General features: G+C 46.0%; 2 long non-coding RNA genes across 4 annotated transcripts; both read left to right on the top strand.

The window, feature by feature from the left end:
* The first annotated feature begins 18,628 nt into the window (after positions 1 to 18,628).
* Positions 18,629 to 21,270, top strand: LOC135373201 (uncharacterized). The gene is made up of 3 exons (XR_010416344.1): positions 18,629 to 18,858; positions 19,698 to 19,781; positions 21,138 to 21,270. It is a non-coding gene; the product is annotated as an uncharacterized LOC135373201 (long non-coding RNA).
* Positions 21,271 to 39,434: 18,164 nt separating this feature from the next.
* LOC135373198 (uncharacterized) lies at positions 39,435 to 62,279 on the top strand. 3 transcript variants are annotated; one of them, XR_010416340.1, is made up of 4 exons: positions 39,435 to 39,524; positions 40,007 to 40,178; positions 61,013 to 61,297; positions 62,072 to 62,279. It is a non-coding gene; the product is annotated as an uncharacterized LOC135373198 (long non-coding RNA). The 3 variants fall into 3 exon arrangements; XR_010416341.1 differs by lacking the exons at positions 61,013 to 61,297; positions 62,072 to 62,279 and adding an exon at positions 60,137 to 60,729; XR_010416339.1 differs by lacking the exons at positions 61,013 to 61,297; positions 62,072 to 62,279 and adding an exon at positions 43,191 to 43,330.
* The last annotated feature ends 9,810 nt before the right edge of the window (positions 62,280 to 72,089 follow it).

Here is a 72,089-nt window from a genome sequence, read left to right as displayed (position 1 = left end):
GATCTACTAATCTCTCATTGCGATGACTCTATTAAAGAATTTTCTCGGGAAGCGAAAATCATCCACGATACGACCCCATTATCCGACACCCATCAAAAAGAATTGTCAAAATTTTGCAGGTCCCATGAACAGTTCGTATCGGGAACTAAACGCAAAAAGCTTGCCAGGGACGGAGTATGCTCACCTATTTTAGCTGATAATAATGAAACGCCCCCAGAAAGTATCTCGGTAAATAAACAACTGGTCACCTCTACTCAATTATTACTGCCCCAACTTCGACGTGACCATGATGGTGAATTGGATGGTGCAGCCTCTTCCGTCCAACAACGTGTAACTGTATCACAAAACGTTGTGAACTTGTCATCCCGCACCCTCACCGACTCAGAATTCTCACTTCTGAATCGGGGTCTGTCATTCTGCCCCAACAACGCTGAACTAAATGAATATGAGCTCCATCTTGATTTGGACAATTTCGCAAGATGTATGCGCCTAAAAGAATATTTTTTTGACAAACCTAACTCCAATCCGAATCCCTTTAAACACATTTCTGATTTCACACCCGATGCCAACCGGGACAAAGCCCTGGATATGTACATCAAGGCTGTTCAAAGGGATGTACTTGACGCATACAACAATCCATCTAACCGCCAAACTAAACCAAATTTAACAGCAGTTGAGCAGCGCAGCCTCTCCGACTTACAGAACTGTGGCGATATCATTATCAAAAGGACAGACAAGGGAGGGGCAATCGTAGTGATGGACAAACAGGACTACCTTAACGAGGGCTTCCGACAACTGGGCTGTAACACGTTCTATGAGCCGCTTGACAGTGATCCAACAAATAAGATAGCTGCCGAAATCACCAAAACCCTAAAATCCCTAAAAGCGCGTGAAATAATCGACTCCTGCCTATATGAATTTCTAGCCCCCCAAAACCCTAAACCAGGCAGGTTCTACATGTTACCAAAAATCCATAAACCAGGAAACCCAGGGCGACCTATAGTTTCCTCAATCGGCACCGCCACGGAGAAAATTTCTAGCTTCGTAGACCACCTCCTTAAAGATATACCTCCCCGATTACCCTCATATATTAAGGACACCAACCATTTCCACGAAATACTTAGCAAATGTGAACCACCCAATGCAAGCTTGCTTGTAACGCTAGACGTTACCTCCCTTTACACTAACATCCCACATGAGGATGGCGTGCTAGCAGCGGAGGCGGTGTATCTGAAGTACTCCGATCGCGCGGTTGACGCATCTGTATTACCAACTCTACTCAACTTGATCCTCAAAAATAATAACTTCGAATTTGACGGCCGCCACTATCTACAAATAAATGGCACAGCTATGGGAACTAAGATGGCACCAACGTACGCAAATATTTTTATGGGTGCACTAGAGGAAAAATTTCTAGCCGTGCGCGACAAAAAACCTAGTCTATACAAACGTTTCCTGGACGACATATTCATGGTTTGGCCACACTCCGAAGTAGATCTCACAGGATTCACTCGCGATTTCAACCTGGTACACCCCGCCATGAAGTTCACCCACTCCTTCTCGGCAACGACTGTTAATTTCCTAGATGTAAAAGTAACCTTAACCGAGAAGGGTTTTTCCGCTGGCCTGTACCGAAAGCCAACTGATGCCCAGCAGTACTTTTCCTTTAACAGTTGCCACCCGCGCCATACTAAACTCGCCATTCCTTATAGCCAGGCACCCCGATACAGGAGGATCTGCTCGGACGACGATGTTCTAAACAAAAGCCTTGCGGAATTAGAACACACCATCGTTAATCGTAATTTTCCACCCAGTCTTGTAAAAGACGCCCTGTCCAAAGCACGACAAGCAGACCTGAGGAGCTTATTCGGTAAACGCAACGACGAACCCAAGGGCGACCGCGTAAACCTTGTTCTTACCTTTGGTGCAGGCGCGGGTAATATTAACAGTATCCTCCACCGCCACCATAGCATCCTTCTGCAATCTGAACGGACACTACAAATATTTGCCGAGGAGCCACGAGTTACCTACAGACGTGCCCGCAACCTTCAAGATAGACTAGTCAACTCGAAAATTCCCAAAACATTAACACCTACGGCGGGATGCCATCCATGCAATGGTAAAAAATGCCAAATATGCAAATCGATGCAAAGCACGGCAGCGGTCAAGAGTACAAACTCTGACTTCTCCCTTAAAATCAATGGCGACTTTGACTGTAACTCCAGTAACATTATTTATATCATTCAATGTACAACATGCTCCGCGCAATATGTAGGTCAAAGTAAAAATTCATTTAGGATTCGATTCAATAACCACCGATCAGATGTTTCGAAAAAAGGTAGCCTCCCGGTTTCCCGCCACTTTAGTCGACCCGGCCATTCCATTAATAACGTCGCACTTTTTATTTTAGAGTCAAATTTCACATCCGATCGCTGCAGAGAGCAACGCGAATCGTACTTGATCTACAAATTCCAATCTCTAATAAATGAGGATAAAGGAGTGCTATCAACTGTAAGAAGCATATCCGGATAACTTTTTTTCTGTGTGTCCTCGGAGTGGCCGCTGCCTCTTTTCTTCTTTTCTTTACAGCTGGACACAATGACTCTAAGAACACCCCGGACAACAGGTTTTCAACGAGCGCGACCCCAGACCTTTCTGGAACTCCAAGGCTCTGACACGTAATCTCCCCGGCCGATGACCCAGGAACCTTCCGGAATCTTCCAGAACATGACTCACTGACGACTGCCTCGCAGTGGAATTGTACCAGCTGTGACGACACTTTCATAACCTTTTAAAAGACCTTGTACATAGATTTTCGTCTCAATCCCGAAGAAGGCGGAGTTTACGCCGAAACGTAGACTTCCCCAGACCCTTAGTTTAAATGCCAGCTTAATAAATAACTTTCCCCACTCCCTACTTCAGTCTCTGGTGTCTTTTTTCCCCTATCTATATACAACATCCTGGTCGTTCGAACCTCCATTTTGTAGAGTATATATGTACAGGGTGTTTCAATTAAATCCCCGGGCTAAATAATTCGCGAACCGGTGCACCAATCGAATAACTTTCTTTTTTACAAGTATCTGTCCAATACCGCCTACAAGATGCGCACCGCGTGAATGAGCGGGAGGCGCTCATTATTTAAATAAAAATGCAAATGAGTTTCGTAAAAAAGCGTAACTTCTAAAGCAGGGCGCTGTCGGTATTAAAATGGGTACTACCCCTTTTGGGACCTTCAGTGGACACCTTTCAGAGAAAAATCTGCCACCGAAGCGGGTCATTTGTTGCAGTAATTAATTGGTTTCGGTTTACGTATTTTTGTCGCGGCTGGTCGCGGCGAAGCGCAAAAGGACGTAATTCATTGGTGTAATTCATTGATTTAAGGACGTAATTCATTGATGGATAAGGGAGTGAAAGAGCGTCTTTTTGCGCTTCGCCGTGACCAGCCGCGACAAAAATACGTAAACCGAAACCAATTAATTACTGCAACAAATGACGCGCTTCGGTGGCAGATTTTTCTCTGAAAGGTGTCCACTGAAGGTCCCAAAAGGGGTAGTACCCATTTTAATACCGACAGCGCCCTGCTTTAGAAGTTACGCTTTTTTACGAAACTCATTTGCATTTTTATTTAAATAATGAGCGCCTCCCGCTCATTCACGCGGTGCGCATCTTGTAGGCGGTATTGGACAGATACTTGTAAAAAAGAAAGTTATTCGATTGGTGCACCGGTTCGCGAATTATTTAGCCCGGGGATTTAACTGAAACACCCTGTATATATAATTACATCAAAATAAAAAAGAAAAGCGCTAGTAAATATTGTATTGTGGTCGTCATTCTGAATATATATAATGATAATCATGCACTGTGTTGAAAGAAGAAATCATCTCGTTTTGTGGTCTTCTTCCTTTCAGAAGTGACTAGGTTTATCTCAACAGTGGACAGCCAGATTCTGAACATTCCATCTGTTTTATCCACAGGATTCCATCTGTGCAGCCTAAGTCTATAAAAGAGAGAGGTCAAACAACAGCAATGATGCACGAGGTGCCTGTTCGCTCCACATGAACGCTAACAGTGTAAACTATCAACTTTGACGACAACGAATCCGTCAAGATTATTTGTAATACTGAAAGCAGCACACTTCATCGGGTGACACCTCTAGAGTGAACACCGCAAATTATAGGACTTTATATGTTCCTGTCATCCACCACAAAGGTCCAAGTGTTTCACGATTTAGGCAACGTGCAAGAAAAAAAATGACCTTTGGCGGCCTGCCAGTTAGTCAGTTGTAACGGCAGTGGCCACGCGTGGGGCCAGAAATGTGCGCTCGCTTGTACATTCCATCACTGCCAGTCAAAACTCATGTTGAGGAAGGCCATCTCCTCCTGCTGGTCCTGATGGTGAGGAAGACTCCTATACTAGAGGAGTAAGAACACACCATGTGATGCCATGGAGAACATTCCACCTCTCCAGCATTCTTTCCATGAACTTTCTGTCCTGTGCGAGTATCACCGTATCTGTCGTGAGAAACACTATAGTGGCACAGAGTCTTGGTAGCACTCATGTAAGCCCTACACAGCCACATCCCCCCTTCCCTGACACACTTCCTTTGCCAGCAGCAACATTAGCAAGGGTGAAGCAAGTTCCTTAACTGGCTTAAAACTGTACTACAATGCAACTTCAGCTACTGTGCAATAAATCCTCGACTCCAATGACTAACGCGTTTATCTACAAGACAACTTTAGCCCCACATCATTACACTGTTGACTGGTATGAGTTAAGGAATCCACATTGAATTGACAATTTTAGTGTACCGGATTCAATGTGCAGAGAAACTAAGTTGTGAAATGTAAAAACACATTATGTATAGTTCAAAATAAATGATTGCAGGAATTGCTTGGTTACATAGTTCTGCTGTCCTAGTTCTTTGGCTAGCCGGCTAGGATGCAGCTTGGAAGAAGATATATGAAAGTGCTCTTTCTCCACCTATGTGAAGTTCAGAGAAGGGGATCGGAGCTCTGAAAAGAAAAAAGAAAAACAGGATACCAAGAGGAAAGCACAGCAATATCAGAAGTAGATGTTGGACAGCATATATTTCATGACATGCAATTGTCACAAAAAGGAAGACGGCAAAAAAAAGTTACAGTAGTAACCTGCACAACAGCATAGAACTTGTAGTCATAAAAGTCACACATTAAGCATTGCAGCATTTCTTACATTTGCAGGGATTTCTTAGAAGGATTCGGCACTATAGTATAGGGGAAAGCTGCAAGGCATCAAAAAAGAAAAGAAAAAACATGCATGGCATGAAAATAATTGATTGGTATGCTTCATAATGCCCCGTTACAGGGTGTTCAATTTCTGTATAGATTCCGAATGTCAACTTATAGGATATGGACTTCGATTGAAATCAGTGGAGAACAATATTTAACATTGGAATGAAATTTTGCGAACTGCTCCAGACATGAGCTGTATATTCAAAATGTGGCCATTATGTGAATAAAAAGTTAACTGAATGAGATGAAACAGATTTCTGGAGCACATCAGAGCATTTACATGCAGAATATGGACTTAAATTGAATCTCTGTAGGGTAGAAACCTTTTTTGACACGGGAAAGAAGTTTCTCAAACTGCTGAAGACATGAGCGATATCTTGAAATTTGTCCTATGCGAATAAAAGATGGAGTGAATGATATGAAAATGATTTCTGGAGGGTACCAGAGCTCTATTTACAGAATATGGACTTAAATTGGATCTCAGTGGGGAGAACTATTGTTAACATTGGAAAGAAACCTCACAAACTGTTCCGGACAGGAGCTGTGCCTTCAAAATCTGGCAAATATGTGAACAAAAATGCAGTGAATAATGAGGTGAAATTGATTTCTGGATTGCTTCAGAGTGTCTATGTCATATGTTATGTTACAGTCTATGTTATACAACATAGACTTCAATTAAATTTCAGTTCAGGTCAAATTATTTACCATTGGAAAAACACATGGGCAAGTGCTTCAGAAATGGGCAGTGCAGCAAAACATGGGAGGTAAGTGATGGAAGAATTCAGGGAATTAAGTAGGTTTCTAGAACGTTTCAATGTGTCTGTTTACAGAATATGAACTTGAATATATGTGGGGTACAAATATTTTTAACGTTGGAAAGAAACATCGGCAGGTGGTTTGGAGATGTGTTGCGCGTCCTGGAATGTGCAAGTTGAATGATGAAAGAATTGAGGAAATGACATGAAATTGATTTCTGGAATGCTTCAGAATGTATACTTATAGGATATCGACTTAAATTGGATCTGAGTGTGGGTGAAATTATTAACACAGGGAAAAAATTTTGGAAATTGCTCCAGACAGGAGCACTGTTGTCCAAATTTGGCAATTGTGTCAATAAAAAACAAAGAGAACACGGTGAAACACGGTGAAAATGGGTCCTGCAGCGAAATGCATGAGGTGGGTAAGTAAATCATTGACTAAATGAAGTGAAATTGGTTTCTGGAAAACTTCAAAGTGTCTATTTATAGGCTATGGACCTAAACTGCATCCCATTGGGGTGGAAATATTTTTACATTGGAAAGAAATATCGGCAAGTGCCTCGGAGATGGGCCGTTCAGCGAAATGTCAGTGGTGTGTGGGGAAAGCATTGAGCAAATGAGGTGAAATTGGTTTCTGGAAAACTACAGGGAGTCTATTTATAGGCTATGGACCTAAACTGCATCCCACTGGGGTGGAAATATTTTTAACATTGGAAAGAAATATCGGCAAGTGCCTCGGAGATGGGCCGTTCAGCGAAATGTCAGTGGTGTGTGGGGAAAGCATTGAGCAAATGAGGTGAAATTGGTTTCTGGAAAACTACAGAGTGTCTATTTATAGGCTATAGACCTAAACTGCATCCCACTGGGGTGGAAATATTTTTAACATTGGAAAGAAATATCGGCAAGTGCCTCGGAGATGGGCCGTTCAGCGAAATGTCAGTGGTGTGTGGGGAAAGCATTGAGCAAATGAGGTGAAATTGGTTTCTGGAAAACTACAGGGAGTCTATTTATAGGCTATGGACCTAAACTGCATCCCACTGGGGTGGAAATATTTTTAACATTGGAAAGAAATATCGGCAAGTGCCTCGGAGATGGGCCGTTCAGCGAAATGTCTGTGGTGTGTGGGGAAAGCATTGAGCAAATGAGGTGAAATTGGTTTCTGGAAAACTACAGAGTGTCTATTTATAGGCTATAGACCTAAACTGCATCCCACTGGGGTGGAAATATTTTTAACATTGGAAAGAAATATCGGCAAGTGCCTCGGAGATGGGCCGTTCAGCGAAATGTCAGTGGTGTGTGGGGAAAGCATTGAGCAAATGAGGTGAAATCGGTTTCTGGAAAGCTACAGAGTGTCTAGTTATAGGCTATGGACCTAAACTGCATCCCACTGGGGTGGAAATATTTTTAACATTGGAAAGAAATATCGGGAAGTGCCTCGGAGATGGGCCGTTCAGCGAAATGTCAGTGGTGTGTGGGGAAAGCATTGAGCAAATGAGGTCAAATTGGTTTCTGGAAAACTACAGAGTGTCTATTTATAGGCTATGGACCTAAACTGCATCCCATTGGGGTGCAAATATTTTTAACATTGGAAAGAAATATCGGCAAGTGCCTCGGAGATGGGTACTGCAGCGTAATGTAAGAGGTGGGTGGGGAAAGCACTGAGCAAATGAGGTGAATGAAATTGGTCTATGGAAAACTGCTGAGTGTCTACTTATAGGACATGGAGCTAAACTGGATGCCATTGGGTTGGATATATTTGTAACGTTGGAAAGGAACACAGGTAAGTGCTTGAGAAATGGGCCATTGAGCGAAATGCATGGTGGGTCACGAAATGACTGAAGTGATATGAAATTGATTTCTAGAAGGGTTTATAATGTCCATTTATAGCATATGAACTTACCTTAAATATGTGTGAGGTAGAAATATTTGTAAAAATGGAAAGGTGCTGAGGAGCGGATGGTTCGGGGGCATGATGCACCCTGGAAAGTGCAAGCTGAGAGGAGAAATGCATGAGTAAACGACATGAAATTTGTTTCTGGAATGCAGGATAATGTCTAGTTATAGGATATGCACTTAGCTTGAGCCCAAGTGGGGTAGAAATATTTTTAACATTGGAAAGAAACATCGACATGTGCATAAAAGATGGGCCATTCAGTGAAATACATGAGCCGTGTCATGAAAGGACAGCAAATGAGGTGAAATTGATTTCTGGATTGTCTCAGGGTGTTTGTCTACAGTATATGGACTTCAATTGAATCTCAGTACGGTAGAAATATTTTTCACATCGGAAAAAAAATTCGCAAAGCGCTCCAGAAATGACGAGCATTTTCAAAACGTGACCATTTAGTGAATAAAAAATTGAATGAATGAGGTGAAATTGGTTTTTAGATTGCTTCAGGCTGCCTATTTATAGGATGTTGACTTCAATTAAATCTTGGTGGGGTAGAAATATTTTCATCTTTAGAAAGAAATGTCGGCAAGTGCTGTGGAATTGGCATCGCAGCGAAATGTGTGAGATCAGTGATGAAAGCATTGAGGAAATGAGGGGAAACTGATTTCTGAAAGGCTTCATAATGTATATTTAAGAATGGTGACCAAAATTGAATCTAAGTGGGGTAGAAATATTTTTAACATTGGAGAGAAACATAGGCAAAGACTTTAGAAATGGGTGCTGCAGAAAAATGAGTGACGGGGTTGACGAAAGCACTGTGCAAAAATGAGGTGAAATTGGTTTCTGGGGACATCAGAGTGCGTATTTGAAGGATAGAGACTTCAATTGAATCACAGTGGGGTAGAGAAATTTTTAAGATTGGAAAGAAACATCAACAAGTGCTTCAAAAATTAGACGTGCAGCAAAATGCATGAGGTGAGTGAATACCGCAGTGGGAAATAAGGTGAACTTGATTTCTGGAAGGGTTTAGAATGTGTATATTTATAGAGTATGAATTTACCTTGAATGTGTGTGAGGTAAAAATATTTTTAACATTGGAAAGAAACATCGGCAGGTGGTTCGGAGATATGACACGCCCTGGAACGTGCAAGTTTTGTGGTGAAATAATTGAGTGACTGACATGAAACCTGTTTCTCGAGTGCTTGAGAATATCTACTTGTGGGATATGCACTTACCTTGGCCTGAGTGGGGTTGAAATATTTTAGAAGAAATTTCGCATTTAAGACTGCTTAGGACAGGAGCAGTATTTCCAAAATGTGTTTATTACGTGAATAAAAAATGGAGTGAGTAAGATGAAATTGATTTCTGGATTGCTTCAGGGTTTCTACTTATGAGACGTGAACTTATCTTGATCCTGAGTGAGGTAGAGGTTTTTTTTAACATTTCAAGGAAATGGACAAGTGCTCCGAAAATGAGCCATGCAGCGAAATTTGTAGGGTGAGTGACAAAAGAAATTGGGAAATAAGGCGAAATTGATATCTGGAATGCATCAGTATGTCTATTTATAGATTATGAACTTAAATTGAATGTGTGTGAGGTAGAAATATTTTTAAATTTGGAAAGAAATATCAACAGGTGGTTCGGAGGTCGTGCCCAGTAATGTTCAAGTTGAGTGGTAAAGCCATGAACATATGACATGAAATCTGCTTCTAGAGTGCTTCAGAATGTCTGCTCACAGGATATGGAATTTGATTGAATTGACTATTGAATATCAGTGGTGAGAAATGGAAAGAAACTTCGCAAACTTCTGCAGACGCGAGCCGTGTTTTCAAAATGTGTTAATTATGTGAATAAAAATGAAGTGAATGAAATGAAATTCATTTCTAAGGGAAGGCATTATGATTAGTTGTACGCTATATTATATAAATATCGTTAGTCTGAGCGCGGGAGAAATATTTTTAACATACGCAAAACATTCCGATGACATCTTGGGAGGTGGAGTGCAGGATGAAACGTGTGATTTCGGCACATAAGAAATTTACCAAATGGCATTAAACGCATTTCTAGAGCACAGCTTGATTTCTAGTTGTAGGCTCTATATATGCTTAGCCTGAGTAGTGAAGAAATGTTTTTAAAACATGCAATAATTTCTGCTGACGGCTTGGATGAAATGTAGGACGAAACATGTACTTTCTGGAAATAAAGAATTGAACAAATGACATGAAATTCATTTCTAGAGCAGGGCATGATTTCTATTTACAGACAATACAAATATATTTAGTCTGGGTGGGGGAGTAAAATTTCTACGATTGGACATGCGTCATGCCGTTAAGTGTGAGAGTTGAGTGATGAAAAAAAATTGGGGAAAGGAGGTAAAACTGATTTCTGGAATATGCCATTGCCTACTTCTTTAGTAGAGTTATACTAAGGCTGGATTAAAAAACACTCTTGTGAGCTTTACATTGAAATGCGAAGAAATGCTTCGGCCAGGAGGTGTATCGCGTGAGGTAGTTCATTAGTCAAATTAAATGAGTTCAATTTCTGAAGTGGTATTGGTAACGTATTTAGGGACAATATAGCTTACTTACTCTGCGAATGTAGCCGTGGATTCTGTGGTCCTCCAGAAAACGTGAAGTAACGGGGAATCCTGTAATAAAACAGCGGATATATCAAGAGAAGTAGATGTATTTAGACGAGGAATGCACTGATCAATTGAAATTTGGCGTCAATGGGTTCCACGGTATGAGGACTAGACTAGGAAAATGACAAAAGCATAATCATCCGTCGCTGGGGACGACATGCAGCAAAACCGTGTTAACTATTGCTTAATCGTGTATAAAGAAAGAAAAACGGTTGCAGCAGGTAGAGGAACGATTAATTTATCGATATCAAGCAGTTATTTTCAATAAAAACACTAAATTATTTCAAATGAAGCTAGAAAACTTACGGCATCTATTAAAAAAAGGACCCGCCTTGCCTCACGCTGAGGTATGACGTAACTTCCTGTAATCTCGTTCCCAGTTGCTTTTCTTATGTTGAACTTGTGTAATTTCCCCCAACGGCTCTTCGGCCAGAGCCGTTTATGTTTCCAAGTGTTGGGACATCTATTGTTGCTGGGAGCGATGATGAAGTGGAAAGGCGGCCACGAGGGCGGAGCAAAGTGGTCGGAAATTCCAGGGCGAGCGCGGCCTTTTATGCCATGGAGGAAGGAAACACAGGAGCGGCCCTTCCAACTTTTTGCCATTGGGACGAGCGTGCCGACCTTCGCATTGTATTCTGGGATGTTCCTGTCTACCATGTGACCGCTCACGTGACCCCAAGTGCATGCGCAGGCCAGCTGTCTATGCAGACGACGGGAGTCGTGATTCTCTTGCAGTTGCATTGTGATGAACGCCGTGCGTCCAGTTTTGTTTGTGTGTGATCGTAGGTTTACTCTTGGTTTATCCTTCTACTACAAGACCGGCCACGGTCTGTAGGACAAGCACTCAGGACTAGAAACATCATCCGTGGCAGCGACGTTTGTGTGACGACGTCGCTATGTTTTGTGTCGTTGTTGCTGAAGTGGTAAAGCATGCCGGAAACAGCGGAGGAAATCAAATGAATCTGCAGCTCTAGCACAGCAAACGAACGATTCAAGGTGACTCTATCACAGACAGGAGTACAAAACAACCGATCAAGTGCGTACTTACGAATAAAACGTGATTCCCGTGACAGAGCTGCTTTCTGTTGAACGACAGCCCGAACCGCGGTAAGAACACGTTAACAAAACGTTGTTTCCGCAATGGTACTCACATTTTAAGAGTAAATCACTTCGGAAAAGCATAAAAGCACGAAAAGCAGCGCTAGCAACAAATCGTTGCTAAACCGAAACTTTAGAGTGGATCACGTGGTGGACAGGAAGTAATGGCGGTTTTGACAGGAGCGACCGCCAGAGAGGTCCCACGGAAATCTGTTCGAAACGGCCGCCCCTGTGTTTCCTTCCTCCACGTTTTATGCCCTGTTTGAGCCTTGGAGACGACTTCATCCCTGTTGCTATCCCGAGGACGCTGGCCTCACGAGCGTCTGTCGGCGTAGAAATGGCGCGGTCCATTCTCTCGCTCGCCACGCGAAGTTGTGCAGCCGCATGGGTGGCTCCCAAATACCGAGTACAACAGCAAAATGATAACGCGCCGCTCTTGCCATGCAAGATTGTCAATGTCGAGGATAAGAAGAGACAAAAATAGATTGGGGTAACAAATCCAACGCACTTGAAGTTTTTGTATGTTTTCTTCATTTGATTGACAATAATTTGAACTTTACCGAGAACCCAGCATATGAAATTTCGAAAATGCTTGGATTTATTAGAGTTGGAAAATATGAGAAAAATTAAAGGAAAATATAAATATAAAAAAAACGTTTAGATATTTGGCAGCTTATTGTGCAACCGGGGAATAACACAATATTTCTGGTTCCACCATTCTTCGAAATGAACGGTATGTGATATATTGTTAACTATCAATATGTGCCGCACCGCTCTGACTGAAATGTGTTGGATTATTCTCGTCGCGTAATGTGGTTATTGTCGCTCTGCAATGACCTTTGGATACAAATAACTTTAATACAAACGAAGAAAGCAGTCTCATACGTATAATGAAAATAACAATCAAAGCATATAGGTAATAAATCTGTAGATGCCGATGATGCCCCATGCAAGTGTGTAAACAGAGGCGCCGACGACGACCGTGTAAATATGGCGGCGAGGGCGGGGTGACGCATTTTGCGTCATGCATATTAAGCTCCTCCCATTAACCCAACTCTTGGAAACATAAACGGCTCTGTCTTCTACAGAAGAGAGAAGCGTGAGGCAAGTGACGTGAGGATAGGACATGAGCTGTAGCTTCTTTGCAGCCGCGCGAGTGCCACGTTGCCTGAACAGCCCAATGAGGTCGCTTTGCACACGCCACTTTGGAGGCCATATCGGCGCGATACCACCACACATTTCCAAGTATTGCGAAACTATGCGTTGGGGGCTCCTATTGAGATGTGTACAACCGAAATCGGAAAGCGAGCGGTTACGTCATTCGAGTGGCCCTCAATCTCGGCTTCACATCTCACAGCGATAGGGGTATTACTCTCCCCCTTCCTCCATGCAATCAGTCTTTTCCAAAAATGTGTACAGCGCATGCGCAAGACCACTGCGCACCGCGCGGCTGAATACCTAAACGATCTCGTAGGCAGGGATCAGCTGTTTTGGCGGTGCGGCGAAACAAATTGGTAGGCACGTGAAGCACAAGCTAGCATCCGAAATAGGGCCAGCAGGGCGCTACAACAGACAGCACTGGCCGGAAAATCAGCGTCATCCACTGATTCGTTTTAAGACTGGGAACATGACCCACATCAAGTTTTATGCATGAAACAGTTTTCTCAACACATCTAGTTCAACTTCTGTGCTACCTTACTCACCTGCGCATCAATTGAGCAACACAAAGGCAGTACGGTCTTTTTCACTTTCATTTGCCGACGGTACACGCATATTATGATATCTCAGATGATATCACATTAGAAGCAGATCGCCTACTGACTCGGCACGTACGCACATTTGTTTACCTGCTGCTACGTACGTTTTTTCCCGGGATTGAAAACTTCCGGTCACAACTACAATCATGCACAACTGCAGAAGGTCGAACAACATTCCTTGTCCCCCAACGCTGATAAACAGTATATCGTACTGTTTTTCCTAGCAGCACCGTAAAAATCGTCGGGCACCGTCTACGTCATTGTTTCACGTCTGAATGGCAACGTAAGGTTTATGCAGTTTGGTGGCAGGCATAAAAAGTGGCTTCAAAAAGTCGCACAAAACTGTTATTTGGAAGCTCGCTGACATCACTGTTGCAGGTGTATACCTCATTTCGTAAGTGGACATCGCGTCTCTGCTTGCCTTGAGAGAGAATGCTACCACTTCATTTTGCGGGTTAGCCGCGCGGTGGTGCAAGCTGTTTCTGAAAAGGCAGATTTTGTTCAAGTCGTTGCCGTTTTTCTCTATTTTGTTGTACGGAATTGGCATATAAAATAAGTGGAAAGCTGTAATTTTGACATCATGTTTTACGGCTAAAACGGAACATTGCTACTTCAGTCTAGCTGTTGTGGAGCAAATCGCATTGGGTTGATGACTCTTGCGTCGGTTTAGTAGGGAATCGTGCAAGGAGTATTCTTTAAATGTTAGACGAAGAGGCAGAAGAACTCCAGACATGTGCAGCCTGCACCCGGCCGTCGTGAGACCTTGTCCAGTCCCCAGAAACAATAGAATGGTGGTAGTATGCCATTTCCGAGCGAGTTGCCGAGGACATACCGCAAGCTTCAACCGTACGGCGAGCGAAAATGAGTAGAAGAATCACGAATTGCGTAGTTTGAGGGTGGTAATAATAATAATTGGGCGTATACGTCGCGAGACAACTGAGTGCTTGTGGGTGGGGAGGGTATAATGTTTGGAGAAGAGTGCGGTTAGCCTGCTCTAGGTTGGCGGCTGGGTGCACAAAAGGGTGAAAGATGGAGGAGAGAGAAAAACGATGGTGATATAGGGCAGTGTTTCCCAAAGTGTGGTCCGCGGACCCCTGGGGGTCCGCGAGAGTGTCCGTGGGGGTCCGCGACCGTCTCTCACATTTGAGTGAGGATTTTCGTCCCCACAAACACGCGCTCGTACATGCTGCCCGATTTCCAAACACCCAGAACTTCCAAAATTGCTACAAGCATGCTTCAACGGCTAGCTTCTAATTTCTGATAGAAAAGTCCTGCAATGCACGTTTGTCCGCGTCATACACATACAAACAAGAAGAAACCAGTCCGGAATCGTTTCTGAAGCTGTATCGAAAGCACGCAGCAGCTGACGAGGTTGCTGGTTATGCACTGGCTGTGACGGTGTGTGTGTGTGGGGGGGGGGGGGGGGGGGGGTCCGTGAATTGGTTCTCATCGCTTCTGGGGGTCCGTCACCGCCAAAAGTTTGGGAAACACTGATTATAGGGGATGGAGAGGACTGCAATCCCTCTTGGTCTGGGATTTGGTTACTCTAACCCCCGGTTGCACCAACGACGCTCAACGATGAATCGAGTTCGCGGAGCTTGTAGAGCTCGGTTCTAGTTTCCACGCGTTGCACCAAACGCGTTCAACACTAGCGCCGCCCTCGAAGTCGTATCAAACATTCACTCAGCGGAACAGTCCTCATCGACGGCTCAGGACACGGAGCGGAGGTCATGCCGTCAGCTGTGTCGTCGGTTATTTGTTAAAATAGTGTGTGAAGACGACAAGGAATCGTTTTCCGTCATTACTACGAGGAAGAACAATGTCGACGGTACTTCTGCTGATACAGTTGCATCTGTCAAGAAGGATGGGCGTACAATCGGATCTTCAAGACCTGGTAACGGCTTTGTGTAAGCGACCGTGTTGACTGCTGTGAGGTGCATGAGAGAACTGATGTTCTGAGACTGGAACAACATAGAAAGAACAAATACAACAAAAGTCTCAAAGTGCCTAAGAAATTAACGATGAAAGACGGAAGTCACTGAAAAGGTTAGGCAGCTCTATGACTCGAACCCACATCGTCTGGATTTCCGGTCCAGGGCTCTACCAATTGAGCTACCTCCAGAGGGACTTCTAAGGGCTCGTCACCTCAAGGGGCAAATCAACCACTCTCTCTCACTCATCCCCCTCCCCCTTTCAGTCTTACATTTTTCTCACTCATACACACAATCATACGACGGGATCGACGCAAGCGGCAACTGTTCAACATGAGATAACTGATGTTCTGAGGCTGCAACAACATAGAAATGACAAGTACATACAAAGCCTCAAACTGCCTAAGAAATTAACGATAAAAGATGGAAGTCACTGAAAAGGTTAGCCAGCTGTATGACTCGAACCCACATCGTCTGGATTTCCGGTCTAGGGCTCTACCAATTGAGCCAAGCTAACACACCTGTCCAGCGACTTCCAAGGGCGCGTCATCTGAAGGGACAAATCAACCACTCTCTGTCACTCATCCCCCCCCCCCTTTCACACTTACATTTTTCTCACTCATACATAAAGACGAATGCGGTGCGGGTATACCTGCGCGTTCCCGGGCAAGTTTGTTCTCCGCGGGTACAAATTTTCGTGTCATCGCGGGTTGCGGGTAAGGTGCGGGTATACCCGCAATACCCGCAGGCTAAAAGCCAACCCGTCGGATATTGGTGTATGACCCGATTCATTGCGAACATTTTACACAACCCTGTTGAAAAAAAGCCAAATAGGTTGTATACGATCCTATTTATGCTATACAAATTGATGTAGGATCCTTTATGTCCTATTTTGTATCATGTGAGAAAGTTGTGGGATCCTATATGTCCTATATTCATTCACATATAGGTGAGTCATAGGATCCTACATGTCTCGTATTAGGCTGTGTAGGAGAGTTGTGGTGTCCTACTTGTCCCATATTCGGCAATATATGAGAGTTGTAGGACACTACATTGCATATATCCGGCTACGTAGCAGACTTGTAGGATCCTACAAGGCATCAAAAAGGAGCTATGGGAGATCTTACGTGACCTGTTTGATTTCATGTGGGGAGGACGTGGGGAATTATTTTGAGATATGGAAGTGATATATTAACACAGCAACAAACATTATTTCAAAACTGGGGCCCAGAACGAACTAGTCATATTCAATCATGTTTGCCAATGCGCACATATACGGCAGGTTATCAAATGCGAATTCTATTAGAACCACTGCAAATGAATATATATTTTTAGGTTGAAAACAACTGAATGGACAGGTTGCATTCATTTATGGAACATGCATAGAGTATGCCCATTACTAGTCGACGAAACATCAAGCATACAATGATGCGTGCATTCCTTTGAGTGCTATTTAAGCACAAACTTCGACAGCAGTGCGCAACCGATCGAGGTGGCGGTTGATCCCCATCGAGCGACATTGCGGTGTGGATGGGGTTCTCGGTCTAATATCTAGGACTAAACCGGTTCTATCAGGACGCGGTTTGTTGTGACAGATTCCCCAATCCTTCGCCTTCACGTGCACGCTCACGGCTCGCAGGAAATCCTAAAAGTAGTCGAGATACTTGGAAATTCCAGGCCCCCGTCTGCACTTCCGATACATTCGGAGCTCCGTAACATCCGCCCCGCTAGTCAGGTCGACGCCAGAATTTCCGTCCTAGTAGGACTTGAGTCGCTCTACGATCGGTCAAATGGAACCATGGGTCGGTCTTTAGCGGTTCGGGGTTTATGGGCAGAGACGCGTTTGTAACTCTGTTTTTCTAAACTTTGAGGCCCCTTTTCGGAAGGAAACCCGCGTCGGACAGTTTTCATCTTTCTGGAGTGTACTCGCCTCAACTCGGTGAACGTGGCAAAATTTACTACAGCTGTCAAAGTCTTCTGGTTCTCGAGCTACCGGTTCCCGTGTTTACATTCCTCCCAATACATGGGACTGCCCTGTTGGAAAAAACCATAAAAGTCCATATAGATTATGTATGGACTTGTGTGGACTCTTACGACTTTGAATGGAAATGGTATGGAACGCTATGGAATTATATGGTCGTCAGACGCTACGCGTACGGACTGCTACGGTGCACCAATGGAATCCATATGGCATGTGCGGACTTCTATGGTGGCCGTACGGGTTCCATAGAGAGTGTGTACGGAACTCTATGGCTGCCGTTCAAAGTCCGTAGAGCGAGTCTGCGGACTTCTGTGACGGCCGTACAGGTGTCCATACAGCAAACTTCTGTGTGTACGGAATCTCTTGGCAGGCATAGAAATCATATTTAGCCGAAGGACGACTAGATGTAAAATGCGCTGTGTGCGCATCACCGTGACATGGTTGCTGCTTTGCGCATGGCGCAACACTTTCACCACTATCATAGATATTTTTCCAAACTGCAACCTGTTAAAGCGGATTTGTTTACGTTGCTTTTTTAGCTTACGACACACAATCAAGCTGTTTGCACTGTTTACAAAACACAATAATAATAATAATAATATAAAGTTGTTGTCATTCGAGGAGAAAAAGATACGCCGGTGCTAACCCGGCTGGCTTTGGAACAATCATTGAATTTCGCCTAGTGCTACACTCTGTAACATATATATGTTTGATTAATTTACCAAAAAGGGCAGATGGGATACGTTGATATGCATAAAATAATTCAATACTTATTTGTTGACGCATGATAGGGATCTAAAAATAGGCAAACAATATTGAAGTAACACATAGGCTATACTGGTCCTTTGTTCATATATCGTTTTCTGGGTGCCGCTCGTGGCGATTTTCTGGAGATATCACGAGTTATCCTTGTCGTGATTTGACATCATTCTCAATGCCTTGAAGTGAGCGTTCTATAATCACAAACACAAATACACGCACATAATTGGCGTAATACTTTCCGTGGAACGGTGTTTTCTTAACACGAAAATGCAACAATAGAACGGAAACCGAAACAGACAAACTGCCGTCTATCAATGGCGATGGTCGTCAACGTATGGCACTCTGATTAATATTATGAGGCACTGTTATTTAGTTTGAGAAAAATGATGGTTAATCCTTTGCGCAAAGCCAAAAGTCGGTAAGAAATAATATTTAAAAATTAGCTGTTGCTAGATGCACTTCGCCTAGGGGCTACGTGTCGTTGTGTTTTTGGCTTTGGGTGGTTATGGCGGACGTAGGCGAAGCACATTGTTTCTGTGTGATCAATTTCCTTTTTCAGCAAAACCTTTCTTGGCTGCACAACGTATTTTAATCTGCGTGCAATGTATGAACTCGTGATATATGCGGACGAAGTGGAGGTAGTTACTACAGTGTCAAGGAGTTTGCACTTCCATGAAGGATCGGTGGACGATTTTAGCTCAACGGCTGTTTATGCCTGCTGGCGAAGAAACGATGGACTGTTGTCCCGCCAAGGTGCCGATAATGAAAGGTGAACATACAAATATCTGTTTTGATGTGATAATGAAGTGATACGGAATGCTATCTGTGACTGCAAAGTGCATGTGTGAAGTTTGAAAATCCTTTGCGATCCGTTCAAACAAAGGAACCAAAACTCGATCACGAGAGGAGAGTGTTTAGTTGTTTAGGTATCGGGACCCGGCTGATTAGCTTTGGAATAAGCGTTGAAATGTGTTACATAATCGTCATGGCACATACAAAAGCGCGTGCCATTGAGGATTGCTAGGTGGGGTTCTGTGGTTTGTCATGTGCGACTTGGTTGTACGCGGATGGGTTGGAAGCTTAGATGTTTCAGTTCGGGTGTGTCTCGGCTACATCTCGTCGTTTAGGTCATCATATGTTTGAGATGCACGTACTTGAATGTGTGGTTCTATGTCGCTGCAAATACAAGTGCCCTGTGTTGTAGACATATAGGATAGCTGGCCCCGAAATCGTAACACATTCACTTTTTAAAACAATCCCGTGTTTTCTTGTCAAACCATTGCTTTTGTCTTTCGCAACTCTTAGATAAAATAACACAGGTGGATTTCTCAGAAATAAAATCAAATGGATATGTTAGTAATTCATGATTACATTTTCAGAAAAGTAGAGTAGGCCGGCTGTTGACCATAATAGGTCACATGTGCATCCAACATAATGAGAATGAGCCGAGGTAGTCTACAGGCGTGGACAACACGGCGTGGCTTTCTCACCCACTGCATGCTTTGTGTACTTGTAGTGTTTCCACACTATATTAGTTACATGCATGCCATGCTTTGTACGACGGACCCCTCTGATTGTGCCTTTCATCTGTCAAATGCTCTTTTCCAGAAAACGTACCTTATCAAGACAGTGTGACGTCCACAAGCAAGTGCCACAGATTTTTTATGCTCATGACATGGATGCAGCTCTGTGGTAGGACTACGCTTTCATACTTTTTATTTCGTTGGGAAACGGTGTGAATGGCATTTTATTTCTCACTACTTCTCAGGTGTACACAGACAAGCGTGACAGTGTGAGTTTAAAATGCATGAAGTCAAAGCATAAATCTCTGTTAATTTTATTACTCCCAGTCTGCATTTGTCAATGTTCTTTTTTTTTCTTTTTTTTGTAGGATGTTACTATGGAGCAAAGTCCATGTTCATAAATGCATCTACTGCTTACGTTAGTTTCTGTTAAAGCTGCTGATACCACACGACAAATACTGTGGCATGAACAAGGAAATTTACAACTCAGGCATTGCTGTACAACTAATTGGAGAGCTGCACCATACTGAGATCTCGTTTGCTTTGTGCAAGTAAACAACGCTTAGATATATAGAATACGAAGCTTGTGAAATGCATGTACTACACTGCAGCAGTGGGAGCCTGACAAAAGAGCAGCGGTGCACCGTAGTTGGCATGCTTAAGACTGAACTTATATAACGGACCAAAAGTTGTGAGGCATGTTGGTCAGTATACTTATTCATCATGGGCAGTCTCATAAAGGCACAGCATTCCACTAGCAGCCAACGTGCCAAACCAAACCTTTTTCGTTCAAGATTTTATGCCAGTGCTAGAAAAACGGCTCTGTAATAAAAGATACCGGTTCATATCTTTTCAGTGCTAATGTCATTATAGGCACTATCAACAGGAATAAAAGATGGCGGTTCATATTGGTCCAGTGCTAATGGTGTTGTATGCACTATCAACAGCATTGTCTGTAAACTGTTTTCAGATTGCCCTGTGCCTATGGGCACAACCAGAACGAACACAACAATCCGAAAACAGTTTACAGACATTGCTGTTGATAGTGCCTACAACACCATTAGCACTGGACCAATATGAACCGCCATCTTTTATTCCAGAGGTGTCTTTCTCGTACTTGTACAAAATCTTGAACGAAAAAGTTTCGGTTTGGCACATTGGCGGCTACTGTAGCTGTGTCTTCATCACATTACTTATCGTGAATAAGTACAATGACCAATTTGCCCTACAGCTTTTGTTCCATTTTATAAGTTGTTGTCCCAAGCATGCCAACTACCCTGCTGCTCTTTTGTCAGGCTCCCACTGCTGCAGTGTACAACATGCATTACACGAGCTTCTTATTCCATGTGTTCAAGAGCTGTTTACTTCCACATAGCTGACAAGATATCAGTGTAGTGCAGTTCTCCGATGGCAGTACCCCAATGAGTTGTAGATTTCATTGTTCATACCACGGTATAGTATATTTATTGCAGTGTATGTGAAGTCTGCCGGCACCTGTATCAGGCTGGTTTGAAAAATTTTGCAGAAAGAAGTGGCAAGAACAGTGCGGTCACCTAGGGAGCTCCACGGACAGATCATGACTGCAAAGCGGCGCCAGCAGTTGCTGCTGTCACGAGTATGTGTATTTATTCTGCCAGAACATTGAGCAATTTTTCTATTTTGACAACAGTATCCACTTGTTAAGGAGCAATGTGTTGACATTTAACATCACTTGAATTCTTGCCTCACCTGTCAAGCTGCCCATCGGGCGCCACCATGCAAAATATTTTCACTCTTCTCTGCGTTATAGCTGCGCAGTTGAATTTATGAAAAAAAATAGTTTGAGAGAGCAGTTGCAGACAACAAACACGATGCTTTTATGACACGGTGAAGGCGCCATGCCTTGTTTCTTAGTTTTTTTCTTCGCACATCACGGTCTGCTTATAACTGCTTGAGCAGTTCTGCAGTACATCACTGGTCTCGTGAAGGAGTAACATACATCCCGACTTCCTCTCGTTCTGCGATGCACTCTCTTCACGAGGCGAATAATTTTTCAAAGGTGTGCAGAACAGAGCTCTCTCGCATGCTCTCTGCATCACCTATGCTCATGGTTCCTCAGCAAAAGCTATTTGTTTGCACCTCAGCACTCATTTAAAGAAAGCCCTGAGGTGATCCCCATTATCTGTTTGTGTGGCTGTGGGGGGTGTTCTTAAACAAAAAGCCTCTGTTTGAGAAAGCTCTAATAAATCATCCCGTTCTGGTGAGAGGAAGCTTTACGCTATATAGTAAAGCTGCTTCGCACCAGTCTTTGTCCTCTAAGCTGTTATGTACAATACTGATGCAGATGCAAGCACAATTTAACATTTCTGAAAGAAAGCCAGTGAACACTCATTTAATTTTTTTGTTGTACAGATAAAATGGGTTTCTGAGCTCAGCTGTAGCATATGGTGTTACCATTTGTCAAATGAACAGCAAGCAGTATTACTTGCATCAAGAGCTGCCCCGTTGACCAATCAAATTACTTGCCCCCATGGTGCTGGTCACCACGAGCTGTCTCACAAAGTCGGACAGCTTAGCTCAATTGCAGTCTTGGACCAGGAAATGTGGGTTAGAATCTTACAACTGGCTTTTTCAGTGACTTCCTTCTTCTGTATTTCTTAGACAGTTGAAGCTTAGTGTGTTTTCCTTTAATCTGTGTTCGAGCTTCAGAACAGAAATTTCCATCATGCTAAGAAGTTCCTTATTTTCGTAGAACATGCTTCCACAGAGCATATGGTAGCGTGGTATTTGGTACTAACGCATGCTCATTTTCTGTATTTTAGGTTGCTTTCGGGAGTACACTGCCACGAAGCCCAGCCGCAAAGGCAGAAGTCTCACTGAGTGAAGTGATCCAATTAACGGCTACTTGACTGACTTCCTAAGAAGGCTGTAAGACAATAAATTTTGTCAAATTGACATGCACTAGTTGTGTTCATTTTGTGCTGGTGTTACGTTCAGGAAACACTCACGTCTCATCCCATCATCTTGCGGACTGCCACACATACCCATGCCATACAGCAAGGTCGGCGGCCATACAGGCTATGGACTCCATAGGAGGCCATACAGTGTACGGACTGCCATAGGAGGCCATTCAGTGTACGGACTGCCATAAGGTGCCATACAGTGTACGGTGTCCGTACCAGTCCATAGAGTGTATGGAGTCCGTTCAGTTATTCCGTATGACTGCCAAACGGACACTTGTATGGTTTTTTCTAATAGGGTGCCGGCTGTTTTTTTCCTAAAACTGTTTCCATTGCACCTACAGAGTCGTGTTTGACATAGTTTTGAAGCTCTTGGCGTTCTCTTTCCAACCGCTTTAATCCCGTAAGCGCGCGACTCTCCGTTCCCCAGATATGGGCTTTGGAGTTGGAGGGTCATGGCGCTGGCGCCAGCAAGTCTGGCTGACGCCGCTCGGAGACGCTTCCGTGGGTGCCGTTCCTTTAGTGCCGTAATCTCGCTTACCTAACGTCCAATTTACTGGAAATTTTGGATGCGTGTTCTTCGTTCTTTGCTCTACAACTTTTCAATTCGCACCTCCCGTCTATTTACTACAGGTTATGGCGTTATTCCCGAAATTCCTTAGGCTGACTCTCCTTCTGCAACCTTCGTCCCTGTTTTTAGGTTTGAACCCTGTGGGAGATCTGAATCACCTATTAACGGATTCGTGCACTCCGAACACCGAACGGCTAGAAACTTGCGGGATCTTTCTATCTCTCTCCATTCTGGAGTGAGGACAACATGGCAACAGCGGCTCGTTATACATGGGGCTGGGGGCCTTTTTTTCGATGTCGGTTGTTTGTTGGCGTACAAATGTGATTGAAGACTTATTTTGACAGGAAAAACGTCCTCTTTCCAATGGCACTGGTCGCCCGTACGCGCGACTTTCTGCTTTCTGGATGTAGCGCGGCAGCGCGAGGAGAGCATGGAGGAGAGCCGTTACAGCCAGGCGGCGCCCTTGGAGCTTGGAATTCCTCCAGCTCATTTGGAAGGGAAATCTTAGAAGCGTTCGGACGCATGTCCAGAGGGCTCTCGTTCGGGAGGCGTCTTTCGTTGTAGTTTTGGTGGTTTTGGTGCCCCGCAGTGCTGTGACTGTATTTCATGCCTTACTAGTGGTATCTGGACCTGTTTCTGTGTGTGTACCTTGGAAGACCGAAAGCTGTTGGATTTCGTGAATTGAAGGTTAGTTGTGTGCATGTAATGCCATGTTTCGTGCACCTTTTGATTTGTATTCTTCCTAGCGTGTGGGTTCCTATAACTTTATCCGCTCAGTGCGATTATTACCCTATTGTTATCTATTGCCTTATCCTCCATCTGTAATCGTGTGCTCTTACCCTGTTGGTTAACCTGTATCATCACTTAACATCAGGTTGATATTATGTGTGATGCTTCAGCGGCCCTGCTACAGGGTACCGGTGCTCTAAAGATACAGATCTTCCTTTTTTGGTTATTAATTCATAATAACTCAGCTTGGGTCATGCATATTTTCCCCTGAGTGTGGAAGAAATATGCACAGAATGTAAATAATCGCGGATATTATAAGTCAACGTGCATTGTTTTCATCCTGTTCAGGTAATGCCTTACTGACACCCTTGCTGTAGCCCCAGTTGTCATAGTTAATTGATCTTGCTGCTAACAAACAAAATAATTGTCTTTGGACCTCAAGTAACAGCATATGTGGGAAGTCTGGTTAACCTGTGCACGAGTTTTGGCACATTTTATGTGACACATAATGTATTATCCCTTGTTAAATCTAGCTTCCTAACTCGCTTTATTGTTTCAGATGCCTTCAAGAAATATATCTGAGAGCTATCATCTAGCATGATCTGTAAAGGTGTTGAAGACGCTGTACATCAGGCAAGAGTGTGATTGTTCAACAGACATGTCAGAGGGATGCTGAACGATATCAATAAAAAATAAAAAATAGAAGCTGCATGATTTGTTATTTCCTAATATACACAGCACAATAGGGTGCACAAATTATACAGGATCACCACGAGAGACTTGGACCTATTTGCATGTAGGACCCAATGTAGGTCCCACAATCAAATAGGATCCTGTTTATATGTAGGATCGCATTTGCATGTAGGTCCCACAACCAAATACGATCCTGTTTATATGTAGGATCGCATTTGCATGTAGGACCCACAATTAAACAGGATCCTATTTGTATGTAGGTTCCTTCATCATGTAGGACCTGGTGTCATAATACCATATGGAGTCAAGTAGGAATTTCCAATAGGGAAAATACTTTCCACGACGTTCCATATCCAATTCATCATATCAAAATAATGTTGTTGTTTGCCACATGGTTAACTTTGGCTATCTTTCGACACCATGACTGGTACTCTTCGCATCAGTAACCTGGCGACCATGTCAGCAGTCGCCAGCTTCGGACGCGTTGGCAAAGTGGCTCACTAACGGACATTGTCCCCCACATCAATAGATCATTTTGTGCTGTGACGATCATGTGGCATAACTGAAACATGCGTATGCATTGGGCTGCGGGTATATCGGCGGGTATGCGGATACGCGTCGGGATGTGCGGGTGCGGATGATGGTTGAGGCAATGACATTGCTGCGGATGCGGATGCACGTCATAACTCCGCGGGTGCGGTGCGGTTGCCAATTTGCATACTCGCATTCATCTGTACTCAGAATCATACGACGGGACCGACGCAATCGGCAACTGTTGAACATGAGATAACTGACGTTCTGAGGTTGGTACAATATGGAAAGGCCAAATACATACTACAAAGCCTCAAATTGCCCAAGAAATGAACGATGAAAGATGGAAGTCACTAAAAAGGTTAGCCAGCTGTAGGACTCGTACCTACATCTTCTGGATTACCGGTCAATGCACTACCAATTGAGCCAAGCTAACACACCTCCCCAGTGACTTCCAAGGGCACGTCATCTGACTGTGTGTGTACGCTCAAGTTTCGGTAGCACAGAACGTGCGCTGCGGAAAAGAAACCATATCGGACCCTACTCCTGGGAACGAGGCCAACCGGAAGTCGCGCGTACACTAGTGCTGAATTACGCGGCTATTCGTAAATTTTCAAGCGAGGTTAGGTTGATTAGGCTAACAGACAGAGAAGCCGTTTGTTAGGCCGGTGCGCCATGGCAGAAGCCTTGCGGCAGCAGGTGAGACAACCGTTGCTGCATGAGCTGCACTTTCGTCTAAACCTCGTTCCCAGTGCTAAATCTGAGCCTGTCCAATGTGGGATATGTCTTGCTCATGTGCGCTGGCTTAGGCACAGCAAAACAATGCCGCGGAGTGGGGTACGACTAAAAGTGATGTCAAGCCACGACTGAGGAGCATCCAAGTATCAGACTTTTGCGTCATTTTTCGTTCGCCTCGTTCGTGTTCGCCCATGTCGAGGATTGCTACTTTGGAAGCAGCCGTACTTCGATTTTTTATTATCATCCGTGATTCTGCATTTTGTACTGTTTCGAAAGTGGTGTTTTATGTGGTACCTTTCCCCTTGTCTGTTAAACAGTATAGCTGGAGATCATTCCGGTGAGTTTCGCTGTGTTGTGATATTGCCGCGCAATAAATACATATTACCGTGCGTACATGCATTCGTGATTTATTGAGCTGCACTTGGCATCGCTGCTTTGTTTTCTATACTGCACATACGTCTGTCTGCTGTTTGAGATACTGTCACTATACCATAAAACATAACAGACGTCGTCTGCTAAGCGAGGCGTCATGATCATGGCGAAGTGGTCTTGTGACCTTAAAAAGCCAATAGCACGCGACCCGGACTGCAGAAGAACAAATATCCCTAGAATTCCCTAGCTTAAATTTCGTTTTGCAAAGTGAGGTGCTTAAGCGAGTGCGACGTTTGGTGCAACGCACAGTTGAGGGCATGGCTCCGCTGAACGTGTTTTGAGGGAACTCAAGCGCTAAGCCGGTCTTGCGGGTCTTAAGTCGGTCTTAAGCCGAGATTTCTTCAACCGGCGTCAAGAGAACTACCCACCACAGAAAATAGGCGAGGATCTCTCAGTCGCCTTCATCGGGATGCTCCCGGTACCACGGTGACCGCCTGGTTCATTGGAGAAGTTGCCGCATCATGCCTGTGAGCAGGCGCACAATTTGGCCACTACCTCGAACTCCTTAATTAGTGTGAGCAATTAGATAAGTGATACACAGAGCGCTCAAGCGCACGGCGTCTCGCCTTCAACTTTGAAGTTTCAAGAAGACCTCTCGCACTCCTTCGTTCAAGGCAAAAGTGAACGAAGAGAGGACCAATGAAACACAAGTGTGCAACGCAAGTTTGGCTGAAGCGGCCGGGGGACATGCACACTCGAGCTATGGTGAACTACAGCTTTTTCCGCCGTTATTAATCCCTTGTCGTACATTTTAATCCTGATACCATGACATTTAATCCATTTGCCAACGGAATTAATCCTCCTTTCATTATTTTTAATCCTCATTTCACATAATTTAATCTGTTTATCATGCAATTTAATCCAAGTGACTATGTATGGGCTACGTGACTTTTTTTTCTGTATTTTGGGACAATTCCCATGTGTACGCATATTGCACATGCTTTTCACTAATATTGTGGGTTTCTGCACCATAACGGGATACTGTGGGACTGTCAATCTGAATCACGGTGTTGTAGGACTATTCCCATGTCTACGAGTATTACCCATGGTTTTCATTAGAAACGTGGGTTTCTGCATTGTAATGGGATACTGTGAGACTCTGTATATGGATTACGATATTGTGGGACTATTCCCAAGTGTACAGACGTTACCCATGTTTTTCATTAGATATGCACTGTAATGGGATAGTGTGGGACTGTCGATCTTCATTACGATAACCTTGGAGTATAAGCAAGTCTACGGTTATTCCCAGTGCTTTCCATTAAAAACGCGTTTTTTGAAATGCAATGGGATACTGTGGGACCGTCAATCTTCATTACGATATTGTGGGACTATTTCCATGTCTATGGGTATCTATACAGCGGACAAATTGATATACCAAGAAGTGGCGAGTCCATGCACTTCCTACAACCTCACCTCCAAAAGGTTCACGACGTCCCTGTACATTTTTGCGATTCGAGGTGTAAAAAAAAGTGCTACAGGACAGCTACACTTTGCATTGTTGCCTCGGCTGCTTCCTTTCATTCAGCGTCGCATTGTGAAGGCAGCGTAAATTTTAATAGTCCACAGTTATATCCACAAGCAACACGGATCTCTAGCGACCACGGGAAAGAGGTTGGCGTGTGGTTCAGAGCATGGAGGAAGAAAACACAGGAGAGGCCTCTCGCCCTCTATTCAACAGGAAGCTGCGTGCCGGCCTGCGCATGGGACTCTGGGGTACTCCTATCTACCACGAGACCGCTTTCTTCCCTATTTTCCTTTGGAAACTAGAGATAGCCTTTTGCAATGGAGTTCAGTGGTACGCAGTATGCCATTTCCCAGCACTTTTCGGTACAGTAAAGCAGGTGAGGAGGTGTAGAGGTGAGGGAGTAAGAGGATGGAAGGAGGATCAAGCCATGGCCGGAACCTGATATTACCACTCACATGTCGCACACTGATTAGCACAGCACACGTAACCCGGTTCGAACCTATTAATATCGGTTCAAACCGTTATATTGGTTGCTCCGAACCCGAACCTAAACCCGAACCGATAACTTCGAACCGGAACTTGAACCGAACCACAAAAAATAACGGTTCCCAGCCTTGATTTGCACTGTAATGGGATACTGCGGGTCTTTCAATCTTGATTACGATATTGTTGGACTATTTCAGTGTCTATGGGTATTACCCATGCTTTTCATTCAAAATGCGGGTTTCTGCAGTATAACGGGATACTCTGGGACTGTCTTTCTGGTTTAGGATATTGTGGGACTACTCCCATGGGTGCGGGTATTACCCATGCTTTTAATTAATTATGCGAATTTCTGCACTGGGAAACTGTGATGCAGATAGACAGTCCCATAGTACCCCATTACAGTGCAGAAACACTCATTTTTAATTAAAAGCATGGGTAATACCCGTAGACATGGAAATAGTTTGTAGAGGACGATGGTCTTCCTCTACATGAGTCCTGACCGGCGATGATGGAATGTCCCAGCGGGCAGATGGACGTGGCCTCACGCTAGGACGGTGCCGGTAGAACTGCTGTGCCTGGGCCGTAGCGCGTGGCAGCAGAGGCACGTCGTCATCGTCGTCACCGGGCCGCCACGTCACTCCCCTCCTCAGACGCGGAGCGGTGCATGCGGTTGAGGTTCGCGTCGATACCACGATGAGGGGAATGATGACGGCTCGTAGATGGTGGACGACTTGGCATACGGCTTCTGCTTGTGGCTGTTGATGCAGCAGCAGCGGGATGGCGGGAACAAGAGCGCTGCGATCCGGGTGGGTTCCAGTGATGAGATGTGAATGCTGATTGGTTGAGTGGTTGGGTGCTTGAGTGGTTGCTGATTGTTTGCTGAGTGCGTTGAGCCCTTGTTGACTGCGCTGAGTGCTTGCTGAGAGATTGCTGCCGAGCGTTGATTGTTGCTGAATGATTGGGTTGTTGAGCGCTGATTGTTGCTGGGTGAGTGCGTTGATGAGTGGGCGACAGTACCGCGACCGGTACGTAAGTCGGGATGCTGTTTGTCGCCAGAGAAGTGCCGGGGAGGACCATCGTGAGGAAAGGTGGAAGCCGGAAACTCAGCTTACTGTGGTCTCCCTGTGGGTCCCCGGTGGAACAGTGGTCCCGGTGCGCCTTGCCTGCTAGAGGGTGATTCGCTGCTGGTTTGCCGAAAAATTTAGAATGTTGCATGGCCGAATTACGCCGAATATGGTGTTCATTGTTCGGGTTACCAAACATGAGTCCTGACCGGCGATGATGGAACGTCCCAGCGGGCAGATGGACGTGGCCTCACGCTAGGACGGTGCCGGTAGAACTTCTTCTTCCACCACTAGGAACAGTGGCCACCCGTAGAACTTCTTCTTCTTCTTCTACCAATGAGATAATGGCCGTGAGCCACTAAGGGAGATTGGCCAGGACAAAAGGGGCGTGAGATGTTTGTTTATGTCTGTGCAGTAATGATGGGAACTAAGGCCAAGTCGGATCCAAGTATCTTATGACATATATGACATGTGATGACTAATGCAGGAACTGGATATGCACGTATGTAGGAATATGCGTATGACGACTATACAGGGCCAAAAGGATGGCTGTATGAATGTGTCTGTACGTGAAAGTGTATGAGTGTAGGAAGGAAGTGACTAGAAGCGGTTGGAGAGCACGATGTAGGATGCAAGACCCGCTACCACAGCCCTATGACAGAGCGCAGTGTGTGATGCTCCGAGAGACAACACTGACGCCAATGAGAGTGGGGCTCCTAACAAGCGTAAGGGTGTCCAGATATATCTGCGGCGTAATTGGCCGAGCTGAGAGCAGGTTAGCAAGAAGTGTTCAGTTGTTTCATCCTGGCCACAGTGGGAGCAAGCAGGGGACAAAGACCGTCCAGCACGGTGGAGGTAAAAATTTAGCGGCAGCGCCTGGCATCGAGCTCTCGCCACCAAGACTTCTGTCTGCCTTGAGCTGCAGAGGTTAGGGTTCCACGAAAAGACGAGGTGTTCATATGGCGGGCGTGGGGGGGGGGGGCAGCTCGAGACAGACTTTTGAGCCGTCTGTACCTGGCAACAGAAGTGCGAGCAAGTACTGGGAGGAGAGGAAGAATCTCTCCGGAGAGGGACATTTTAGCGAGGGTGTCAGCGGTTTCGTTAAGGGTGAGTCCGCAGTGGCCAGGAATCCACGAGATTATGACTTTGCGAATATGAGGTGGGGCAAGCCGAGCCAAGATGGATACCAATGACTCTGAGGGCGCTCGGAAGCCTGAGGGCGGCGCCAAGGCTGAAATGACAGATAGGGAGTCCGACAGCAGGATAACTTGTTCGAAGGCGGGAGGAACCCTCCTAAGGGCAAGGGCCATAGCTAAGAACTCGCTGTCAAAGGGTGGGGTAAAGTCAGGAAGGCGAACCGGAAACTGGAAATCAAGTTGTGGGAAGTACAAGCCAGCTCCAGCGCGCTCCGCAGAAACCGACGCGTCCGTTGCAACAATCAAGTACTGCGCGTAGCGATTTAGGTGGTCCGTTAATGTCCTCTGTAGAGTGGTCAGTGGAAGCCGCTTGGCATCCGCATGAAATATCTCGGAGACTTGAATGAAGGTGGCATCCCGGTGAGGACCAAGTACACATACATCGGCCAAAGAGATCCTGAGTGGCGCGAGGAGCTGTTCGGCGAAAAGCAGCTGTGGTGTATTCCTACGGTGCAAACGAAGTGTTAGGCAAAGCGGAGTGTCTCTCATCGACTCGTTATTCTCCAACGCAATCGGGTGTTGTCTTTGCGAGAGGTAGCAACAGATAGTAAGAGACCGAAAGCGTTCTTTCAGTGAAGGTAGACGGGCTTCAGAGAGGAGTGCGTCGTTTGCCGTATATTTAGGGAGACCTAAACAGAGCCGCGAGGCCCGCCTCTCTAAGATGTATAGTTTACTCAAGCGCCAGTCAGGCAGAGAAGAAAACAGAACACAGCCGAGCTCTAATATAGGTCGGATGTACAGTTTATATATATACAGGAGGGCAGCCCTGCGCATACCAATGCGAGGGCTGCAGCAACGATGAAGTATGCAGAGAGCTTTCGATGCCTTAGCGCTCAGGTAGTCGATGTGTTGGGACCAGCACAGAGCCTCATCATACCACACACCCAGGTATTTAAGCTGGCTCACCTGACGGACAGACTGGAGCCCCACCCTTAGATCAATAGAGATGGCCGCATCCAGCGGGAAGACGAGAATAGCAGACTTAGCCACATTGAGCGACAGATAGACAGAGTCTAGCCACGTGGACAAGGTGTTCATATAGGCTTGCAGCTTCGCATACAGCTCTGGCAGGGATGGTGCCGAAGCGAAGAACGCGATGTCGTCGGCATACGTTACAGTGAGGACTTCTGGGTCACAAGGGAGAGAGCTCATGAGAATGTTAAACAGTATGGGGGACAGGACCGAGCCCTGGGGGACACCTTTACTCTGGGGGTACGCTGAGGAGACAAATCGGCCGTCTGAACAGAAAAAGGTGCGACCCGAGAGAAAGTTCGCAATCCAAGTGAGCAGATACGGGGGGGTGGCGGTGTCTAGCAGCCTCTGGAGGAGCACAGCATGTATGACACTGTCATATGCTTTGGCGATGTCCAGGGCAACAAGTGCTGAAAGGTGTCTCATCTCCTTTGCAAGGCGAATCTGGCTCTCAATGTTCGTATGGGCGAGCCATATCGAGCAATGAGGGCGAAAGCCTATCTGGTGGGCAGCGAGAATGCCACGGGATACCACATGGGAGAGAAGTCGCCGATTGATGATACGTTCAACGGTCTTACAGAGCACAGATGTTAAGGCGATAGGCCTAATATTGTCTAGCGTAAGGCCATTGGAAGGGGCTTTCTTAACGATGACAATGCGCGCCACCTTCCAGGTAGCGGGAATCCATGCATATTGAAGAGATGTATTCACAAGATTCAGTAAAGCCGGCCGGTGGTTGGCCCACAGAGATTTCACTGTGGCAGCAGAAATTCCATCAGGTCCAGGGGCTGTTCCGGGCAAGGACTGCACCACAAATTCCAATTCATTGCAGAGACGTCGTGATAGCCCACACAAGAAGAGGGAAGGGCTGATCCGAGGGGCATCGCGTCGAAAAAACGCAATGAGAGACCCTTGGCAATTTCTTCAAGGCGCGCCTTAAAATCCGTGTCCGAGAGGACAGTGAGATCTGTGGAGACGGCAGACGAAGAGGAGCGAAGCAAGGCAATATGCCTATGAAGCGCTTTCCTACGGTTCGGTGCAGAAAGGAAGGTGTTGCGTCCAGAGTAAAACTCACGCTTTGCTGTAGCAACAGACCGCTTGAAGAGAGCTTTACAAAACTGGTAGTTCTTCCAGTTCACATAGCAGGTGTTGGCAAGCACTTGCTTCCATGCCGCCTTGCGGCGCCTATACGCTCTTGCACAGTCGTCGTTCCACCAAGGCGCACAAGGGGATGTAGTCCGCTTCGTAACGCAGAAGGAGGACTGCTGCAAGGACTGGGCGACGGAGGACAGTGTGTGAGATGCCCAGTCTACCGAAGAAAGGCTATCACATTGGGCCAAAAGAGCATCCAGCTTCTGACTCTGCAGTCGGCGGTTATTGAGGATCCGAGAGGAGGAGTTACGCGTGGCAGAGCAGGGGACCACGAATAGTATGGGGAGGTGGTCGCTGTTGGTAGATGAATCAATAGTCTTCCACGACGACGATTGAGAGGAACACAAAGAAAGATCAATAGCAGATCGCGCCAGCCCACGGAGGAAGGTAGAAGAGCCATCATTAGCCACGCACAAATTCCGCTTACAAACCCAATTCCACAAGTCACGACCACGCGCATCTGTCTTGGATTCCCACATAACATGGTGAGAGTTGAAGTCACCACCTACAATAACCCTCCCAGATGCCTGAGTGACGGCAGAGTTAATAGAGCAGTCTGATAAGAACCCCCGAGGGTAATAAGCGTTAATGACAGACAGGGCGTCATTCGGCAAGGACAAGTGGACCCCCGAGAACTTCGCAGTCCGGCGACGTATGTGTGAAAAAAACAGAAGACGAATGAACCAAAGCAGTAGAAACAAGAGTCAACAGGCCACCACCCTTACCCGCTGGCCTGTCTAAGCGGTAAGGATGAAAGCCACAAAGAGAGAAAGCACGGTCAGGGGTTAACCACGTTTCCTGGAGGAGAATCACGTCGGGAGAATAGGAAGAGACTAAGGCGGTAAGATCAGGAAGGGAAGCAAAAACGGAGTAGCAATTCCACTGAAGCATTTTAACACTATCCATCACAGAGTATGGAGCTTGCTACAACATCTGCAAGGACATCATTGTTCACATTCGGACGGCCACCCTTTCTGTTCCGCTTTCCTAGAGGGCTTTCAGACCCAGACCCAGTCTTAGAGGGAGAGGCACCGCGTTTAGAGAGAGCGGAAGTTGGAGTCATTTCAGTGTCTGTGTCAGGGGAAGGACAAACAGAGATAGGCGTACAGGCTACCGGGGAGGGGCGATGTGGAGGAGATGGGCGCACTGTTGAAGGCGTTTGAACCTGCTCGCCCTCTGGCCGACGGTGTAACAATGGGAGCAGCACGCGTCACGGACGAGACTACAGTTGAGACTACATCCTGCAAAGCAGCAGACAAGGAGGCCAGGAGAGTGTTGATCGAGGAAATTTCATCTCTCAGTTTGGCAACAGCATTATCAACGGCAGAGTTAATCAGTTTTTCCAGTCTGTCGGAAGCAGGACCTGTAGTCTGAGCCATGGTAGCATAGGAGTTGCCACGGCTCTTCAAGATAGCAGCAGCGTCGCTGCGACAGCAGTGGCGAGAATCCATGACCTCCAACACGGAAGCCTCGTGGCTACGTGCAGGGCAGCCTTGATAGTCAGAAAGGTGCGCACCACCGCACAAACAGCACTTCAAGAGCGAGCCTGGAGGACACTCGGACTCGTCATGGGAGTCAGCGCACCGACGGCAACGCACCCCAGACTTGCAGTGTTTTGTAACATGCCCGAAGCGGAAACAGCGTTTACACTGAAGTGGCCTACGCGTAAAGGGATCCACGCGAAAAATTAGTGGCCAAGACTTGATTTCGAAGGGTCGGTTATGACCAGCAAAGGTGACGATGACTGACTCTGTAGGAACACGGTCTCCGTTTACTGACCTGCTGCACCGGTAGACTTCTACTGCGCCCGTATGCGAGAAAAGATCGAGGACCTCTAGTGAAGAGAGTGCCACATCTACTCCCTTCACAATGCCTTTGACACATGTCAAATGAGGGGGGATAAAAGCCCTCGCTGGGCGTCCACCGAATGACGATATCCCGAGTAACGACCGGACAACAGCAACATTTGAGGATCGACAGACAAGCCCGTCGCCTCCATACTGGCGCACTTCAGAGATGTCCCTATAGTTATCTGTAATACCTTCAAGACATTGTGCGAGGAATTTAGGGTTCTTCGCGCAAATGGAAGAGCCACTCAAAGGTTGTAGGACAACAGGGATGGATACCAGTCCATTATCGAGAAAGTGTTCTAAGGGGAATGATAAAATGTCCTGTGTTGCGGTCCAGTACGGGTCAGGCCCCCCGCCGGGCGGCATTGTGTAAGTCGCGTAAGCGCCGGCCAATCTCCCTTACCTCAGGCCGGAGGAGTTTTCCGCCGAGATATCTTCCACCCACTGATCGGTGTAAGTCGGTTCTCCCAGCAAAGCAAGCAAAGCTTCAGCAAGCGTCAGAACGTCCGAGCTCGTCGAGCGCGGTTCGTCACTGCTGTGCCAGCGCCGTAGCGCGTGGCAGCAGAGACACGTCGTCATCGTCGTCACCGGGCCGCCACAAGTTCCACACTATCGTGATCCAAATTGACAGACCCACAGAATCCTATTACAGCGCAAAAACCCGCGTTTTTAATTAAAAGCACGGGGAATACCCGTAGACGTGGGAATAGCCCCACAATATTGTAATCAGGACTGGGAGTCCCAGAGTATCCCATTAAGTGCAGAAACTCGCGTATTTTTCTCGAAGTGCAGAAACTCGAAAAACCCGTATTTTTAATGAAAACCATGGGTAACATCTGTAGACATGGGAATAGTCCCACAATAGCACAATCCAGATTGACCGTCCCACAGTATCCCATTATGGTGCAGAAACCCGTGCAAGCACCCGTGTGCAAGCACTCGAACGCTTTTTTGCATGCATTGCTAGTATGGTGCACGGTGTTCTCTGCGGAAGCAAGTGCCACATTTCATTTCTTTGAATTACCTTCGCGCACAAGTTCGGTATTACGTCATAATGAGACCACGATTGTCACCTTTTTTCGTGTATTGGTATTGTTTTGTGCCTTGGTTTGATTTGTGACAAAGAATCCTACGTAACGGTGGTGTGGCGCGACTTGAATAACGCCTTTGTGTCTGAGCGGTATCGTCAGCTTGTTACGATAGTAATAATCTGTAGCGTGTCATGCTATTTGTAGCAGTTTTTAAGGCAAAAGTGGTCTCTCAATACAGGTTTCGTCTCGAGGGCTACCCAGTGAATAATCTGTGCAGTGTGATACGGCTGGGTGTACAGGTAAGTATCACGTTCCTCATCCACTGGTTTCTACTTTACAGGAAGGAACAACCTCAGTGCACGCACTGTTGTTAGCCTCTCTCAGTTTTGCATATTTTCTTACATGTTCACATCAGAAACACACCTTAGACTTTAGGCTCCTTCACCCAGCAATATAAGAATTAGACCCGGGTCTTTTTAGAAGAGTTCCCCATATTCTTTTTAGAATAGTTTTTAATCTTTTTAATTTTTAGAAGATACAGGGATTGTAAACCATGTTTTAGACTGATGTTTTAACATTTGTCCAATGCATTTATTAAACAACATATTCATTTTTAACTGGTTGCACCCAAACCAATGTTCTGATGTATTATTTCCTTTGTTGTCGATGCACCATAAAAATTGGAATCATCATCATCAATGCAGTTTACTTCACAGCTGCCTCGACATACTCAAGAAATGGGTGCAGAACCTGCGTAATGCCCACAAACTTTGACTACCACAGCACCTCCAGAAAGTAAAGGCATATGTGTCACATGGGATTTTTAAAGGCATTCACAGTATATAATACCTTGTATGAACTGTTGTAGATCTAAGCAGACTCTACAGTACACTCTCAGAAATTAAAACTTGTCAGGGAACTGTGATAATTGTTTCAGTTAATAAGCATGCACATATACGCTATAAGAAGAAAATTATTTATTGAGAATGCACTTCTCTGGCTACTCATGTTGTTTACATCTACTGTTGATCACATTCATTTATCACATATTATATTCTTATATATTATTACTATATTATCACATATTTGATCACAGTAAATTTAAAATTTAGCATATATGAGAAAATATCAGGAGGGAAGTTGCTATTCATTGCTCATTCCAACCTAAAATTGAGTGCTACAAATTTAGAGAGCGTACCTGACCATTGTCATTCCTAAAATATAGATTGCCATTGTAGCAAGGTCACAAAACAATAAATGTAGTCTTTTGCGACCTCCCGGCACGTTCATTGTATCCTGAAACGCATAAGTGCAAGAAATAAATCTTGAACTTGAATAAACTTGATGTTGTATAAACTTGACATAAAATGTTGAATAATATAATGAACGATATAAAGTATTGAATAAACTTGAACTCGTATATTCTCTTTACTCATCATCAGTGATCTTCATTACAAAAGCATATCGTGTTAGACTTTTTTGTTTGCGTTTCACAGACTGGGTACACGAGGGCCAAAATGACAAAATCACAACTGTTTCAAGCTCCAAATAATCGTGTTGCAATTTGAAGACCATACGTGGATCTGCATTTTTTTTGAACATGTTCCACATAACAAGCATGACAAAGTCAGCACTGGATAGCAGGACCCCGTCCCCAAGCAGCTTTTCTCACGCTGCAGTTGTATTCAACAAAAGCATGTGAGTGCTGGAGAAGGACATTCAGTTTGGCACAACCGCGCCTGCAAATAATCAGAACAAATAAAGGAAGAAGCAAACAAACATAGAAGGTCTGTACTTCAAAAAGAGATAAGTCCTGTGTCTCAAGGAGGTGTTAGCACTTTCTAAGAAACTTAATTGGTTAAGCTTACATCACTAACTGTCCAAACGAGTGTGATCTCATTGCGTGAAGTAATTATTTGGGCTGCTTCGGTGTGTCCATATTTGCGAGGCAAAGCACCGCTGTCGTTTATTAAAAGACTCTTTCTAAGGCGATGCTTGATATAAATCATACTAAACGCATACACGGCTAAAACAACGGCTGTGATTCTACAGAACGATCTCTTTCTGCCATGCGAGTAAATCTTTTCCCGGACCGTTCTTTATGGAACAATTTTTGTCTAGAACGCAGTACGGGATATTACATACATGGTTGTTGTTAACCTCAAGTCGTTTCTTATTGAAATATTGGCTGGGAAACGTGCTGTAGTACAATCCCCAGCGCTGCACTGCAGTGACGGTCTAGTTTCGGAATGCAAAACATAACGTAATTAAGAATCGAACGACAGGACACCTGTGAAACACTGTTAGGATACATCAGTATACTGGCACCTTACAAAATTGTGTGATGACAAACAACGACCAATGCTTGCAGCGCAATAAATACTCACAATCTCCGTTGCCTCCCATTGTTTTCTATGGGCACACACAGCACTTTAGGGCCCACCAACATGGCGACCCGAAGGCACGCCTCTCCCCCACGAGCCCCTCTCCCATGCGCGATCCAGCCTTTATACATAGAGATCAGTGGTGTTAGTAACCGCGTTGTACACATTTTCTTCTTCTCGCACACTTGCTGGTGCACCAAGAGCGTCACTCAGAGCAACAAACGAAGTACCTGTCTAGAGATGTACGTCCGTCAAGGCCAGCGCTCGATCTCTGACGATCTCTCGATCTGTCTCGACCAGGATCTCGAGCGTTGACTCGATTAAAATAGCTCTAGCGCTGGTGGCCACTGTTCCTAGTGGTGGAAGAAGAAGAAAATAGCTCTAATATGTGAAAGATCGCGCTTCCTTCCTCCCCTCTGCTATGGCTTCCTTCTACTATCATGTCACCGTGGGTCTCATGAGCCTTTAGAGATTACTCCGCACGAAACCCTGGCCAATCGCCCTGTGTGGCTGGTGGCCACTGTTCCTAGTGGTGGAAGAAGAAGAAGAAGATCGCGCTTTGACTCTGGTGTTACTGCCTTGTGTACTGTACTGCAGTAGACATGGTGTGGCACAGCCATATGCGTCAAAAAGATGGGCGTATTAACACTCAACTTTGTATGATAACTTAGTGTTTACATTGTAATGAATGGGTGTGGTCGGTCATGTTACTTTGCAAATTTTAATATTGAAATCTAGTGTTCATGTTACCAATTCAGAATATTGCTGCATAGGGCTTTTTAGACTTTCATTCCTATCCGAATGTGTGTAGCTGTGTGCGTGAAGTTTCAGTCCTACAGAACATGTCACGCAATATAAAAGAGATGCATACAATAATAGATTTTTGGTTACCTGAAGACGTTGTCCTGACTGTAGCAGACGAATGCTCCACTGAACGAGACAGGGGGCATAGGTATCCCTGTCTGGTCAGGCAATGGATGTCTTGACTGCGCTTGAAGACATCACTCGAGCCAAATATAGACGGGTCCTGTGGGTATCTTGGCATCGTTCTCCTCGTGCTGGTGACGAACCCCTGTCCTCCCCTGGCAGCCGGATAGCTTGACTCGAGACGGACCTAGGTTTGTTTTACGCGCCTTGGGTGTCATGCCCCTCTACTCGATTACTGTATGCATCGCGAAGGAACATTTCCAAAGCCCTCTCACTGCAGGCAGGATGAAAGACTAAAACATTTCCTACTACACTGTCCAACATTTGGTCGCCTCCGTCAATGCTGCTGTGTCATAACATTGCCCAAGATAAGAGTTTCTTTTCACTAACTTCATTGGGTCATTTTGGGCGGTTCACGAGGGAAGGTGGCAGATGGAGTCGGTCTATGGCATCTTGCATCGCATCATTTGTTCATTGCTCTCACCGCTTCTAGGTAACATAGTTCGCGTAACGTCTGCACTTTCTCACAAAGACTGCACTACATCTCTGCACCTCTTTTTAACCGCTTTCTGTACTGATCATCCTCATCGACCATAGGCTCGTAGTCGAGTTTAGCTAATCTTCCTTGGTGGATGACGCCCAGAGGCAGATGAAGAAGTTGCTGCACCACCGTGCGTGCACCCATCGTTCCATCATTCCTCCTTTCGCTTTCAAGATGCACAGGCAGCCCAAAGCAGGTCGTGTCCGAAGTAAGTGGTCTCTCTGTGTTCTCTTCTAGCCACATTATCTGATTGGCCGACTTCTCCTTAGCTGCTATCCGCTATTGCATTTCAAACCTTGTAGAGCGCAAGGTTAAACGACCAGAAGCTGTGCGGTGCTCTCAACATGCGTATTTCAAACATTTTCCAATATACGTATATGCTTCCCCTCCTGCACAGCTGTGTGTGGAGCGTCACAAACGAGACTGAGGCAGACAACCGTGCCCCCTTCACTTCGAAAGGATTTTTGCAACTTGAGTCTAATTTTGAGATTCTGCTTGAATATCTCTCAGTTGCATAGAACAAAGGTTAAATCACTGTAATGATGAGACCTCATAGGAAGCATCGCGTTTGCACGATGACAGCTTTTTAAAGCGCCGGTAAGCCTACTCCGCGGGACAGACACTGTCGACGTCATCAGAAATCAAGTATTATTTCCGTGGTACACCGTAACTCTGATTTTGCTGCTGCAGCCATCGTCTCGCACTGAACAAGAGAGAAGTGAAAATGTCATTACCTACCTGCTTTGTGGCGGACTACGTGGACGCTGCCAAGTTACCCCATCCTCTCCCACGCCCTCCAACTACCGTAGACAAAACGTTCGACGACGTCATGAAGCTGCTTCGCGCAGGCAAGGACAAGGAAGTATGTCCTATTACTTTTACCTTCTGTATTCACGTGTCTGTTTGTTGAAAGTTCTCAAACGTCGCTATGCCAGTACTAGACAGCTGTTTCGGCATTATTGGGTCATCGTCACCAGAGCGGAGGCAGGCAACGTTTGAGTGGATGGCGTCAGAAGGCCACGTAGCACGTGATTCGTCCCGTCAGGGTGTGCGACTCACCAGTGAATGCCCTGTGCAAAGCTCCTTAGATATAGCTCCTTACATATTTATTGTTATAGTTTCTTAGTACTGTGCAATGCTTGCTGTCAGTTGAATAGATGCTCTACGGACTATCAGCAGCCTTCAGGTTTCCTGCATCTCATATATTTTGTATTACGCGATCCCATGCACGTAAATATATCACATTGAATGTACGAAAACATGCAGCAAAGCACATGTTAAATCTCTCTTTGCACGACAGTTCGTTCGTCGAAGTTTTAGTATTATGGCTGTGCGAACAGTTGTTTTAAAAAATGCAAGGCACACACATACAGGGCGTCTCAGAAATCGTGTCATTGAATTATAATTTTAGAGAACTATGCCACCTAGAATCACGTTGTCAACGGCATTTGTTCTCTAGGTGTTCGGCGCCTGTCAGACGAATCGGAGAACTTTAATGAAACAAGAAAATACGTCCGTACAGTCTGAAGACCAGCGAGCGAATGACGAATATCCCGTGGTTCGTGCTAGTGGCCCGTGCTCTTTGTCGTCCTCATCCTCCTAGCTAGCACGGCCGCGGTCGAGGAAATTGCGTCCTCGCAATTACCGAAATTCTCGTCGGTCATGTAATCCAGTAACCGTCTAGGCGGTTGGCGCGTTCGTTTGGGGTTGTGATGGCAAACGTCTTGCAGTAGAGTTGTACAGGGTGTGACACTTGTTAAGCTTGGTGGTTCCGGTGAAGGCTGATTGTGGTCATGCTCTTGAAACAGCTCAGTGAGGTCAAAGTCATGTTCCAAAAGAGGGTTCACTATAGTGTTTCATCTGCATAGCCGTCGCTGTCTTCCTTTCGGTAATCCCATTCAGTAGCGGTCTTTCTATGTCGTAAGCGTTATGGGCATTGTGCTTCATGGTATAAGGTACGTGAAAAGGGGTCCTAATTTCCCATCTCGAATTCCGCCATTGTGCCATTAAACCCATAATCGCTCATCGCTGATTCCTTTGGAAAAGAGCACTTGATTTCCCGTTTGAAATGATGGTCGCTGTTATGCCGAAAGCATCACAGTCGATGTTCAGTTCGTTATCGATATATCGCCGGGGGCAGCAATTGAAAAGTAACTAAAATGGAGATGTTTCTAATGCCGCATGGTCGGCGATGTTCACCTGGAAAGTGGAACATTTCAGGTACGCACCACAGCGGTCAAGGTCTCCGCTAAAGTTTTTGCGAAGCACGGGTAAAAGTCTACCGGTGACCCGTTCGACAACTCAATTTGTCTCCGAAGCGTAAGGCTCTGCAGACTATCGTGCGATATGGCGGTCGGCGAAATACTTTGTTGCTTGCGACATCATCTTCCAGCAGTACACTCTTAGCTTCGTACCCTTATAGTAAAGCAAAAAATTGGCCAAGAAATTATATCTATTTAGAAGCGTTAAGTGCTCCGTTTCATTTCGTTTGCAGAAAAGCTACGGTGTATCCCTTAGGATATCACGGTTACCTTGATGTTTTGGGTACAGTCCCTTTTACAAAGCGTAACTCTTATGTAGAGGCTTGTTTGTAGCCTTATGGAATTATCACCGTTACGTTTCTGTTAAGGTTACTTTTGCCTTGAATCCTGTACCCTCTGCTTAGAGGCTCTATCGTAGCCTTAAGGAAGTATATTCCTGTTACCTTTTTGTTAAGGCTACAGTGCCTGACAAAAGTTTACGGGACGCGAGGTCGGCTTACCTTTTCTTCAGCGTGACACTGCCGCCGCAGACACGTTAGGACAAGTGGAAAGCAGAACCAGTAACGGATTGTTGTCCTGCTTTCCAGTCGTCCTGTCGTGTTGACAGCCACAGTATCACGCTGAAGAAAAAGTACGCCGACCCCGTATCCTGTAATCATTCTACCTCAAGGTCTGGGACCAGGTCGCTATTCAATGCCAGTCACAAAGACTGATCTGTGAGACTGGTTCCTACTAAGAGCTTTAGTTTGTCACAAAAGGACTAACTATAGGAGCCAGCCACGTCCGTCTCAGACTTCAGCGTTTGTGACTGGCTTTAAACAGCTACCTATATAACGTGGTGATAACGTTGATGTCAGCGTACACAGACCACGAGAAGTGACAAGAGGTAGTGTTTTGTTACATATATTTACAACCCTTCTTCAGTACAAAATCCAGTTGCACATATTCGTTAAGTATTTTCACTGTGTTTTACATAAATTACAGGTGCACCACAAATAAATTATTTGCGGATGTATAGGTGCACTATGGTGCCCGTGTTTTCAGTTCAGCTTGTCGGTAAATTCACTTTTAACGCATGAATTCCATCAATAAAATCAACAGTCAGAAACATTCAGGACGTGAGGGAAGACAACCAACGTCGCTTAATTTAATCGCGAAGTCTGCCTGGTCTTGGGATCTACTCAAGTGACGGCAATATCGTTACGCTGCAAGATCTCTACAATAGAATCTGCTAAAATTTCTAGAGAGACAGTGAAATTCACTGAAAATCACCTGAAGCAATTTTCAAGCTCATATATTATATGCAATTATATATTTCCAAGGTACGGTATTAAAACATAGTGCCTAGTGCCATAGTGCATAGCAGTGCCTGTTCTTCCTTCTGCGACTAACGGCATAAGGGACATGTTCGTTGGGCGGCCGTATTCGTTGCGCACATGTCTTCATGCGTCAATGGAATTGTTTACATAAAAACTACATCTTCCTATCCGTTTTTCGCGGATTATTGAACAAAGGTACAGCCTCAACTAAGTCGACACCGATTTCAGAAGGTGCCGAGTGCATTCCGGGTCCATGCTCGCAGTAACAGCACAATATACGTTTATGATTTCCAGTTCCGTCTGTCTCAGACATCTATTTTGGACAGTCGCATCCATCTCCTGTGCACCTTCCACGGCGAACACCGCAAGCGTTCGTATTTGAGAGCGGCATGATGTCTGAAAAAGCATACAAATACGAATAAATACAAACGCGTACAAATGGAAACAAATACGAAATACTACAGTGCAGGTGTACCATTACGGAAATGATCGGGTGGTGGCGGGGCATAGTGGTTGAAGAGATCCTGTACTAAATTCTCAGAACCGCATGACGCTGCAGCCAGACTCGGAGGATACGCTCACAGCTGAAGTGTCCTAAGGGGGGAAAATAGCAGGAGCTCTTTGGCTGCACGTATAGCATATGGTTGTAAGTCAAAACGTCGCCATGCCAGTACTCGACAGCTGTTTCGGCCTTCTTGGGACTCGTCAGCAGTACGCAGGCAGGCAACGTTTGAGCGGAATAGCATATGTCATAAATCAAACATCGCCATGCCAGTACTGGGCAGCTGTTTCGGCCTTCTTGGGCCTCATCAGCAGTACGCAGACAGGCAACGTTTGAGCGGATGGCGTCAGAAGGTCTCATGGCACGTGATGCCTCCCGTCAGGGTGTCCTAAGACACCTCTGAAAGCCCAGTGCAAAGCCACTCAAGTGTACAAGGGAAAAGAAAATGAGCAAGAGCTCTTTGGCTGCACGTGTAGCATATGTTTGTAAGTCAAACGTCGCCATGCCAGTACTGCACAGCTGTTTCGGCCTTCTTGGGCCATCATCAGCAGTACTGGGCTTTCAGAGGTGTCTTAGGACACCCTGACGGGAGGCATCCTGTGCCACGTGACCTTCTGACGCCATCTGCTCAAACGCTGCCTGCGTGCGTACTGCTGAAAAGGCCCAAGAAGGTCAGGGAAGTCGTTGCAAGTGGTTTCGTTTGCCCTGGGGACAGCGCTCGTCTCGTCAACGCCCCTGGGGTGCCTGCGATCAAGGCTACGGTGAGCATGTCGTGGTCTGGCCTCCCTAAGGCCTATGCCTTTAATTTGTCTGCTCCGGTAGACACCCCTATAGATGTCATTGTGCGCAAAGTGCGAGAAGTAACCGGGCGAAAGGCGGTGCACTCGATGCAACACCGAGGACGGGATAAGTTCCAAGTTGTAGTACGCAATGGGGCTGCGCGAATGAAGTTAAGCGAAATAGAGAGTTTTGAAGTCGATGGCAGGGTTGTCCAAGTTGAACCAGTCGGGCCCAGTGTGATTTTCATCACTATAACGTTGTTGCCCGCCTACGTGGGAGACGAATACCTGGTACTGGCGTTGGTGCCTTTTGGGAAGGTGCTGGACATCTCTCATCTGTGTTACAAGGACGACCCATACCTTTGGACTGGAAACATCCTTGTAAAGTTCGAGGCAAAGAAAAAATGCCGCCCAACTTTTTAAGCGTGTTGGGGCATAGTGTGATGCTCAATTATAGGGGCATGAAAAAAGTGTGCGGACGATGCAAGGAAGAAGGTCACTTTCGTTACGCATGCAAAACTCCCAGGTGCACACGTTGTGCGGTCTTCGGACACGAGACCCAAGGTTGCACCTTGCCGTGTCGACGGTGCAATTGAAATCACGCTACAGTGGATTGCAATGGCAGAAAGCTCTATTCTGATGCGCTGCAGAAACAAGGGGCGGTGCCGGAAGATCGCATTGATGGTGACGCCCACGTCAGTGTCCACATGGCTGAAGAACTTTCCAACAAAGGCGACGATGTCGCTGGTGAAAACATGAAAGGAGACGCGAGCCACGTAACGCAGCAACGCAAGGGCCAGTCGAAGGAGGAGTTGGAGGGATTGGAAGAGTCAGCAGAAGCGTCTGACGCACCTACCCTGCCGCCTCTTGTAATTGATGAGGAAGCACAGAAGACGTCCTCCAGTGAAGATGAAATGGATAAAGAAAACGAAGACCTGCAGGACCTAACCCGGTGTGCTGATGGGAAACGTGCACGACCCACCACAAAGCAGCGATGGCCCCTGCGAAACAAGCACAGACAGTCACACAAGGCCCATTCCAGGAAAAAAAGCAAGAATAGTGAAGTCCCAATATGTTTTACAAGGTGCAAACACCACCGAGGAATTTTACTAATTCTTCGGTGTGCGAGTTTGGGACACCTGTGTCAAGGTAAAGTGTTTCTTTTGCCTAGTATTCGGTTTTCCAAAGACTCAAAATGGACTCTTGTAAGAACAAAGAACTTTTTAGTAGACGCCATATCCTTCTTTGTTGGCAAGTTATGGTGTTTACTTTCCTTTCCTTGAATGCTCACGGGTTTCGTAATCTAGACAAGCAAGTTGAGGTGATAAGCTTTGCGCGCGCGTTATCGGTTGATATCTTATGATTAGCAAAGATTAGCTTTAACTTGCAGAAACAAAACAAAAACACAAATCTATCGGGTGAGTCTATCGCGACTGCCCTTATCTTGGGCTGCATTTTCTGTTTAAAAGAAATCTTCTTCCAGGACGCAAGAGGCGATAGTGTGCTCTTTCATCCACTCGTATTGGGAGCGAAGGAAAGACGCTTCTCTAGAGATCCGCAATGAATAAAATAAAGACAAAATAGCGTTCCTTCACGAATTTTTTGCGGACGATCTATCGAACGGATTTTTGTTCTGAAAACGGCTTTGGTATCTGGTGACCGAAGAGATCAGATGTTCTCATTGGAGCAACTTCGTAGCTTTTATAATTTAAAAGTTCAGGAGTCTGTTAAGGAGTTAGGAGTCTGTTAATGCCCCCCTAGGGAGTGCCCTTCCGCATATGCTATATATTGCAATTGATTTCATCTCGTATATATATATATATATATAAAGAGGGGGAAAAGCCATTAAAAATAAATAAATGATGCTAGACGTGTTTGAAATTCAAACTTACAGATTAAAATGGCTTCTATGGCTGCACGCAGAGAAACAGATACTCATTGAACGATGCGACAGCACCAGATTACACGTGTTTCGCCGTGTTTGCGGCTCGTCGGACCTGGGTAGCTGCGCATCGTTCGGGATTGGCAAACCAGGGGTCACTCGGCGAGCGATATACACCTGGGAGGGTGACTGAGCACTCCTCAATGCCACAGTGCGAGCCAGTGAATTATAAAGAGGGGGAAAAGCCATTAAAAAATAAATAAATGATGCTAGACGTGTTTGAAATTCAAACTTACAGATTAAAATGGCGTCTATGGCTGCACGCAGAGAAACAGATACTCATTGAACGATGCGACAGCACCAGAGGACACGTGTTTCGCCGTGTTTGCGGCTCGTCGGACCTGGGTAGCTGCGCATCGTTCGGGATTGGCAAACCAGGGGTCACTCGGCGAGCGATATACACCTGGGAGGGTGACTGAGCACTCCTCAATGCCACAGTGCGAGCCAGTGAATTATAAAGAGGGGGAAAAGCCATTAAAAATAAATAAATGATGCTAGACGTGTTTGAAATTCAAACTTACAGATTAAAATGGCTTCTATGGCTGCACGTAGAGAAAGATACTCATTGAACGATGCGACAGCACCACAGGACAAGTGTTTCGCCGTGTTTGCGGCTCGTCGGACCTGAGTAGCTGCGCATCGTTCGGGATTGGCAAACCAGGGGTCACTCGGCGAGCGATATACACCTGGGAGGGTGACTGAGCACTCCTCAATGCCACAGTGCGAGCCAGTGAATTATAAAGAGGGGGAAAGCCATTAAAAAATAAATAAATGATGCTAGACGTGTTTGAAATTCAAACTTACAGATTAAAATGGCTTCTATGGCTGCACGTACAGAAACAGATACTCATTGAACGATGCGACAGCACCAGGGGACACGTGTTTCGCCGTGTTTGCGGCTCGTCGGACCTGGGTAGCTGCGCATCGTTCGGGATTGGCAAACCAGGGGTCACTCGGCGAGCGATATACACCTGGGAGGGTGACTGAGCACTCCTCAATGCCACAGTGCGAGCCAGTGAATTATAAAGAGGGGGGAAAAGCCATTAAAAAACAAATAAATGATGCTAGACGTGTTTGAAATTCAAACTTACAGATTAAAATGGCTTCTATGGCTGCACGTAGAGAAACAGATACTCATTGAACGATGCGACAGCACCAGAGGACACGTGTTTCGCCGTGTTTGCGGCTCGTCGGACCTGGGTAGCTGCGCATCGTTCGGGATTGGCAAACCAGGGGTCACTCGGCGAGCGATATACACCTGGGAGGGTGACTGAGCACTCCTCAATGCCACAGTGCGAGCCAGTGAATTATAAAGAGGGGGAAAAGCCATTAAAAAATAAATAAATGATGCTAGACGTGTTTGAAATTCAAACTTACAGATTAAAATGGCTTCTATGGCTGCACGTAGAGAAACAGATACTCATTGAACGATGCGACAGCACCAGAGGACGCGTGTTTCGCCGTGTTTGCGGCTCGTCGGACCTGGGTAGCTGCGCATCGTTCGGGATTGGCAAACCAGGGGTCACTCGGCGAGCGATATACACCTGGGAGGGTGACTGAGCACTCCTCAATGCCACAGTGCGAGCCAGTGAATTATAAAGAGGGGGGAAAAGCCATTAAAAAACAAATAAATGATGCTAGACGTGTTTGAAATTCAAACTTACAGATTAAAATGGCTTCTATGGCTGCACGTAGAGAAACAAATACTCATTGAACGATGCGACAGCACCAGAGGACACGTGTTTCGCCGTGTTTGCGGCTCGTCGGACCTGGGTAGCTGCGCATCGTTCGGGATTGGCAAACCAGGGGTCACTCGGCGAGCGATATACACCTGGGAGGGTGACTGAGCACTCCTCAATGCCACAGTGCGAGCCAGTGAATTATAAAGACGGGGGAAAAGCCATTAAAAAACAAATAAATGATGCTAGACGTGTTTGAAATTCAAACTTACAGATTAAAATGGCTTCTATGGCTGCACGTAGAGAAACAGATACTCATTGAACGATGCGACAGCACCAGAGGACACGTGTTTCGCCGTGTTTGCGGCTCGTCGGACCTGGGTAGCTGCGCATCGTTCGGGATTGGCAAACCAGGGGTCACTCGGCGAGCGATATACACCTGGGAGGGTGACTGAGCACTCCTCAATGCCACAGTGCGAGCCAGTGAATTATAAAGAGGGGGGAAAAGCCATTAAAAAACAAATAAATGATGCTAGACGTGTTTGAAATTCAAACTTACAGATTAAAATGGCTTCTATGGCTGCACGTAGAGAAAGATACTCATTGAACGATGCGACAGCACCAGAGGACACGTGTTTCGCCGTGTTTGCTGCTCGTCGGACCTGGGTAGCTGCGCATCGTTCGGGATTGGCAAACCAGGGGTCACTCGGCGAGCGATATACACCTGGGAGGGTGACTGAGCACTCCTCAATGCCACAGTGCGAGCCAGTGAATTATAAAGAGGGGGGAAAAGCCATTAAAAAACAAATAAATGATGCTAGACGTGTTTGAAATTCAAACTTACAGATTAAAATGGCTTCTATGGCTGCACGTAGAGAAAGATACTCATTGAACGATGCGACAGCACCAGAGGACACGTGTTTCGCCGTGTTTGCGGCTCGTCGCACCTGGGTAGCTGCGCATCGTTCGGGATTGGCAAACCAGGGGTCACTCGGCGAGCGATATACACCTGGGAGGGTGACTGAGCACTCCTCAATGCCACAGTGCGAGCCAGTGAATTATAAAGAGGGGGAAGAGCCATTAAAGAAATAAATAAATGATGCTAGACGTGTTTGAAATTCAAACTTACAGATTAAAATGGCTTCTATGGCTGCACGTAGAGAAACAGATACTCATTGAACGATGCGACAGCACCAGAGGACACGTGTTTCGCCGTGTTTGCGGCTCGTCGGATCTGGGTAGCTGCGCATCGTTCGGGATTGGCAAACCAGGGGTCACTCGGCGAGCGATATACACCTGGGAGGGTGACTGAGCACTCCTCAATGCCACAGTGCGAGCCAGTGAATTATAAAGAGGGGGGAAAAGCCATTAAAAAACAAATAAATGATGCTAGACGTGTTTGAAATTCAAACTTACAGATTAAAATGGCTTCTATGGCTGCACGTAGAGAAACAGATACTCATTGAACGATGCGACAGCACCAGAGGACACGTGTTTCGCCGTGTTTGCGGCTCGTCGGACCTGGGTAGCTGCGCATCGTTCGGGATTGGCAAACCAGGGGTCACTCGGCGAGCGATATACACCTGGGAGGGTGACTGAGCACTCCTCAATGCCACAGTGCGAGCCAGTGAATTATAAAGAGGGGGGAAAAGCCATTAAAAAACAAATAAATGATGCTAGACGTGTTTGAAATTCAAACTTACAGATTAAAATGGCTTCTATGGCTGCACGTAGAGAAAGATACTCATTGAACGATGCGACAGCACCAGAGGACACGTGTTTCGCCGTGTTTGCGGCTCGTCGGACCTGGGTAGCTGCGCATCGTTCGGGATTGGCAAACCAGGGGTCACTCGGCGAGCGATATACACCTGGGAGGGTGACTGAGCACTCCTCAATGCCACAGTGCGAGCCAGTGAATTATAAAGAGGGGGGAAAAGCCATTAAAAACAAATAAACGATGCTAGACGTGTTTGAAATTCAAACTTACAGATTAAAATGGCTTCTATGGCTGCATGCAGAGAAACAGATACTCATTGAACGATGCGACAGCGCCAGAGGACACGTGTTTCGCCGTGTTTGCGGCTCGTCGGACCTGGGTAGCTGCGCATCGTTCGGGATTGGCAAACCAGGGGTCACTCGGCGAGCGATATACACCTGGGAGGGTGACTGAGCACTCCTCAATGCCACAGTGCGAGCCAGTGAATTATAAAGAGGGGGGAAAAGCCATTAAAAAACAAATAAATGATGCTAGACGTGTTTGAAATTCAAACTTACAGATTAAAATGGCTTCTATGGCTGCACGTAGAGAAAGATACTCATTGAACGATGCGACAGCACCAGAGGACACGTGTTTCGCCGTGTTTGCGGCTCGTCGGACCTGGGTAGCTGCGCATCGTTCGGGATTGGCAAACCAGGGGTCACTCGGCGAGCGATATACACCTGGGAGGGTGACTGAGCACTCCTCAATGCCACAGTGCGAGCCAGTGAATTATAAAGAGGGGGGAAAAGCCATTAAAAAACAAATAAACGATGCTAGACGTGTTTGAAATTCAAACTTACAGATTAAAATGGCTTCTATGGCTGCATGCAGAGAAACAGATACTCATTGAACGATGCGACAGCGCCAGAGGACACGTGTTTCGCCGTGTTTGCGGCTCGTCGGACCTGGGTAGCTGCGCATCGTTCGGGATTGGCAAACCAGGGGTCACTCGGCGAGCGATATACACCTGGGAGGGTGACTGAGCACTCCTCAATGCCACAGTGCGAGCCAGTGAATTATAAAGAGGGGGGAAAAGCCATTAAAAAACAAATAAATGATGCTAGACGTGTTTGAAATTCAAACTTACAGATTAAAATGGCTTCTATGGCTGCACGTAGAGAAAGATACTCATTGAACGATGCGACAGCACCAGAGGACACGTGTTTCGCCGTGTTTGCGGCTCGTCGGACCTGGGTAGCTGCGCATCGTTCGGGATTGGCAAACCAGGGGTCACTCGGCGAGCGATATACACCTGGGAGGGTGACTGAGCACTCCTCAATGCCACAGTGCGAGCCAGTGAATTATAAAGAGGGGGGAAAAGCCATTAAAAACAAATAAATGATGCTAGACGTGTTTGAAATTCAAACTTACAGATTAAAATGGCTTCTATGGCTGCACGTAGAGAAAGATACTCATTGAACGATGCGACAGCACCAGAGGACACGTGTTTCGCCGTGTTTGCGGCTCGTCGGACCTGGGTAGCTGCGCATCGTTCGGGATTGGCAAACCAGGGGTCACTCGGCGAGCGATATACACCTGGGAGGGTGACTGAGCACTCCTCAATGCCACAGTGCGAGCCAGTGAATTATAAAGAGGGGGGAAAAGCCATTAAAAAACAAATAAATGATGCTAGACGTGTTTGAAATTCAAACTTACAGATTAAAATGGCTTCTATGGCTGCACGTAGAGAAAGATACTCATTGAACGATGCGACAGCACCAGAGGACACGTGTTTCGCCGTGTTTGCGGCTCGTCGGACCTGGGTAGCTGCGCATCGTTCGGGATTGGCAAACCAGGGGTCACTCGGCGAGCGATATACACCTGGGAGGGTGACTGAGCACTCCTCAATGCCACAGTGCGAGCCAGTGAATTATAAAGAGGGGGGAAAAGCCATTAAAAAACAAATAAATGATGCTAGACGTGTTTGAAATTCAAACTTACAGATTAAAATGGTTTCTATGGCTGCACGTAGAGAAACAGATACTCATTGAACGATGCGACAGCACCAGAGGACACGTGTTTCGCCGTGTTTGCGGCTCGTCGGACCTGGGTAGCTGCGCATCGTTCGGGATTGGCAAACCAGGGGTCACTCGGCGAGCGATATACACCTGGGAGGGTGACTGAGCACTCCTCAATGCCACAGTGCGAGCCAGTGAATTATAAAGAAGGGGGGAAAGCCATTAAAAAACAAATAAATGATGCTAGACGTGTTTGAAATTCAAACTTACAGATTAAAATGGCTTCTATGGCTGCACGTAGAGAAACAGATACTCATTGAACGATGAGACAGCACTAGAGGACACGTGTTTCGCCGTGTTTGCGGCTCGTCGGACCTGGGTAGCTGCGCCAGGCGCCCACAGCTCCCCATAGAGCCCATAGTTTGAGATAATTCAGGCAACACTGGACATACGACCAATGAAAATGCGTCGTGATGCCTAGCAGCCAACCAATCAGCAACCTCGCAGTTTGGCTCGCCTTTCGGCCGGCCCTGGCTGCCATTGACTTCTACTGGTTTTCATACCTGGCGCCCGTTATTCCAAAATCATTAAGACATTTTTGATAGGCGAAATACGTATTTATTGATGCAACGTATAAACTCAAATGTTTGACTCATATATTCACCGTGCGTACAGGACGTTTCGTTCCTTGAATAGACAGCAACCAAACCAAGTTCGAACTTGCAAAGCACACATACAGTCTACTTCTGGAGGCGAGCGAAGACCACGAGTGAGTGCGTTTCACAGATGAGCATCTTCTTCTCATTCTGGCGATGCACCGTAGGTCACACAGTCACGGGAAATACTTTTGTCGTTACGAACACTCTCTTCTTAGTCACTCTATTTGAAAATGCGACAGCGCTCGAAAGTGTTCCTCAGGCGTCAGCTCACCAAGCATTCCAGTTCCGACCCGGCAAGAATATCCGTATGTTGACACTTTATCGGAGATCAGTACATGGCCAGCGTCACTATAGCTCACGAACAAACCCGCGCATACACTTCCTATTTGGTCGTTGTGGTCAACCGACATCGGCGAGCCGCGGAGACGCAGCGACCTTGCTTGGAGCTGCCCGCATGGCCGACTGGCGAGACTGCCCGCGAAAAGTGAGCTGTCAGATATTTCGAAACTTTATCAACCAATCCCGGAGCGCGCATCCTCCTTTGGCCAATGGGCATCCGTCATGATGCCTGACGATGTAATACCACGTGACTGTGACGTGATTTTATTTTTCTACTGCCGCAAATGCGGGGAGCTGTGGAGGCCTGGCTGCGCATCGTTCGGGATTGGCAAACCAGGGGTCACTCGGCGAGCGATATACACCTGGGAGGGTGACTGAGCACTCCTCAATGCCACAGTGCGAGCCAGTGAATTATAAAGAGGGGGGAAAAGCCATTAAAAAACAAATAAATGATGCTAGACGTGTTTGAAATTCAAACTTACAGATTAAAATGGCTTCTATGGCTGCACGTAGAGAAACAGATACTCATTGAACGATGCGACAGCACCAGAGGACACGTGTTTCGCCGTGTTTGCGGCTCGTCGGACCTGGGTAGCTGCGCATCGTTCGGGATTGGCAAACCAGGGGTCACTCGGCGAGCGATATACACCTGGGAGGGTGACTGAGAACTCCTCAATGCCACAGTGCGAGCCAGTGAATTATAAAGAGGGGGGGAAAGCCATTAAAAAACAAATAAATGATGCTAGACGTGTTTGAAATTCAAACTTACAGATTAAAATGGCTTCTATGGCTGCACGTAGAGAAACAGATACTCATTGAACGATGCGACAGCACCAGAGGACACGTGTTTCGCCGTGTTTGCGGCTCGTCGGACCTGGGTAGCTGCGCATCGTTCGGGATTGGCAAACCAGAGGTCACTCGGCGAGCGATATACACCTGGGAGGGTGACTGAGCACTCCTCAATGCCACAGTGCGAGCCAGTGAATTATAAAGAGGGGGGAAAAGCCATTAAAAAACAAATAAATGATGCTAGACGTGTTTGAAATTCAAACTTACAGATTAAAATGGCTTCTATGGCTGCATGCAGAGAAACAGATACTCATTGAACGATGCGACAGCACCAGAGGACACGTGTTTCGCCGTGTTTGCGGCTCGTCGGACCTGGGTAGCTGCGCATCGTTCGGGATTGGCAAACCAGGGGTCACTCGGCGAGCGATATACACCTGGGAGGGTGACTGAGCACTCCTCAATGCCACAGTGCGAGCCAGTGAATTATAAAGAGGGGGGAAAAGCCATTAAAAAACAAATAAATGATGCTAGACGTGTTTGAAATTCAAACTTACAGATTAAAATGGCTTCTATGGCTGCACGTAGAGAAACAGATACTCATTGAACGATGCGACAGCACCAGAGGACACGTGTTTCGCCGTGTTTGCGGCTCGTCGGACCTGGGTAGCTGCGCATCGTTCGGGATTGGCAAACCAGGGGTCACTCGGCGAGCGATATACACCTGGGAGGGTGACTGAGCACTCCTCAATGCCACAGTGCGAGCCAGTGAATTATAAAGAGGGGGGAAAAGCCATTAAAAAACAAATAAATGATGCTAGACGTGTTTGAAATTCAAACTTACAGATTAAAATGGCTTCTATGGCTGCACGCAGAGAAACAGATACTCATCGAACGATGCGACAGCACCAGAGGACACGTGTTTCGCCGTGTTTGCGGCTCGTCGGACCTGGGTAGCTGCGCATCGTTCGGGATTGGCAAACCAGGGGTCACTCGGCGAGCGATATACACCTGGGAGTGTGACTGAGCACTCCTCAATGCCACAGTGCGAGCCAGTGAATTATAAAGAGGGGGGAAAAGCCATTAAAAATAAATAAACGATGCTAGACGTGTTTGAAATTCAAACTTACAGATTAAAATGGCTTCTATGGCTGCACGTAGAGAAAGATACTCATTGAACGATGCGACAGCACCAGAGGACACGTGTTTCGCCGTGTTTGCGGCTCGTCGGACCTGGGTAGCTGCGCATCGTTCGGGATTGGCAAACCAGGGGTCACTCGGCGAGCGATATACACCTGGGAGGGTGACTGAGCACTCCTCAATGCCACAGTGCGAGCCAGTGAATTATAAAGAGGGGGGAAAAGCCATTAAAAAACAAATAAATGATGCTAGACGTGTTTGAAATTCAAACTTACAGATTAAAATGGCTTCTATTGCTGCACGTAGAGAAAGATACTCATTGAACGATGCGACAGCACCAGAGGACACGTGTTTCGCCGTGTTTGCGGCTCGTCGGACCTGGGTAGCTGCGCATCGTTCGGGATTGGCAAACCAGGGGTCACTCGGCGAGCGATATACACCTGGGAGGGTGACTGAGCACTCCTCAATGCCACAGTGCGAGCCAGTGAATTATAAAGAGGGGGAAAAAGCCATTAAAAAACAAATAAATGATGCTAGACGTGTTTGAAATTCAAACTTACAGATTAAAATGGCTTCTATGGCTGCACGTAGAGAAAGATACTCATTGAACGATGCGACAGCACCAGAGGACACGTGTTTCGCCGTGTTTGCGGGTCGTCGGACCTGGGTAGCTGCGCATCGTTCGGGATTGGCAAACCAGGGGTCACTCGGCGAGCGATATACACCTGGGAGGGTGACTGAGCACTCCTCAATGCCACAGTGCGAGCCAGTGAATTATAAAGAGGGGGGAAAAGCCATTAAAAAACAAATAAATGATGCTAGACGTGTTTGAAATTCAAACTTACAGATTAAAATGGCTTCTATGGCTGCACGTAGAGAAAGATACTCATTGAACGATGCGACAGCACCAGAGGACACGTGTTTCGCCGTGTTTGCGGCTCGTCGCACCTGGGTAGCTGCGCATCGTTCGGGATTGGCAAACCAGGGGTCACTCGGCGAGCGATATACACCTGGGAGGGTGACTGAGCACTCCTCAATGCCACAGTGCGAGCCAGTGAATTATAAAGAGGGGGGAAAAGCCATTAAAAAACAAATAAATGATGCTAGACGTGTTTGAAATTCAAACTTACAGATTAAAATGGCTTCTATGGCTGCACGTAGAGAAAGATACTCATTGAACGATGCGACAGCACCAGAGGACACGTGTTTCGCCGTGTTTGCGGCTCGTCGGACCTGGGTAGCTGCGCATCGTTCGGGATTGGCAAACCAGGGGTCACTCGGCGAGCGATATACACCTGGGAGGGTGACTGAGCACTCCTCAATGCCACAGTGCGAGCCAGTGAATTATAAAGAGGGGGGAAAAGCCATTAAAAAACAAATAAATGATGCTAGACGTGTTTGAAATTCAAACTTACAGATTAAAATGGTTTCTATGGCTGCACGTAGAGAAACAGATACTCATTGAACGATGCGACAGCACCAGAGGACACGTGTTTCGCCGTGTTTGCGGCTCGTCGGACCTGGGTAGCTGCGCATGGTTCGGGATTGGCAAACCAGGGGTCACTCGGCGAGCGATATACACCTGGGAGGGTGACTGAGCACTCCTCAATGCCACAGTGCGAGCCAGTGAATTATAAAGAGGGGGGGAAAGCCATTAAAAAACAAATAAATGATGCTAGACGTGTTTGAAATTCAAACTTACAGATTAAAATGGCTTCTATGGCTGCACGTAGAGAAACAGATACTCATTGAACGATGAGACAGCACCAGAGGACACGTGTTTCGCCGTGTTTGCGGCTCGTCGGACCTGGGTAGCTGCGCCAGGCGCCCACAGCTCCCCATAGAGCCCATAGTTTGAGATAATTCAGGCAACACTGGACATACGACCAATGAAAATGCGTCGTGATGCCTAGCAGCCAACCAATCAGCAACCTCGCAGTTTGGCTCGCCTTTCGGCCGGCCCTGGCTGCCATTGACTTCTACTGGTTTTCATACCTGGCGCCCGTTATTCCAAAATAATTAAGACATTTTTGATAGGCGAAATACGTATTTATTGATGCAACGTATAAACTCAAATGTTTGACTCATATATTCACCGTGCGTACAGGACGTTTCGTTCCTTGAATAGACAGCAACCAAACCAAGTTCGAACTTGCAAAGCACACATACAGTCTACTTCTGGAGGCGAGCGAAGACCACGAGTGAGTGCGTTTCACAGATGAGCATCATCTTCTCATTCTGGCGATGCACCGTAGGTCACACAGTCACGGGAAATACTTTTGTCGTTACGAACACTCTCTTCTTAGTCACTCTATTTGAAAATGCGACAGCGCTCGAAAGTGTTCCTCAGGCGTCAGCTCACCAAGCATTCCAGTTCCGACCCGGCAAGAATATCCGTATGTTGACACTTTATCGGAGATCAGTACATGGCCAGCGTCACTATAGCTCACGAACAAACCCGCGCATACACTTCCTATTTGGTCGTTGTGGTCAACCGACATCGGCGAGCCGCGGAGACGCAGCGACCTTGCTTGGAGCTGCCCGCATGGCCGACTGGCGAGACTGCCCGCGAAAAGTGAGCTGTCAGATATTTCGAAACTTTATCAACCAATCCCGGAGCGCGCATCCTCCTTTGGCCAATGGGCATCCGTCATGATGCCTGACGATGTAATACCACGTGACTGTGACGTGATTTTATTTTTCTACTGCCGCAAATGCGGGGAGCTGTGGAGGCCTGGCTGCGCATCGTTCGGGATTGGCAAACCAGGGGTCACTCGGCGAGCGATATACACCTGGGAGGGTGACTGAGCACTCCTCAATGCCACAGTGCGAGCCAGTGAATTATAAAGAGGGGGGAAAAGCCATTAAAAAACAAATAAATGATGCTAGACGTGTTTGAAATTCAAACTTACAGATTAAAATGGCTTCTATGGCTGCACGTAGAGAAACAGATACTCATTGAACGATGCGACAGCACCAGAGGACACGTGTTTCGCCGTGTTTGCGGCTCGTCGGACCTGGGTAGCTGCGCATCGTTCGGGATTGGCAAACCAGGGGTCACTCGGCGAGCGATATACACCTGGGAGGGTGACTGAGAACTCCTCAATGCCACAGTGCGAGCCAGTGAATTATAAAGAGGGGGGAAAGCCATTAAAAAACAAATAAATGATGCTAGACGTGTTTGAAATTCAAACTTACAGATTAAAATGGCTTCTATGGCTGCACGTAGAGAAACAGATACTCATTGAACGATGCGACAGCACCAGAGGACACGTGTTTCGCCGTGTTTGCGGCTCGTCGGACCTGGGTAGCTGCGCATCGTTCGGGATTGGCAAACCAGAGGTCACTCGGCGAGCGATATACACCTGGGAGGGTGACTGAGCACTCCTCAATGCCACAGTGCGAGCCAGTGAATTATAAAGAGGGGGGAAAAGCCATTAAAAAACAAATAAATGATGCTAGACGTGTTTGAAATTCAAACTTACAGATTAAAATGGCTTCTATGGCTGCACGTTGAGAAACAGATACTCATTGAACGATGCGACAGCACCAGAGGACACGTGTTTCGCCGTGTTTGCGGCTCGTCGGACCTGGGTAGCTGCGCATCGTTCGGGATTGGCAAACCAGGGGTCACTTGGCGAGCGATATACACCTGGGAGGGTGACTGAGCACTCCTCAATGCCACAGTGCGAGCCAGTGAATTATAAAGAGGGGGGGAAAGCCATTAAAAAACAAATAAATGATGCTAGACGTGTTTGAAATTCAAACTTACAGATTAAAATGGCTTCTATGGCTGCACGTAGAGAAACAGATACTCATTGAACGATGCGACAGCACCAGAGGACACGTGTTTCGCCGTGTTTGCGGCTCGTCGGACCTGGGTAGCTGCGCATCGTTCGGGATTGGCAAACCAGGGGTCACTCGGCGAGCGATATACACCTGGGAGGGTGACTGAGCACTCCTCAATGCCACAGTGCGAGCCAGTGAATTATAAAGAGGGGGGAAAAGCCATTAAAAAACAAATAAATGATGCTAGACGTGTTTGAAATTCAAACTTACAGATTAAAATGGCTTCTATGGCTGCACGTAGAGAAACAGATACTCATTGAACGATGCGACAGCACCAGAGGACACGTGTTTCGCCGTGTTTGCGGCTCGTCGGACCTGGGTAGCTGCGCATCGTTCGGGATTGGCAAACCAGGGGTCACTCGGCGAGCGATATACACCTGGGAGGGTGACTGAGCACTCCTCAATGCCACAGTGCGAGCCAGTGAATTATAAAGTGTATATAATATATATATACATATATGTATACGTGTCGTGGTTCTACACTGTGGAACCAACGACATGCCACTTTTGGACCCCCAGGAGGCATTCTCCCACTACCAGCGACTCCTCAACAAGATCCGGGCCGCGTATTTCCAAATCCCTACCCAGTACAGCGGATAGCGCTTTATCGAGAGATGGCGGGTAGCGCCTCATCAGTCTGGCAGCCAACGTTGCCATAGCAACGGCGACGCCTTTCGCGCTTCACTGCCAGTGGCGATGAACACTCCGTATAGTACGCCGTGGTGGCGACTGGGAGGGCTGCGCTTTTCGTGGTTTCATTTTACATATGAGGACTGAATGCTCACCACAAGTTAGCAATTCATTCGCCAATAATGCGCCGTAATGATATGGGGAAGTGTGCATCGTGTACTTCAACAAGTGCTGAACTTTGAAAATAAACGTGTTCATTACTGAAATGTTCTGTTGTCAATACTTGTGTTACGACTTACGAACATTACGTTGACATGAACGTTATATGACGCGGGTGAGCACTAGGCGCTGTAACCATATTAATGAAATGTGTAGTTTCAAGAAAGTAAACGTTTGGAAAGATGTTGCTACAACGACACGTAAAGCTGCCGCATAACAATATGACGTACAGTTGGGCAGCAGTCACAGTACTTTGTAGGCTATTTAAAATGGAAATAACAGCTACAGCGGCCTAAAAATCATGTGACTAATATTTATTGCACAGGAGCAAAATGTAAATTATGACACCAACTTGGTGGTGGTTAAGGGTAAAGTTTCGCGCGGCCGCAGAAACTTGGCACGCATCTTTAATGTGGATAACATTTCTCGTGACAGCAACTATAGAGTACTTTAACACATTTGGACAAATTCCATCAGGCTAAGCTGATCACAACATGTCAGGTGTCTTCACTGCTTTCGTTGAAGCAAGAGACGAACTGTCATGTACACCTGACTGTGATGTAATTCGAGCAAACCTCCATGGTACAGAGCAGGCTCACGAGTGGATAGAACAGTACGGAAAGACGACCAATACCTCATGGCTTTGGTTTAAAGAAAAAAAGGAGTCTGAATGTCAGAGGCAAGTTTTCTTTTCTTTGTTCCTGTAATAATACTCCAACATCATAGCACATATATGATGCATTAAGGGTTTCCCTGGGTTTTCCGAAGACTCTCCAGACGAATGTCGGCACAGTTCCCCCAGAAGTCGGCCCAGGACGCATACTAATCCCCCCGTCCCCCACTCCTTCCTGCTGTCCTCTCTTTGTCTGTCCAATCTGTACTCCGCTCATAGCCACAGTTGCATCGCGGCGCTAACATATATATATATATATATATATATATAAAATATATATATATATATATATATATTATTGTATGATGCATTTATTTTATATTCAGAATGGTATACCACAAGATATGGAAGTGCCAGTTTTCAAGCCTCAACAAGAAACCTGGATCAAAGCGGAGCACATGCTGCAATGCAAAAGTTGACATCAAGATCAAGAAAGTAAACGAAGACACCCAACGCAACGATCTTTTCCTACGGGGAGAGACACCACTGCCTGCTGTCATCAAAATTACAACGCACAACCATGCAAACAACTGCGCTGGTGGAATGAGACCCCTAAGATGTCTCCCAGAAACAAAGGACACCTTCATGTCCTATTTCGAAGACAGCATGAAACCGTGCGAAGCCATATGTTTTCATGAAACAACACTTCTTTCACAAGATAATGGTATTGAAATGACCGCAAACAACCTCCTCAACCCTACACAAAGAACTGTTTATTACTGGTTTGACCAGTGGCAAACAGTTAATTTTGGGAAGGACCTTAACCCGGTCGAAAAGATAAGGCAAAAGATGCCTGCGTACTTGGAGCAAGGTAATGACTGCGTAAAATATGTAACAAATGTCTCAAACAAGAACGATTCGTTTGTTTCACAAAATTGCAAAACCGATTGAGAGCTTTAATACGTAATGCAGGTGTGATACAAAACACACAAAAGGAATGAAGGGTATTTGCCTTTGCATGAATCCCTTGTACCGCTTGTACCACCTTCTCAGGTTATATTACAACATGCTGGTGAGAGATTTCAGCATCTTGAAACTGTTGTCAGGGTTTCCAGAACACTATCAAATGAGAAACAGTATATTTGCTACGTTTACTGACAGCGCGATACGGTGTGATGCTGCATGTCAACAAGGCAGCAAAGCACCAGGTTTTTTTTAGATATGTTATCAAATCAACAGAGAGCAAATTATTTCATTTTCAGGTACCTCCATAGAGATCGGACAAGACAGTGACCTTTGGGCAATACTCATTGTAACACCGATTATGAAACGAACACAGACGCTAAGTGAAGCCCAAGAAGTGATATTTATTGATTCTACATCATCTTGCGACTCATCACATAGCACACTCACCATCCTTCTTGCAGCGACAAAAGCAGGGGCAATTCCAATTGCTGTGTTGATTCACAACTCAGTCAGCTGATGGCTACAGGCTCGCCTTTCAGCTCCTCAAAGACGTGTTCCCACTATGCTTCGGAGGAAAAGATGTAAGAATATGTGCTTAGCGAACATCTTACAAAAGAGAACACTACTACACGTATTATCTGTAAAGGATGTCACTGTGAGACAAAAATCATACAAAAAGTTGCCTTTTGTATGACTGCTGTTTCACTGAGGTAATGCAGTCAACTGATTTTGAGATTAGACTTGTACTCCACTCTTTGTTGCATGCACAAATCAACCAAAGTGAGATACATACCTGCTATGATAGGCAAGAAAAAAAGAAAAATCTAAATGCACAATCATATCCCATGCTGGTCTCATGATGGTCTTTGACGAATATCACAAGGTTGTTCTGATCAAGACAGAAATTACAGACGGCTGCTATGAGATGGGGTAAAACATCATTTTATCCCAATTTGGTGGCTTGAATATTTAGTATAAGAGAGATGAGGATACAGAGTCACTTGCCAATTTCAATTCCAAATAATTTGTTGCAAATGTAACTGAAATATTCTGCACAGTGACTGAGCATCATAAGAAAGTGTGTACCTATCTAGCTTCAAACTGCATTACAATATGAATATGATATAATAGTAACTCAGTAATGGTATGCTCCTTCTATATATGTTATAAAGCGATGAATATAGGTAAATAACCGAAGATTACTTGCCATTCATAGCGTTGAGCAAACAACAGGCACTTTGCATGCAGCAAAGCCAACCAACCTTATGTAATGGACAATCAACTTTGACTGGGTTTAAGTATTGGCACCTACTCATACTGTGACTGTTTTATATTTTATGTAACATACCTTGCAGCTGCCAAATGCCTTCATGACTGATAATTCTGCCGCTGAGAAAGCGGCTCTCAGAACTGTTTGGCCAAGTGGGGTGCAGCTATTATGTCACTTCCATGTGGCACAAGCAGAATGGCGCTGGCTGACTGCTAGCAGAAACATGGTCCCACACGACCAGAGACAAAGCTTCATGGCAACATTTCGGAAGGTTTGTCGTCCTTGAATCTTCAGCGTAGTATGTTGCAGCAGATCGCTTGCACTACTCTTCTATCTACGTTGTTGCTGTCAGTATGAAAAATTGGCATAGATGCAGGCTAGCTGGTGAATGTGCTCCATAATGTAAAACCCTGGGCACACAGAGGGACAACATGAACACACGACTCAAACCAGCAAAAGTTTACTATCCACAAGACAACCGTACAGATATAGCCACACAGCATGGGGGGGGGGGGGGAAGAAGGAAGAGCAAGGTAGGAAGAAAGTCACAAATTCGGAACAATTGTGTGACTAAGATCAAGCAATACAGCAAAGGTTTGTGAGCCGGACAGACTTGTGCCCGTTACTCGAAGGAAGTAATTGATTACCGTTACCCATTACTCGACTCTAAATGTAATTGAGTAACGAGTAAAAAAGTAACGCGTTACTCCAATCGTTACTCTGCATTCACGCAAATTATAACCGTCTTTGGGTGCCTCAGAGAAAAAAAAGGAAAAGAACTAACAAAGAAAGGTTCAACAGCGGAACAGCTGAGATAACAACAAAAACAAAAACGCCTCGGATAAGGAGATCTGTACGTCTACTGTGTATCGCAAGGGAAGACGTTGACCCGATTGTGGAAGACCATTGCGTGGAACTTCCCCATGACTCTATAAACCTCCAAATCTTCAGGTACCATCACACTGGTGCAGGAAGAGATTAGAGAGAGAGAGACCCTGAAATTCCAGAACGTCATTGCAATGACCTCCGCTTGCTATAGTAGAACACAGCCCAACAAAGGCTGCGGCACCAGGGGCTTGACTTGGGGCAGAACATCTAAAAGATAAGCTAATATCTGCCGGAAAAGTAATCAACTACTGAGTAATCGACTGCTCAGAAAAGTAATCGATTACTCGAAAAATTACTTTGACAGTAAAGTAGCTGATTACTCGAAAAATTACTCAGAAAAGTAGCTGATTACAAGTAACGCAATTACTAGTAATGCGTTACGCACAAGTCTGGGGCCGGATGACTTCCCGAGTAAGCATATGTACATTCTCAGAACCGGCTAGCATGTTTTGGAGTAGGGAACCGGTGTCAAGGTTGTGCAGATGTTCGGGGCCCGACACTTGATGACGCTTTGTACTCGTAATAAGCACAATACACTTTCACTCTTTCCACATTCCTTTTGCAATAATCTCCTGCTAGCTTCCCATGCGACATGCTAGTCCAAAAAGTGCCCCTTGTTTATTTGGTGCTAAACCATGATGTTTTGCATTCCGACGCCAGGGATAGCACGCACATAGAAATGGTTCATTCCCTGGAGCGGGAAAGTTAAGATTGCTGGATGTGATGTGCACGGAGGGTTGCCTAAGTTGCGAGTACGGGAAAGACAACGAAAAGCCCATTCTCCCCGTTAACAGTTGTCACTCGAAGTCAGTTAAGAGTGCTTCAGTATGTCCCCTGTTCAAAAGTCCTCTAGTGAAATCATGTCTGTGCCTTGTTTTTGCTTTATTAATACTCTAGACATGCAGGTTGAAAGACTCACAGATGCAAGTTACAACCATAATTCAATTGAACGCAGACTTCTCGGCTGTTCATGGAGTGACCTAGGTTTCTGTCATGTGATAATCTGAAATCGACCACTCCAACTTGGCGTATGCCTTCTCTTCAGAAATCTATTCTGTCTTGATTGCCTCACCCAGTTCAGAGACCATTAAATTTTGTTCTGTGCGCTAAGAATGTAATTTATTGTATCCCCCTTGCCTGTGGGTTTGTCTGTATCGTCCAAATGTCGCTGTGCCTAAATCAGAGGTTAGGTCAGCATAGAAAAAAAAATCCTGATTCAAACCTTTCTAGCCGCTTCGAGGCACATCGTAATAAACTACAGTCATAGGATGGGAACCAAATTCATACAAGCAACTTCTGAGAGACCACAAGGTAAACTAGAGGACTTCTGAGAAAGGCCTTGGCAATCCACAATGCGGGAAACTGTGTTAGTGTTGCTTCTGTGGCAAGTCATCCGGCTTACAAACGCCTTTTGTAACCTTTGCTCTATCTGTTGACCAATCTATCGAGCACTCAATTTTTGAGAGTTTGTGACATTCTTTCCCCCTCTTTTTTCCCCATGCTGTGTGGCTATATATGTACATATCTGTCTTGTGGGTTGTAAACTCTTGCTGGTTTGAATCACATATTCAGGGTGATGCTGATATAAACCATTTAAAAACTGAAACACTGAAAAATAAATCTCCTAAAATTTTAACTTCCAAAATACGTATAGCAGGCTTCCCTGCTAGGCCTAACTATTATTTATTTTGACAGTGCGGATTTTATGAGCGTGGACTCTTAAATGGTTTACTTCAGCAGATGGATTTGGGTGGATAGAATATTAAGCATGAATGTCTTAATGTTTTATTTTAAATCTTTATTTCAGCATACACCCGTGTGTTCATGTCATCCTTGTGCGTGCCCCGACTCAGGCTTTTAAATAATGGCTGTCAGTATGATTATATCGAGAATTTGTAATATATTCAACAATTCAATGTTGGATAAGAACTGCTGAGGGATAATTTAAACTACGGCTTTAAATTCCTTTGTTATTAGTTCCATTAGTTCCTTTATGTCATTATTGTTAGTACCCGATTCTAGAGTCCTGTAGGACGCAAGGTGCTGCTGTTATGCTACACATACTCAACAACTTTTAAAGTGTTACTTGTAGGAGTGTAGCTATAATTATGATAATTATGGAGGCAAAGTTAATTTGCTTCAATTACATAAATTGGTATGGTTACTGCTGTCTACAACTAGCACTTCTTGCATTTCTTTGTGTAGCCTCACTTTTCACATAACCAGAAGTCAGACAAAATTGTAGTGTCAATGGCCAACAGACACGTTTCACTAGTGCTTGAGATTGGACAGCCCTTCCAGACATATATAACTACAGACTTGTAAGCTGTTTCACTTCACAATGTGAGCTGACGCATCAGGATAGAGCAATGTTTGAAACATTCAAGGATCTATTCAATAAGCTTGCTTCTTTTAAAGATGGCACCTAAAATTTCTCCTCCAACTTGCAATACCTCCAACTTGCAGGTAATGTATGCTGACAGTATAGACTCCTTCGAGCAAGCGAAAGAAGCTATAAAAGCCCTCAAGCATGATGGGTACAAAAAAAAAGTGGACGACCTCCTGCAGCAGGAGCAGGAATGGGTGCTCATATTCAGAAGGCACATGATCACACGTGGCCACAATACAAACAATTTTGCAGAGGCGTCCATTCGTATCCTCAAAGACATTGTCCTTTCTCGAACAAAAGCTTTCAACGCAGTAGCATTAACAGAGTTTGTTGCTGTTGCCTGGGAGGGATACTTCCAGCAACGACTACTTAAGCACGCCAATAATCGTGCAACATCAAACACCCTGCTATATGATAAGTTACTCAAGAGAATGCCTGAAGAACTAAGCAGCAAAATACGTCCTCTCTCCAAATTTATCTATGAAGTGCCAAGTTCAAAGGACAAAGGAAGAACATACCAAGTGAACACTGAAATCGGGCTTTGTGACTGCTTCGCTGGAATGCAAGAAGCATTCTGTAAGCACCAAGCACTAGTGCACAACACATATGGAGGTGCGTTCCCAAATGTTCCAGCTTTGTCTTCACAAGACAGATACAGGCTTGGCAGACTAGCTTTGGGTGACAAGTGTCCCTCGCCAACATTCTTTGTCGGGCTTCATGAAACAGTGCAATCTGACGGCACATCTGAGGTTGAGCTGCCAGAGGAAATAAACAGCACTGTGAACAACGATGGTGAAGAGCACGACGAGACCAGTCAATCTGCATCAACAGAATCACCTCAGTCTGCAGCAACGGTATGTAGTACATCTCATATAATTAATTGCTGCTAACTTATACATCTTCGTGATTAAGTATGGTAACAATATATAGCTGTACTACAAGCTAGGTAATATAACTTTCAGCATGCATAATTGCAAGCTGCTGCTTGTATCAAATCCAATCACTGGTCAAGTACTCAGTATCATAGAACAGCTGTGAAAAACAAAACTGTGCCTTATAGTAGCATGAAAAGATTAGAGTGACAGCTGTTATTACAATAGTGATATGCTTATCCTCGTTTCAGAGCAACACAATTCCAACAATCTGTCATGAGCTTCAGGCTGAAGTACAGAGAATACACATCCTAGGAGAGAGCAATGCTACATATCGAAGGTGCCTTGAGAAAATATTGAAAGGCCTTAAAAAGGTCCAAAATGAGAGCATGGCGACGGGGGTGGCAATGACTGTTGCCTCTGCACTTACCAGTGTAACTCGACGTGGTGCTAAGATTCGGGTTCAGCCAACTTCAATTGCAAGACGACGTGTGGGATCTTCAAGGGGATCCAACAGGGTGGCAGCAGGCCGTCCGCAAAAGAAAACCATGCACAAGCGTGGAACAAAAAGGTTGCACAACCTCAGTGTGAATGTGGACCATAATGTGCCTCATGCTAAATCCCATGGCTATGGCCATTAGGTACCATCCCAGTAATTGACTGTGTGTGATAACAGAGGTATACTGTTATGCCTGCATTTATTTTGAAATACATACATTATTTGAAGAACATTTACATACGTTTGAAGTACATACATTATTTTCTTAGCTACGCATGACAGATGTACCATTATGGAAGTTTGAAATGCCATAAATAACCTATTCTCAAAGTGAAAAATATATATTTGCGTATAAGAATGATGCACAAATGTAGCCAAAGTAGCTTCCTTACCAACTCGTTGGAGTAACTGTTCATTCTCAGCAGAAGAGACAACGTAACTCGCGAAAACGTGTCGCACACCACCTCCCATATAACGAAACATACGTCTCATAACTGCGGTACAAAAGTATTGCACCGTTTATACCCTACAAAGCTACAAAGTTCATCGCATTGTTGTTGCATTCCAGAATCTTGAAGATTGTGTGTGAAGTGCGCACAAATGCCTCACAACTCTTGTTTACAACATGATTCTACTGATTCTAAGAATCATTAGACTAAAGTAGCAGTTGTTGATTCTATAAACTGCATTCATCTACCTAGCAGAAAAGAACGACCAGACATCACTATTCACTAAACAACAACGTTGGTTGCCAGACCAGTGAGGCGCTACCCGCCATGTCTAGATAAAGCGCTATCCGTTGTACTGGGTAGGGATTTGGAATTACGCACCCGGGCCCGTGGTGGAATTGAAATGACGGTTTGTACGTTAGTGCTCCCTCGCTCTCATAACAGGCGCCGCCATTTCATTGACAGGCGAAGGGAGTTCCAGTGCAACCCGCGGGCCTTCGACTTCAAACCGCCGACTGGTCCAGCTTTGCTGGAGCTCGACCGACCTCTGCTATCTGGACCACGGATACCACCGACGACGACCAACCCAGGTCCTTGCAGCTGACGGCCTCCATCCAAACTTCGAGGGAATTCGGATGATCAGCCGACACCTGCTGGACCTGCTTCCACGACTTCGACGGCTCCTACCATCACGCCGACCCAACGTGACTGCTGTTCCGGATCCTGTGTGGCCACCCCTCAGGAGGCAGCTGCCCTGGAACGACGACGGCAGAATACAAGACCATCGACGCTGGACTGACTAACCGCCGGTAAGCGTACCTCTTCTCCTTCTGAAAGTGAACCTCCCCCAAGTACGCAAGCTTTCTTTAAACTTCGTAAGCTAGCCGATAAATCAGCACGCTATAATTCCCAGCGCACCACTTTACAACTCTACAAAGATCAGGACAAAATTCCCAAGGGTCTCGCCATTAACCTTAAACCCACCTTTCCCCTAAAAGCTGCACGTCAGAATAAGTGGAACGAGATCCTCAACAATGCTTCGGCCGCGTTAATCGAAGTGCTTATATTTCATTGTGAGGACGCCATAGACCAATCATCCCAGCAGGCGAAAACTATCGATTGTAAATCTGTCTTAACAGACAACCACCAGTTAGAATTAGCACAATACGCAAAAGAAAGGGAAGAGGCAATTCGCAATGCTAAGCGGAGGAAGCTAGTCAGGGACAACGTGAATACTCCAGCTACGCTTGAACCCAGTGTGTCAGCTCAGGACTGTGATCATATAAGTAATGCAGGTACAACTAATACTCCATCGCAAAATCATCATCTGCTTGCTAGAAAAACAGGTCCCGCCCCAGCAGCCTCATCACTACCTCATAAGTCCCATAACGTCGTTAATTTATCGTCCCACGAACTTACCGATTCGGAAATCTCACTACTCAGCCACGGCCTCTCATTCTGCCCCACTAACAACAAGCTAGATGAATACCAACTTTATCTGGACCTAGAAAATTTCGCCCGCCGTCTACGTCTGAAGGAATACTTTCATGACAAACCTAAGTCGGATTCCAACCCATTTAAACCTCTATCCAACTTTACGCCAGAGGCTAACCGTGAAAAGGCTCTGGACATGTACATCCGTGCAGTTCAAAAAGATATCATTAACGCTTACAATAAATCATGCAACAGCAAATCGAAGCCAAATCTAACGCCGGCTGAGCAGAGCAGCCTTTCTGACCTTCGGGACCGCAGTGACATAGTCATTAAAAAAGCTGATAAAGGTGGTGCAATCGTAGTAATGGACAAAGAAAATTACATAAACGAAGGCATCCGGCAATTATTATCGTGTGCATCGTTCTACAAACTCCTCGAGGCTGACCCTACAGAGGAAATTACGGCTCATATTATCCGCAGTCTAAAAGATCTAAAAGCAAGTAAAAAGATTGATTCTACCCTATACGATTATCTACTCCCCAAAGACCCCGCAGCGGGCAGGCTGTATATGCTCCCTAAAATTCATAAACCTGGAAATCCAGGGCGCCCAATAGTTTCATGCAACGGTACAGCTACCGAGAACATTTCAAGCTTTGTTGACCACCTTCTTAAAGATATACCTCCTAAACGACCATCCTACATTAAGGACACCAATCACTTTCTTCATGTTTTAAGTGGATGTCAGCCCCCTTCTTCCAGGTTGCTAGTCACGCTAGACGTTTCCTCGCTATATACTAACATCCCCCACGAAGATGGCATTGCTGCAGCTGAAAGGGCATTTTCAAAATATTCTGATACCGCATACGATCCTTGTGTCCTATGCACATTTCTCAACCTTATTCTGAAAAATAACAGCTTTGAATTTGACGGTAAGCACTACTTGCAAGTTCATATGGGTACAAAATGGCACCTAACTATGCAAATGTTTTTATGGGAGCTCTAGAGGAGGAATTTCTGTTTAAGCGCCTAAAGAAGCCCACGCTTTACAAGCGGTTCCTCGACGACATCTTCATGGTGTGGCCACACTCAGAAGATGACCTAATCACATTTATCAGCGACTTTAACAAAGCACATCCGGCCATCAACTTCACGCATTCTTATTCCCCTCTAACTGTTAACTTTCTCGATGTCCAAGTAAAGTTAACCAACGGTGTCTTGTCCACAAACCTGTTCCGTAAACCTACGGACTCTCAACTGTATCTAGCATTTAACAGTTGTCACCCGCGTCATACTAAACTTGCCATCCCTTACAGCCAAGCACTTCGATACGGGCGCATCTGTTCCAGTGACAATCAATAATCAATCCATAATCAATCAATCAATCAATCCAGTGACGATGACTTGGACAGAAATCTAGCTCAACTTAGGGAAACATTCACCGGTCGCCAATTTCCACCTAGCCTAGTTGACGACGCTCTAAACAAAGCCCGCAAAGCAGATCGCAAAGCCCTGTTCGAAGACCACAAACGGGTGTTAGATAATGGTTCCGTAAGCCTCATCTTAACATTTAGCAGCAATATTCCAAGCGATAACAATATACTAAACTGTCACCATAGTATCCTTCTCCAATCGGAGCGCATGGGACAAATGGGGCGCGCGCGCAACCTGCACGATAATCTAGTTAGCTCTAAGGTTAGCAAAGCAGCGCATCCAGGGAACGGCTGTCACCCATGCCATGGTCGCAGGTGTCAAATATGCAAATTAATGCAAAACACCCAAGTTCTTAAAAGTACTAATTCAAAATTTTCCGTCGAAATTAATGGTGACTTCGACTGTAATTCATCTAACGTTATTTATGCCATTCAGTGCAGCATGTTCCAAGCACAATACGTTGGTGAGACTAAAACATCATTTCGGATCAGGTTCAACAACCACCGATCTGACGTTACAAAAAAGCCAAACCTCCCGGTCTTACGCCATTTCAAGCAACCAGGTCATTCACTAAATAATGTGTCACTTTTTATTCTCCAGTCAAATTTTTGCTCAGATCGGTGCAGGGAACAACGCGAATCTTATCTCATTTACAAATTCCAATCAACCATTAACGAAGATCGGGGAGCACTTTCAACGGTAAGAAATCTGGCCGCCTAGATGAGCTACACTTTCTTCTTCTTCCACCACTAGGAATAGTGGCCACCAGCCACACAGGGCGATTGGCCAGGGTTTCGTGCGGAGTAATCGCTAGAGGCTCATGAGACCCACGGTGACAAGTTAGTAGTAGGAAGCCATAGCAGAGGGGAGGGAGGAAGCAGGAGGTACAAGGTGTTTCAGAAGCGGCCGCAGGTGGTGAGAAAGGCGGCGGCTCTCGACGCTATTTCAAACCGCCATTTTTCGGTGTGGGAGGCCCCAAATGACAGGATGGCGTCCAGGGAGAGGGGAACCCCTTGTCTAGCCAGCGGCTGGGCAAGGTAGCTAAGGCGGGAGCGGTCGTAGAGGGGGCAGAGCAGGAGAAAGTGCTCCACAGTTTCCTCTTGACCGCAGTGGACGCACGCAGGGGAGCGGCTGACACCCGCGCGGTGCAGATAAAAGTTCAGTGGAAGGGCTAGACAGCGCAGTCGAGTCAGCAAGACTTCTACATGACGGGAGACGCAGCGGTCAGCCTGCCAAGCGTGGGAAAGATGGGCGTACCGGGCTGGCAGTGAGCGGAGAGCGGTCAGCTCCAGCAGCCTTCTATACCTGGCCCGCGTGATAGAGGGCAGGGGCGGAAGGACGTCAATGATAGGGCCAGAGAGGGAAATTTTTGCAAGGTTGTCCGCCAACTCGTTGGGAGATAGGTCACAGTGACCAGGAATCCATGTCAGGACCACCTCCGTGATGTGGCTAGGACTCAGGGCCTGCAGGAGATCGAGCCACTCGCTGGGGGGCTGGCTAGGGCAGTGATGACCGACAGGGAGTCGGACAAAAGCAGGATCCTGGGAAATGTAAGGGGCACCATTCTGAGAGCCAGTATCATGGCGAGGAGTTCGCTCTCGAACACGGGAGTGTAGTCAGGGAGGCGGATGGGGCAATGACAGTCGAGCTGAGGGAAGACGACGCCGGCACCCGCTAGCTGAGCCGAGACCGAGGCATCTGTCGCGACAACAACGTGAGATGGGAACTGGTTGATGTGCGCCGAGAGGAGGGCTTCAAGCCGGGGAGACGGAGCGTAGGCAAGGCCGGGCTGGAACGCGTCGACAACTCGCAGGGCCATGGACGAGACCGGACAGATGGGCGCAGGAAGGGCAGTCAGAGAAGTATTCAGCGAGGCTAGAAGGGATTCGACAAAGACGAGCTGCGGGGTGTTGGATTTTCGCCACCTCCGGGCGATCCACTGGGCCCGATCCCTGAGAGACTGGTTCTGTCTGGTGGCTAATGGGCTCTGGCAGAGCGAGAGGAAGGTGTTCACAGTGAGTAGGCGGAACCGAGTCTTCAGAGGGGGAATGCGGGCTTCGGAATACAGCGCCTGGTTGGCCGTGTACTTGGGGAGGCCCATGCACAGGCGGAGGGCTCTTCTTTCTACGGCGAATAGCCTG

The sequence above is a fragment of the Ornithodoros turicata genome, unplaced genomic scaffold, assembly GCF_037126465.1.
Source record: "Ornithodoros turicata isolate Travis unplaced genomic scaffold, ASM3712646v1 Chromosome22, whole genome shotgun sequence".
Taxonomy (NCBI): domain Eukaryota; kingdom Metazoa; phylum Arthropoda; class Arachnida; order Ixodida; family Argasidae; genus Ornithodoros; species Ornithodoros turicata.
The sequence above is the reverse complement of the archived record's forward strand: the minus strand, read 5'-3'. Positions and strand labels throughout refer to the sequence as shown.